General features: G+C 56.1%; 2 protein-coding genes across 3 annotated transcripts; one reads left to right on the top strand and one right to left on the bottom strand.

The window, feature by feature from the left end:
• Positions 1–25,551: 25,551 nt before the first annotated feature.
• Positions 25,552–28,673, bottom strand: LOC138817100 (uncharacterized). The gene is made up of 2 exons (XM_070007499.1): positions 28,537–28,673; positions 25,552–26,566 (listed from the first exon to the last, which is right to left on the bottom strand). Exons 1-2 carry the CDS (start codon positions 28,671–28,673, stop codon positions 25,552–25,554), a joined length of 1,152 nt encoding a protein of 383 aa, XP_069863600.1.
• A 5,396-nt stretch (positions 28,674–34,069) lies between these two features.
• Syt6 (synaptotagmin 6) lies at positions 34,070–69,066 on the top strand. 2 transcript variants are annotated; one of them, XM_070006394.1, is made up of 7 exons: positions 34,070–34,440; positions 36,481–37,039; positions 54,286–54,406; positions 58,069–58,240; positions 59,887–60,037; positions 64,503–64,569; positions 66,129–66,196. In XM_070006394.1, the coding sequence occupies exons 1-6, from the start codon at positions 34,265–34,267 to the stop codon at positions 64,518–64,520; spliced, it is 1,197 nt and encodes a 398-aa protein (XP_069862495.1). In that variant the 5' UTR covers positions 34,070–34,264; the 3' UTR covers positions 64,521–64,569; positions 66,129–66,196. The 2 variants fall into 2 exon arrangements, with proteins under 2 accessions (XP_069862495.1, XP_069862494.1); XM_070006393.1 differs by lacking the exon at positions 64,503–64,569 and having other exon boundaries at positions 66,129–69,066.
• Positions 69,067–69,365: the final 299 nt, after the last annotated feature.

The raw sequence follows: 69,365 nt of genomic DNA, 5'->3' as shown, positions 1-69,365 counted from the left end.
TTTTGCAGGAGGGCTGTGGAGGGGTTGTGTTGTAGGAGGGCTGTGGAGGGGTTGTGTTGTAGGAGGGCTGTGGTGGGGTTGTGTTGCAGGAGGGCTGTGGTGGGGTTGTGTTGTAGGAGGGCTGTGGTAGGGTTGTGTTGTAGGAGGGCTGTGGTGGGGTTGTGTTGTAGGAGGGCTGTGGTGGGGTTGTGTTGTAGGAGGGCTGTGGTTGTGTTGTGTTGTAGGAGCGCTGTGGTTGTGTTGTGTTGTAGGAGTGCTGTGGAGGGGTTGTGTTGTAGGAGCGCTGTGGTAGGGTTGTGTTGTAGGAGTGCTGTGGAGGGGTTGTGTTGCAGGAGGGCTGTGGTGGGGTTGTGTTTCAGGAGTGGTGTGGTGGGGTTGTGTTGCAGGAGGGCTGTGGTGGGGTTGTGTTGCAGGAGGGCTGTGGTGGGGTTGTGTTTCAGGAGTGCTGTGGAGGGGTTGTGTTGCAGGAGGGCTGTGGTGGGGTTGTGTTTCAGGAGTGGTGTGTTGGGGTTGTGTTGCAGGAGGGCTGTGGTGGGGTTGTGTTGTAGGAATGCTGTGGTGGGGTTGTGTTGCAGGAGGGCTGTGGTGGGGTTGTGTTTCAGGAGTGCTGTGGTGGGATTGTGTTGTATGAGGGCTGTGGTTGTGTTGTGTTGTAGGAGCGCTGTGGTAGGGTTGTGTTGTAGGAGTGCTGTGGAGGGGTTGTGTTGCAGGAGGGCTGTGGTTGTGTTGTGTTTCAGGAGTGGTGTGGTAGGGTTGTATTGCAGGAGGGCTGTGGTGGGGTTGTGTTGTAGGAGGGCTGTGGTTGTGTTGTATTGCAGGAGCGCTGTGGTAGGGTTGTGTTGTAGGAGTGGTGTGGTGGGGTTGTGTTGCAGGAGGGCTGTAGTTGTGTTGTGTTGTAGGAGGGCTGTGGTTGTGTTGTGTTGTAGGAGTGCTGTGGAGGGGTTGTGTTGTAGGAGGGCTGTGGAGGGGTTGTGTTTCAGGAGTGGTGTGGTGGGGTTGTGTTGCAGGAGGGCTGTGGTGGGGTTGTGTTGTAGGAGGGCTGTGGTTGTGTTGTAGGAGTGCTGTGGTAGGAGGTCTGTGGTTGTATTGAGTTATAGGAGTGCTGTGGAGGGCTGTGTTTTTCCACTTTGCTTAGAGAGAGGGATCTGCATTTAATTTTTAAATATTAAAAATGATGAAGCCATGATGCAGCTTGGAGCAGACTGGTTCCCGTCCTCAGGAAGGGGAAAGTGGGCTCTCTGCTCACCTCTAGCCGCTCCCTACCGCCACTCCTGCCTGTTTCCCCATTATACCACCACAGGCAGTGCTGTGTGCTGCTGCACTGAGCCTTGTGAGTGGCCAGGGACAGGCCGGGCTGACCCAGGAGACCCGCCCTGTCCGCCCTGTCCGCAGAGACCATAGTCAAGGATGTGAGCAGCAGAAGCTTGGGACCAAAGCTGCCTCTAGGGGCAGGCAGAGTGCTGGCCTGCAGCTGGCTTCCAGTCCCCTTTGTCTGCAACCAGCCGGCCACCAGGGAGCAGGGCTTGTTCTAGGAGGGCTCTGAAGCTCAGCCTGCCCCAGGCTGGGGAGAAGCTGCCCCAGTCCTTGGCTCGTGTACTTCCTGCTGGGGCTCAGGGCCTGATCCAACACCAGGCACGTTTGGCAGCCAGAGACAGATATACATTTGGCTGGCAACACCGGAGGAAGCAAAACAGATTCAGAAATGTGCTGACTTGTGCACCAGATGTCTCTGCTTCCTGCAAGCTCTGAACAGCTGAGTAACACAGCCCAATGCCCACCACCACCATCACTATCACCGCCACTACCACCTCCATCACCACTACTACCACCATCATCGCCACCACCATCATCACTACCACCACCACCACCATCACCACCATCACCACCATCACCATCACCATCACTACCATCACCATCACCATCACCACCATCACTATCACCGCCACCACCACCTCCATCACCACTACTACCACCATCATCGCCACCACCATCATCACTACCACCACCATCACCACCATCACCACCATCACCATCACCATCACCACCTCCACCATCACCACCACCACCACCACCATCACCACCATCACCACCACCACCTCCACCATCACCACCATCACCACCTCCACCATCACCACCACCATCACCATTACCACCACCACCACCATCACCATCACTACCACCATCATCACCACCACCACCATCACCATCACTATCACCACCATCACCATCACTATCACCACCACCATCACCATCACCACCACCACCACCACCATCACCACCATCACCATCACCACCTCCACACCACCATCACCACCACCACCACCATCACCACCACCACCATCACCACCACCATCACTACCATCACCACCATCACCACCACCATCACCACCATCACCTCCACCATCACCACCACCACCACCACCACCACTACCACCATTACCACCACTATTACCACCACCACCACCATTACAACCATCACTACCACCACCATTACCACCACCACCACCATCACCATCACCACCACCATCATCACCATCACCACCAACCACCACCATCATCACCACCATCACCATCACCACCATCACCATCATTATCACCATCATCACCATCACTACCATCACCACCACCACCACCATTATCATTACGGCAATCACTGTCATCTTATGAGGTCCTCTGATATGGCATTCCAGAGCATTCTGAGTCTGATGTCTAGCTGACAATATCGCTGCTTCTTGCTTACCAGCCCTGTCCGCGGCCTCCTCACCTATGTGCTCTCCTCCAGCCCTCTGTCCTTTATCTCATTCCACACCCCACCCTGTTCTATCTTCATATTCCCTTCCTCTTTTTTTTTTTTTTTTTTTTTTTTTTTTTTTTTGGTGAATTTCAGGGCTTGAACTCTGGGCCTGGACGCTGTCCCTCAGCTCTTCAGCTCACGGTGAGCACTCTACCACTTGAGCCACAGCGCCACTTCCAGTTTTTCTGGTGGTTTATTGGAGATAAGAATCTCACAGACTTTCCTGGCCAGGCTGGCTTTGAACCACAATCCTCAGATCTCAGCCTCCTGAGTAGCTAGGATGACCTGTGTGAGGCACCAGAGTGCAGCTTCCCTTCCTCTTTTCTTTTCTTTTCTTTCTTTCTTTCTTTTTTTTTGGGGGGGGTCCGGTCGTGGGGCCTGAACTCTGGGCCTGGGCGCTGTCCCTCACCTCTTCAGCTCAAGGCTAGTGCTGTACCACTTGAGCCACAGCGCCACTTCCGGCTTTTTTCTTTTTGCTTATGTGGTGCTGAGGAATCGAACTCAGGGCCTCATGCATGCAAGGCAAGCACTCTACCACTGAGCCACCTTCCCAGCCCCTCTCTTCCTCTTTTCAAGTATGGCTCTCACATCTCCATGTCAGGGTCTTCCCGGGCGTGTGTTAATGTTGCAGGTTTCTGGGACCCATCTCCTGCCCTGTGCCAATTCAGAATGCCCAATGGTGGTCTGCAGATATTTGCATTTTAACAGCTCTTTGCCACAGAGTTTGAGCAAGAGTGACCTTTTTTCCAGGCACAGGTGCTAGAAGATCCCTGTGGTGGAGAGCCAGGGCTGGCTTGGGCCGAAGGCAAAAGCCAAGTCTTGGGGAGGTGTGTCACAGGTGATTGCCGTTAGATGCTGACTAGGCAGTGATAGAGGGGTGTTCGCACCATGGAAGTCACAGGTGCTGTGAAGTACGGCCCGCAGTTAAGCAGCATGAACCGCTTGGTCCGGATGCAGACCTGTCCAAGGTCCTGACTCAGCGGCCAGCCTGCGGGAGAGGCCCAGCCATCACAGACGCCCCACTGGGGTTGGCCAGGGACCAGCCATGTGGTCCAGGAGCGGGTGTGGCTCTGTGAGCCCCTGGGGTGTGGCCCCTCAGGGAACCCTGGCTCCCCTAAGCAGAAAGGAAGCAGGGGGGGGTGGAGCTCACCCTGGGTTGGGGGGAGGGTGCAGGGAGGGGCCTGTGCTTTGAGGAGGTGTTGGTGGTGGAGCCAACTCCACACTCTTCTTTCCAGCCTTGTTGGCTTGGCTCCACCCTAGGAATCCTGCGCTCACTCCTCTACAGGGGGTGACTGAGCACCTCATCGACGGCCCCCAAGGTCCAGTCCCACTGGAGCTGGGCTCCAAGCCTCTGAGAGGAGAAAGCAGATGCCAGGCAGCTAACACTCCCACACACACCTGCACACGTGTGCACACACATGCACACACACATGCATACACACGTGCACATACACAAATGCATTTGACCAGGAATTCCATGCTCAGCACAATGCCGAGAATTCCACTGGTGTCCACATTTGGTGGCATTTGTGCCACGCCGTTGCATGGTGGAAGGTGGGCAAGAGCAGACGAAAGGGCCCATAACCCACTCTTTTTTCTTTTTTTCTGTTGGTTGTGGGGCTTGAACTGTCGGCCTGAGCACTGTCACTCAGCTCTTCAGCTCAAGGCCAGCACTCTACCACTTCAGCCACAGCGCCACTTCCAGTTTTCTGAGTGGTTTATTAGAGATAAGAGTCTCACAGGCTCTCCTGCCCAGGCTGGCTTTGAACTGCGATCCTCAGATCTCAGCTTCCTGAGTAGTTAGGATTACAGGCCTGAGCCACCGGTGCCCGGCAAAATTTATTCATTTTTGGTCAGTTGTGGGGCTTGAACTCAGAGCCTGGGTATTGTCCCTGAGCTTTTAAGATCAAAACTAAAGCTCTATCACTTTGAGCCACAGCTCCACTGGCACTGTACCTTTGTGTTCCTCCTCTAAGAGCATCCTCCTTTGCTCTCAGTGTGTGTGAGTGCCTAGAGACTGTGCAGGTTATCATGTCTTGGTATATTTTAGATCTAGCTTATGTATATGAGAGAAAACACGCGCTGTCTGTCTCTCTGAGCGTGGCTTACCTCACTTCACATGATTTGTTCTAGGTCCCTCCATGTCCCTGCAAATGACATATTATTCTTTCTAATGTCTGTGTGAAGTTCCCTGTACATAGGTACCACTTTTTTTTTTTTTTTTGCCAGTCCTGGGGTTTGAACTCAGGGCCTGGGCACTGTCCCTGAGCTTTTTTGCTCAAGGCTAGCACTCTACCACTTGAGCCACAGTGCCACTTCCAGCTTTTTCTGAGTATTTTATTGGAGATAGAATCTCACAGACTTTTCTGCCCAGGGGCTTTGAACCGCAGTCCTCAGACCTCAGCCTCCTGAGTGGCTTGGATGGCAGGGTGAGCCACTGGTGCCTGGCAAGTACCCCATTTCTTGGATCCACTCATTTACTGCAGGGCACCTGGGCTGTTTCCCTTTCCTAGCTATTATGAACACAGGAAGTTTTGAGGGACCGTTCAAACCCTAGCAGAGAGACATGAACTCAAGCGTGTCTTCCCCTGAGCTGCGGAGGGGCCTCCTTACTTTGGTCCCCTGAGCTCACGGGCTCAACAGCCACATCCAGATGTAGTGGCCAGCACTGCTCCGTGAGTGGGTGAGCACGCCTCGGGCCGTGGGCCCATCCCCAACGCAGACTCTACAACACAGACAAAGCTGCGCATGTCACCTTTAACATGAACGGCGTGGTGCTGAGGGTCAGCTAGACAAACCTGCCAAGATCCCACCAAGACAAGAGCAGCAGGCGTGGCTGGCCCTGGTGCTCACGTCCGTAATCCCAGCTGCTCAGAGCAGAGACTTGAGGATTCCTGTGTGAAGTCAGCCCAGACAGGAGAGCCTGTGAGACTCTAACTCCAGTGAACCAGCTTACTAAGCTCAGGGACAGTGTCCAGGCCCTGAGCTCAAGTTCAAGGTACACAAAGAGTGCAGGACCCTGAGTTCCAGCCTCCATACTCACATATATACACCCACCGACACACACACACACACACACACACACACACACACACACACACACACACACACACACACACACACACACACACACACACACACCTTGCCTGATTCTGTGACCTTTATGTCTGGTCTGTTGGTCGTGGGGCCTGTTCCTGCCTCTGCTGTTGGAGTCACAGGGCACCCGGGTACCAGGCCTAGACTGCTGAGAGGACAGGGTGGTGGCCGGGACAGCGCTGGGAAACCGAGTCACCCACGAACTTGGGGAGCGTGTAGAGGAGCGGGCTGTCCTCATACACCCCGGGGTGCTGTGTGAGGAGGGAGCGGCCGTGCCAGGGACTCCAGATGGCACAAGCAGGATGGGAGAGAGTGGCGGGAAGCCGGTCCCAGCGCCGCCTCAGGAAGAACTTTCTCACAACCCGCGGGCTGCCAGGATGGCCGGCTCCCAGGCACGGAGCCGCCCGCAGAGCCAGGCTGGGCTGCAGACCCCTGTCAGGGGACCCTACCACCCCGCATCACCCCAGCTCTGTGATTCCCACAGCAGAAGTAGGAACAAACTTCAAACACAAAGGTGTGTGTGTGTGTGTGTGTGTGTGTGTGTGTGTGTGTGAGAGTGTGCAACAGTCACAGCTTAGATAATGCATTTTATCTTCTCGTACTTTATTTTTGAGGAGCTGATACTGGGGCTTGAACTCTGGGCCAGTCTCTCTTGCTTAACTTTTCCACCCAAGGCGGAAGCCCGACTTGAGCTTGAGACGCAGCTCTGCGTCTGACTTGTTGGTGGTTAATCGGATATGAATCTCATGGCCTCCTTGCCTGGGCTGGCCTCGAACTGCCATCCCAGATCTCAGTTTCCCGAGTAGCTGGGCTTACAGGCATCAGCCCCTGGTGCCTGGTATAGCCTAGACTGTTTTCTAAAGCCAAGTAGATATTGCCCTAAGTTTACCCTTAGAACGGCCATGAGTGGCACTGGTGGCCGCAGCTGCAGTAGGCAGGGTCTGGCAGAGGGCTGGGAAGTAGAGCAGGGGAGAGGGGGGACCTCTCAGCAGGCCTGGGGATCCCGGGGGTGGCCTGCGCAGCCCCAGTGTGTGGGGGGGAGAAGGGAGGACCACAGGGCTCTGCCCAGCCAGACCCCCATCCTGCTGGCCGCTCCCCGGCTTCCGACCGGTGTGAAGACCTCTCCTCGCCGACTCCCCAGCTAAGCGCAGGCGCGGAGCTGGAGGCTGAGCAAGCGCGAAGAATGGAGTCCAGTCCGCAGTTACCATGCCTCTCCACTGTGTGCACACAGAAGAAACAGAACCTTGTGTGTTTGAAGACGGGGTTCATTGTTCTGTGAAACCGACCCACTGGAGACGGTGCTCTGGTTGAAGATGGTTTGCTTGCTCTGGAAATACGTTGCCATTGAATTTCCCCTGCAAGGTGGAATTCAGAGTGACACCTAGTCCGATGCGGTGGTGAGGCTGTGCTTCCACGGGAGTGGGCTTCTCGGGCCACCACGGCCGTGTGGGAACATGGGATGCACTATGCTGGCTGCTGCCAAGGACAAGACCACCACAGCCAGCTGGGTGCTGTCTACACGCTCCTAACCCCAGCTACTCAAGAGGCTGCGATCTGAGGATCATGGTTCAAAGCCAGGCCAGTCAAGTTTGTGAGATTCTTTATCTCCCATCACTCATCAAGAAGCCTGAGGTGGAGGCGTGGCTCAAGTAGAAGATGCCAGCCTTGAGTGAAAACGCCAAGTGAGACTGCAAGACCCTGAGTTCAAGCCCCAGTACGGCATATGTAAGCACACGCGCACATGCACTCACACAAGCACATACACACACGTGGGTGTGCACACATGCACATGCAGATGCCAAGTTCTAACTGTACTTTAACATTTCAGATTGTTCTCACACACGGCATGGCTCAGCCGCTCTGTTAACTTTGGTCCTACCTTCATGATGCATAGTCTACAAGGCGCTGTCTCTGAGGGGGGTGGCCAGTAGACCTTTGCCAGCAGGGGCCCAGGGTCAGGCGGGGTCAGGCTGCACAGGGCCTGGGGGGGGGAAGGACACCTCCTGGACCAGAACTGCACCTGATGCACGACCATACCTGCTGCTTCTGCTCGCCCCCAGCCCCCAAGGACAGAGGCTCCTGGCAACCATGTTGGAGGCCGAGTGATCTTTGGACTGGCTAACAGGCAAGAAGTCCCATTCCGGTTAGGCAAAATGTCCACTTGTGTCTGAGCTGTAACTACACCGGTGTGGGTCACAGGGTTCAAACTCCTGCCTGGTATGTGGAATTCCCTGCCATGTGATTCCCCTGCTCCTGCAGTCTGAGCAACATGGCACCCAGTTACCGCGGATGCCTCATCTTCTTCTCTTTGGTTGTTTCCACCTCCTGGCTACCGTGAAGGATGAACTCTGACACTCTGTCTGTCTGTCTCTTCTTATATGATACTACATTAAAAATACCTAACAGCAAGAAAAGGAACTGAGAAAATAAAACCCCAGTTTGCCACAACAGCAGAGAGAGAGAGGGGGGAAAAAAAGGAGAATCGGCTGCCTACTTTGTCACTCATTTTGGAAGCTGCTTGCTAGTGTGAACAATATTTTGCATAAAATTATTAACTCAAAGCTCTCAGCTCTATTTAAAGCTTCACTTTAAAGTTTAACTTTTTTTTAGTCCTTGTTTTTTATATAGAAAAATTCAGAATTATCTCCATTCATGTGCGATCTTCAGCATGCTTTATTCCTGAGCAAGTGTACCCTATGATTCATACTATGATGTGAGTGACTGCTGGACACTTTCTCTAAGCAGCCTGAGGTTTTAGAGCCAGTATGTCTTCATTTGGTGAAAAGAATGGGCATCGAGTAGGATTCTGTGGGCAGAGGTCTTCCCTGAAATCAACAATTTCCAACCTTTTCCAGTTGGGCACAGAGGCAAGAAAATCTCAGGTGCAGTGCCTAGGGTCACCCAGACTGTGCTTGCTTGCAAAATGGTTAAAATCAAGCACAGAGTACTGTGGCAGGGATAACTCCACATCTTCTCTGTATTATTATTATTACTACTACTATCGCCAGTGCTGGGGCTTAAACTCAGGGCTCTGAGCTCTCATTTGGCTTTTTCACTCAAGGCTGGCACTCTACCATTTGAGCCACAGCTCTCCTTCCCACTTTTTGCTGCTTAGTTGGAGGTAAGAGTCTTGACTTTGTTTTGCCTGGGCTGGCTTTGAGCTGTGACCCTCAGATTTCAGTCCCTTGATTAGCTAGGATTACAAGCGTGAGCTGCCAACACCCGCCTCTCTGTCTTTGGAAAAGACAAATCATTTGCAAACTCTACAAATGGATGCACAATTTCACGTGTCCATTTTTGTGTCTAGTGCGGTTTGCTCAGAGTCACCCCTTCCTCCTCCCGCCCTCCCTCCCCCTTCCTTCCTCCTCACTCCTCTGCCCTCCACTTCATGATCCCCTCTTCCTTTTCCTTGAGTGTCCCCATCCCCTTCCGGTCAACCCCTCCACTAACTCCCCCTTCAATGCTGCACCTCCCCACAGCCTGAGCCACACTTGGGGGCTGGGTCGTGCATACGCGTACGAGCCTGTGTGTGTCTGCGTGGAATTTCTGTTTTCCGTGTCACATCCACACGTGAGAGGAAGCAGACACCCCTGTCCTTTGGGACGGCTTCCTTCCCACTGTGACTGTGTCCAGGCCCACTCATCTCCCTGGAAAGGACGTGACTTCATTCTTCCTGATGGTTGAATAAAATTCCATTGTGTGTGTGTGTGTGTGTGTGTGTGTGTGTGTGCGCGCGCGCGCGTCTGTGTGTGTGTGCCTCATAGGCCTACTGGTTTGGGGAAGCACAGCCCTGCTTCACCCAGCATTGCCTCTGCTACTGGCTGCCAGCAGTCCTCTCCACAGCTCCTCTGCCAGCTGGGAGCTGGGAAGGGGTGAGCACACCCAAGCAGGGGGGCAGGGCCTTCTCCCGCTCCCAGCCTGCCCTCCCTCCCCTGCCCAGGTCTCTGCAGCTCACTTCTGTGGTGGTATAGCTGGGATCTGACATCACACACAGATGTTCAGCAATCATGCCACACACAGACGTTTAGCAATGATGTCACACACAGATGTTGTGTAATGACATCACAGACAGATGCCTAGTAATGACGTCATGCACACTGCTGTTTAGCAATGACATCACCAACCAATGCTTAGTAATGACGCCACGCACGGATATTTAGCGATGACGACACAAACAGACGCCTAGCAATAATGACATCGCATTCAGATGTTTAGTAATGGCAGGTGAGTCGAGCGAATGTGTGCAGAGGAGCCATGTCAATTTGGAGCCGAGACTTTCGGTCGTGCAGAATGGACACCTACCTCTCCCCTCCAGCTTCCCTTTCTACGGGCTGGCTTCCAACAGCATCCTCAGACCCCAGCCTCCTGAGCAGTGAGGATGACAGGGTTTCACTAATTGGGCAAGGCTAACGACAATGGGCTTGAGGACCCCCCCCCCAATCGGCCTGGAAGCGGAGTTCTGGTTCCATCCGCCCGGCTGGGTCAGAATGGGGGAGGGGCTGGAGGGACAGGCATGTCCACGCTGCCACTGCTGCCCCACATGACCTTTGGGTCCTATGTCACCATCCGCAGAGTGTGGAAGCTGCAAATAATTTGTTACTATTAATACTTACAGCCCAATTTGGAAGTTATTTACTTTGAATAGATCAGAGACAATAGCCTGGTGCATTATTTGAATAATAATTAGCTTCCAGGATCAGCCCAGAAAGCCCTGGGTAACCACCGCCTGTGCCCCAGCCTGAGCTTTGGCTTTGGCTTTGTTGTTTTTTGGAGACAGAGCCTCACTGAGGCCTCACATTCCGGATCCTCCGCCTCCACCCGCCTCCCAAGGGCTGGGCTTGTCTACAGGTCTGGCCGTCCACCAGCTTCTTCTGCCGTGCCAATGTGTCCTGAGAGTGAGTGACTAGTTCTTGGTGGTTAGTTTTGCTCAGTGAATATGGGGCTGAGAGTCCTGGGCACACCGGCCTGGGAGGCAGACAAGTCTGGTTTTTATCCGCATGCGGTGGTTCCTAAGAGCTTGGTTTTCTTTTCTTTTTTTTTTTTTTTTTGGGGGGGGGGTCTGGTCATGGGCCTGAACTCTGGGCCTGGGCGCTGTCCCTCAGCTCTTCAGCTCAAGGCTAGAACTCTACCACTTGAGCCACAGCGCCACTTCCAGCTTTTTTCTTTTTGCTTATGTGGTGCTGAGGAATCGAACCCAGGGCCTCATGCATGCAAGGCAAGCAAAAGCTTGGTTTTCCAGAGCTTCTCAGTCTGTGTCCTCATGTGTGGACAGGTGCTGTGGACATGAAGTTAACTTGAAGCGGGGAAGCTGGATTGTAGATCAGAATGGCTGGTGCGGGGCACTGGGTGCAGGGGACAGAGGCAGGGATTGGTGGAGGGGCAATACCCAAGTCAGACCCAGCTCAGTGAGCTGTATCCCCCCCCTCCCGTCCTCTCCACTGCCCACCCCCAATGCCCCATCTGCAGGGGCCTCCCTCTTGCCCTGGGCAGAGGGACACCGGGGACTGGTGAGCCGGCCCCATTCAGGATGCTGCTGCTGGGTTTGTCCTGTCCTCGTGGCACAAGCCTCACCTGCCTGTACACTGTTTCTACATCAGACCATGCCAGCTTTGAACCCAAGGTCAGTGCAGACATTGGGCACACTCTCTAGCCTGAGCCTTGAATTCTTATCTGAAAAAGGAACACAGTGGCCTGTCCCTCCCTACCCACACTTATTGTCTGTTGAGCTTGCACTCGGGACCTTGTGCTCACTTAACTTTTCTGCTCAAGGCTGGCACTCTACCACTGGAGTCGCACTCCATGTCCAGCTTTTTGCTGTCTTTTGAGAGGGAGATAAGAGTCTCAGGGACTTTCCTACCCGGGCTGGCTTTAAACTATGATCCTCAGATCTCAGCCTCCACAATAGCTAGGATTACAGGCGTGAGCCACCAATCCCACCCCAGATATGTTTGAATATGAAGATTTCTAATACTCAGAGAAATGGCAGAAGTTCTAAAATGGATGACAAACTCAAACTATCAAGAAGTAACTGATGAGTACTTGAAAAATGGCTCAGAACCTCCCAAGTCAGGCCTGTCTTGGGCTGGGGAGCGACAGCATCCCTTCTTAGCCCTAGAGACAAGAGCAGAGTCAAGTCTGCCTCACCTTCCTTCTTGGAAGACTCCAAGAAGACTCCCGCCAGGAGAAAGAGCGCCAGAGCCAGTCGGTTAAAACTCCTCAGTAGATCACCTGTGAGAAGCAATCCAGAGTGACAGGGTGTGTTCACCACCTACAGAGGATATCTGCTGTCTGTCTGTCTGTCTGTCTGTCTGTCTGTCTGTCTGTCTTCTCCTGATTTTTAGAGACAGTATGGAGTGACCTGTGAAGCACTCCAGGATAAGCAGCCTTGTGGTGACTCTACAGAACAGAGTTGAGACACAAAAGACAGTGTTGGGTTAGCTGTACTCACTCCCCACAGTGGGCTCCCGGTGCGGGTTCTGTTTTCATTAAAGGAACATCATCTCCTCACTAGCACCCAGAGATGCTCCTGCTTTGGGGCCTATGACGGAGGAAAGAAGTCGTGGTGGGCCGGAAGGGCCACCTTCGGGGAAGGCCGGGAGGATTCCTGGGAGATGTGGGAGCAGCCAGGCCGAGGACCAGGTGAGGATTTGACTCCCGCTGTTGTGTTGTGTGGAGGGCGTGGGCAGTTGGCTCTTCATCCCAAAGCTGAGATTTCGCTCCTTCATCTTCTGTGCCAGTCCTGGGCTTGCGTATGCCTTGCTGAGCCTTTTCCGCTCAAGACTGGCGCTCTACCACTTGTACCCCACAGCTTTTACCTGGTTAACTTTTTTGGACTCTTCTGCTTATGCTGACTCCTAACTCTGATCCTCAGGTCTCAGCCTTCTGATTGCTAGGATTACAGGTGTGAGTTACTGGCGCCCGACTGGAATTCATGACTGCTCTTGTAGAAGAACCCCTTTTTTCAGGTAACCTGCTTAAAAATGGAATGATCTTTCTTAGAGGGGATTGCTTCTCTTGTCACAAGAGAAATCCAAGCCACAGGTGAAGGAACAAGTATCAGCGCTACGGAGAAGAGATGAGTTCTAAACGTCTGAGTCCCTTTTCAAAACCTCTGTTTCTCAAGTAATTGAGTTCATGTTGAAAGGCATTTGATTTTTCTTAATTTGGTTCTGATATAAAAAAAAAATTTCCTTTACAACCTCACCCATAATTTCTAAGCTTCTGTCTCCAAGTTGAAGTCGAGGACTCTAAACAGACCAATAGGATTGGAGCCAAATCTCTCTGGGTAATGCGGTGAAATGTATTCTTCTAAAATATGAGCTAGATAAGCAAAATAGCTTTTAGTTTCTTTCTTGAACATCCTAGAAGCCACCGCTTTTAAGGATTGAGCTGTCAGAGTCTAAGGCTCTGAAATTAATGGAATGTAATTTTCTGCCATTTGTGATGGATTCCTGGCCTTTTTATGCATGTGAAATCTCAGGCCTGAGTAGGGGGCCCGGGGGGGGGGGGGGACGGGGCCGGGGCCGCTCTGAAGCTTCCTCGCCTCGGCATCCTCCATGCTCTCCCAGGTCCTGACCACACCTGTGTGTCACACGCTGACTCGCACGACGATGGAAGACGGAGATGAGTCAGAGAGAAACCAATGATGCAATTTTAATATTCGACGATGTGAACAGCATTGAAATGTTCTTCTGTGTTAGACAAAGGGAGAAGGATCTTGTTAAGGGCAAAAGGAAAAACAATGTAGCACTTCATAGAAAGCAGGTATTGAGTGCTAAAACCCTTCTGCTCCCACTGAGGGATCTGGCTTGTCTTCGGTGTGACTGCATCCTTCTGAGCTGTGATGAGCAGCCATGGTTCAGCTTTGTCCAGGGAGGTCCAGCTTGGCAATCCTCCTTCTGGCGCCTCGAGGAACCCGGGTCCTCCCCAGCTCGCTTCAAACACACCAGGATTTTAACTTGCCGGGACACTTCCTCTCCCTCTGCTTCAGACACCAGCCGCAGGCCATTGCATGCAATTCAACCGCCTGACCCACCACACGAACATGCATGAGCATGCACACACACATGCACACAGCAAGACACAACATGCATGCATGCACATACCATAGACACACAAACATGCACACATACCACAGACACATGCACACACATATACACACACCACAGACACATGCACACACACATACACACCATAGACACATATACACAAACATGCATGCACACATACACATGTACACACACCAAAATACACACCATGCACATGAACACATCACATACCTGCAGACATACAGCACAGGTACGCATACTACACCATACCACACACATCACAAGTATGCAAATATACAACACATGCATATATACACACACATACATGCACACCTGCACACCACATCACACAACACACACACCACGACATGCACAGACACTACACACACCTCACACAGCACACATGTGCACAGCATATAACACACATGTGCGCATACACCACACAACGCACGAACACCACACCTGTGCATACCTACACCTGCACAGGAATTATGGAGCTGTTCCTGTCGACACCTTGGTTGACAATCCTCCGGCTCCACTTTGGAAAGCAAGCCAGGTCACTGAGCTCATAAGGAGCTAAGGGAAATTTACAAGGTGAAAAGGATTAGGGGAGGCCATGGGGGGCTCTGCCCCTGAGCTTGGTATGACCCTCATCACAGCGAGAGCCGTTTCCTGTCTAAGAAACCCCCACAAGGCCCAGGGTGGATGAAAGCAGAAGAGCCCAGCCCGCTTCCCCGGCTGACAGCAGGGCCTCGCCCAGAGCCAGACCACCCAGCAGTGGGAGTAATTAACCCAGGAAAGGTCACCGATTCATAATTCATTGCCAAAGGGCTCCCTGAGTTCCAGCTGCCTCTTGACCAGCCTTGCTGTGGCAAGGCTCGCACCCAGTGGGTTCCTGCACTCCTCCCCCAGGAGGACCGCCCCTGGTGAGGGCCCCCGTGGCCACCCCTGTCCTCCTGGCTGCTCAGGAGGCTGAGATCTGAGGACTGACGTTCAAAGCCAGCCTGGGTAGGAAAGTCTGGGAGACTCTTATCTTCGATTAACCAAAAAGCCAGAAGTGGATCTGTGGCTCAAGTGGCAGAGCACCAACTTTGAGCACAAAAGCTAAGGGACATCATCCAGATCCTGGGCTCAAGCCCCAGGACCAGTACAAAATCAGCCACCAAGGAAGGAAGGCTGGGTGTTTGTGCGTCTAGGCCTGGCCTTGTTGGGGGACAGAGGGCGTCAGTATGGGGGGACTTTCTTGGCCTGGGCAGTGCTTTCTTGGCTGGATGCCCTAGCCTGGCCACAGGGAGCCTGAGGTGTTCTGCTCCCAACCCCCGAGGCCCCACAACGCAAGGGCGCGCAGGGTGGCGTCTCCCTCACCACTGGCGTTGTTGTGAGGCTCCGGCTGCTGAATGTGATGAATAGTGGACGGCCCGGTCACCAGCCCTAGACCCCTCTCCTCGCCCCCCCGCAGCCACCAGCCCTGGAACCCCCCGCTCCCCTCAGCCGCCAGCCCTGGCCCCCAGGAACGCAGTGTGAGGAAAGCAATCGCGATTTGGCAAATTTTACCTGCAAGAAGCCAAAGAATTGTCTACAGACAAACCAGGCCAACCTATCCCTCGACCCCTCCTGCGGGGCAGCCTGCCCCAGAGGCCCCCCCACCATGGGCCTGCCCCCCCTCAAGCCCATCCTCGGGTGTGTCCCGCTGCATATGTCCTATGTGTCCCCTGCGCCGTGGAGCCGTGGAAGCCCCTCAAGCAGAGTCCGCAGGCTCCAGCTGGTTTGAAACCCCACCCCAACCCTGGCAAAGCCTCCCGTACCCCCAAATCTCAGTGGCCAAGGGGTGGAGGTGACAGAAAACTCCAGGTGCGCTCAGGAGTGTGTCTGGATGTCTGTCTGTCTTTATCCCTGCCTCCGTGTGCACGCACGTGTGTGTGTGTGTGTGTGTGTGTGTGTGTGTGTGTGTGTGTGAAACTACTCAGAATGAAATGAAATATGTTCCCACAGATCGGCAGCTAAACTGAGGCAACCTTCCTGCCCAGCCCCCTCCTCCCCAGCTCCCACCTCCCCACCTTCCTCCTCCCAGGCCCTTGCCTCCCTACCCTCCTCCTCCCCACCCCCCTCTTTCCCAGGTCCCCTCCTCCCCACCCTCCTCCTCCCAGGCCTCTTCCTCCCCACCCCCCTCTTCCCAATCCCTCTCCTCCCCAGGCCCCCCTCCTCCCCATCCCTCTCCTCCCCAGGCCTCCTCCTCCCCAGCCCCCCCTCCTCCCAAGGCTCTCTCCCTCCCCACCCCGCCCAGGCCCTCAGCAGTAGTGCAAGGTAGCTCTGCTGACCAGCCAGGCCTGGGCAGGACCTCTGGAGGTCACCAACCCTTTTCAGCCATTCCTGGTGTTCACCACCAAGGCTCCCACCCCGTGCTCTGTGGGCACCTGGTTAATTTGGGGGAGCCCCAAGCCAAATCAAGGCCGTGCTGGTCCCACCCTGAGCAGTCCCTCCCAGTGGGCCAGCACTGGGCACCGAGGGGAAGACCATGAGGACAGAGAAAAGAACAGAGAGTAGAAAGGGAGGGAGGAGTGGGACAACCCTGCCTTCCTCATGAGCTGTGTGATCTCGCAGCAAGGACTCAGTTACTCTTTTTTTTTTTTTTTGGTCAGTCATGGGGCTTGAACTCTGATCTTGGGTGCTGTCCCTATGCTCTTCAGCTCAAGGCGAGTGCTCTACTGCTTGAACCACAGTGCCACTTCCAGTTTTCTTGTGGTTTTATTGGAGATAAGAGTCTCACGGACTTTCCTGCCTGGGCTGGCTTTGAACCGTGATCCTCAGATCTCAGCCTCCTGAGTAGCTAGGATTACAGGTGTGAGCCACTGGCACCCAGCTAGGACTCAGTTACTCTCATGAGCTATGTGATCTCACAGTAAGGACTCGGTTACTGTCATCAGCTGTGTGATCTCACAGTAAGGACTCCATTACTATCATCGGTTATGTGATCAGAGTAAGGACTTGGTTACTTTTGTGAGCCATATGATCTCATAGTAAGGACTCCATTACTATAATGAGCTGTGTGATCTCAGTAAGGACTCAGTTACTGTCGTGAGCTCTGTGATCTCAGTAAGGACTCAGTTACTGTCGTGAGCTGTGTGATCTTGCAGTAAGGACTCAGTTATTATCAGGACTCAGTTACTGTCACAAACTTACAGGATTCACCACCATGCCAGTGCCACCACACTCACATCACCACCACACCTGCATCACCACCACATTGACATCACCACACCCACATCCCCACACCCACATCACTACCACACCCACATCATTCCCACACCCACATCCCCACACCCACATCCCCACACCTGCATCACCACACCCACATCACCACACCATCACCACACCCACATCACTACCACTCCCACATCCCCACACCCACATCACCACACCCAGATCACCACACATCACCACACCCAGATCACTACCACACCCACATCCCCACTCCATCACACACCCACATCACCACACATCCCCACACCTTCATCACCACACCCACATCCCCACACCCACATCACCATCACCACACCCACATCACTACCACACCCACATCACTACACCCACATCCCCACACCCACATCACTACCATACCCACATCACCACACCCACATCACTACACCTGCATCACCACACCCACATCACCACACCATCACCACACCCACATCACCACACCCACATCACCATCATGCCTGCACGGGGGAATTAGCAGTTGATTCTTTTTTTGGGGGGGGGGGGTCCGGTCGTGGGGCCTGAACTCTGGGCCTGGGCGCTGTCCCTCAGCTCTTCAGCTCAAGGCTAGCGCTCTACCACTTGAACCACAGTGCCACTTCCGGCTTTTTTCTTTTTGCTTATGTGGTGCTGAGGAATCGAACCCAGAGCCTCAGGCATGCAAGGCAAGTGCTCTACCACTGAGTCACCTTCCCAGCCCCTAGCAGTTGATTTTTAGAAAGAAACTTTTCACAGAGCTGCAGCCTGTGCGTCGCAGATTCTAGGAGTTCTGAGGGCAGGTTTGGGGCTCCCCTTGCCTCTTACTTCCCAGCTTAATTAAGGAGCTGGGGCCCGAACCCCATCCTTTACCTTGTCCTTTATCTTTGCTCTCAGCAAGGAAATAAATTGGCTTCCTTCTCCTCCTCTTCCTCCTCTCTCTCTCTCTCACACACACATACACACTCACACTTACATACATACACACACACACACACACACACACACACACACACACACACACACACACACACACACACACATGCTGCTGCTGTTGCTACTGGCCCGGCAGCCCCCGCAGCATGGTATAGCTGCGCCCACCCCTCCAGTCCTTCCTGTTCAAGTCTCTACCTGACAGCCCAGGGTCATGCTCACCCCTGCAAGCCCAGCCATGCACAAGGCTGAGGTCTGAGGATGAGGTTGAAGCCAGGCTGGATGGGAAAGTCTATGCAATTCCAATCAATAGCATGAGGTCCATCTTTCTGAGATCCTCAGATCTCAGCCTTTTTAGTAGCCATATCCTCTATTCTTTTTTGTTGTTGTTGTTTTGTTTTCTTTCTTTCTTTCTTCTCTCCTTTTCCTTTTCGTTCTCCTCCTCCTCTTCTTCTTCTTCTTGGGTCCGGTCGTGGGGCCTGAACTCTGGGCCTGGGCGCGGTCCCTCAGCTCTTCAGCTCAAGGCTAGCGCTCTACCACTTGAGCCACAGCACCACTTCCGGCTTTTTTTTCCTGCTTATGTGGTGCTAAGGAATCGAACCCAGGGCCTCATGCATGCAAGGCAAGCGCTCTACCACTGAGCCACCTTCCCAGCCCCCCCTTTTTTTATGCTGGTACTGGACTTTAACTCAGTACTTTAGGCTCTTGATTAGGACTTTAGTCAAGATGCATTGTACTCATACACTGTCATGTTGAATTGCAAATTCCTCTGTGTTCATCTACTTAGAGACAAGTTTAATTTTTTCAGGCCATAATCCATATTAAGCAAGCAACAGAGGGCACAGAGCAAGCACCGAATAAATACCTTGAATATATTTAGAACTCTTAACTATTAATATTAGTATTGTTCAGCATTTGAGGCCTCCGTCACCCAGAGTGGGGAGACGGGGATGGGGGGGAATTCCGGGAGAGCCAGGACTACAGAGGAGCAGAGGAGAAGTGGGGAGGAGGAGGGAAGAGGGCAGGGAAGGGGCCGGGACAGGAGAGAAAAACCCAGAGAGAATTCTGTCCTGGACACGCGTTTCCCGCTGAGGACATGGTGGGGATGCAGCCAGAGATGGAGGAGCTCATTTGAAATGGTCTCCCCGGCGGCCTCTCCCCAACGAGGCTTCCTCTGTGGGGTGTGGTGCCCTGAGGTAAGCGTGGATGTGACCAGCACGGCTGCCCCTGGGGGCTGATTGGCACGGGTGGGATCTTCACGGCACTCCGATAAAGGCCAGGTGAGCCGGGCTCCACTAGCTCACGCTGTGATGATCCCCAGAGATGCCCAATACCAGCTCACCAGGGACAAGCGAGCAGCAGAGGGGTGGCAGAGGACCAGCCCCGAGCAGAAAAAGCCAAGGCAGAGTGCAAGGTCCCGAATTCAAGCCTCAAGGGGAGCACAAAAATACCAAAGAGTGGGCTGGGAAGGTGGCTCAGTGGTAGAGTGCTTGCCTTGCATGCCTAAGGCCCTGGGTTCGATTCCTCAGCACCACATATGCAAAAAGGAAAAAACCGGAAGTGGCGCTGTGGCTCAAGTGGTAAGAGTGCTAGCCTTGAGCTGAAGAGCTCAGGGACAGCGCCCAGGCCCAGAGTTCAAGGCCCACGACTGGACCCCAAAAAAAAAATACCAAATAGTAAGTAAACACCCAAACTACTGAATGGGTGAACAAGGGAAAGAAAGATGTGATGAGAAAGAGCTGGGTTCTGGTCCTACTGCTTGTCAGCTGAGGGGCCTGGCCCCCTCTCTTCAGCCTCTGTGTGGCTGCATGAATAGAGTGAATGTGGAAAGTCTACCACCCTTCCCAGATGTACGAATGGCGGTGTTGGTGTAGGCCAGGCAGACTGGCAGTGCTGGTGGAGGCCGGGCAGACGGCAGACCAGCACGGAGCCCACACACAACAGAGATGTGGGCAGGGCTGGCCAGGGCAGGAAGGAGACTTCAGCTCTGCCCAGTGGAGCTAGAAGCCGGTGGACATCTGTTCCCTCCAGGGGCTGCAGCGCTCTGACCCCCAGCATGCTCTGCCGATCCTCACAGTCTGTTGAAATCAAGAATGAAGACCTCCCCGAGTCCGCAGAGCCTTTTCCAGATCTGTCACGTTAATTAGCTTTGGCAGTTTGTCTGGTTTCCTTTCATTAGTAGAGCAGCCGGAGTCCTGAGACTGCGAACTCTCCATGGCTCTGTGGGAGAATCTGTCACAGGGGAGGGGCTTGGCCTTTCCTGGAAGTGAGGATCCAACCCTGGGAAACAGCGCAGGCTGGGCAGAGAAACCCATGCTGCCCTCACAGCAGGCCCGGCCTCGTGAGAGCCAGACGCCTGTGCTGGTGGCTCAAGCCTGTCATCCTAGCTGCTCAGAGGCTGACATCTGAGGATTGAGGTTCAAAGCCAGCCCAGCCAGGAACATCTGTGAGACTCTTATCTCCAATCAACCACCAGAAAACTGGAAGTGGCGCTGTGGCTCAAGTGGGAGAGCGCCAGCTGTGAGTGCCCAGCAGGCGCTCAGCAGGGAAGCTGTGCAGCTCACCTTTGCATTTCTTCCCTCTCTAGGCTGGCACTCGGGACCAGCAGGCAAGTTCAGAGAGTTAGAGCTTTTGAAAGAGACACGAGCCAGGCGCCAGTGGCTCAAGCCTATAATCCTAACTACTCAGGAGGCTGAGATCTGAGGATTGCAGTTCAAAGCCAGTCCAGGCAGGAAAGTCCATGAGACTCTTATCTCCAATAAACCACTAGAAAACCGGAAGTGGTGCTGTGGCTCAAGGGATAAAGCACTTGCCTTGAGCTGAAGAGAGCTGAAGAGTGCTGAAGAGTGCAGGGACAGCGCCCAAGCCCAGAGTTCAAGCCCCACGACCGACCAAAAAAAAAACAAAAAACGAAAGAGACACGGACAGAATCCTTCACTGCCCCATAATTTGCTTCCAAATATTTATTTCCTACAAAGCCACGTTAATATTATTATAAACATTTTAAAGAAAAGATTATTTATTTTTGCATTCCTACTGCCCTCCTCCAATATGGAGAAAGAAGGGCACCAAGAGATGATCAGAGGTACTGAGCCATGATCAGAGGTACTGAGTGATGGTCAGAGGTACTGAGTGATGGTCAGAGGTACTGAGTGATGGTGAGAGGCCTGGGCAATGGTCCGAGACCTGGCTCCTATTCTCTGCCACATCCTGGCTTCATTTCCTCATTTCCTCAACTTTCTGGTGGATTATTAGTGTCTGCCAGTTCTGCACGCAGCCTCAATGTAGGTAACCCCTTCCTTGAGGCCTGACACACGTGTGAGTCAGCCCTGTACCCCACCCACTCAGAGAGGAACCAAACCGGGCCTCCAGGGCGGGTCAGCCCTGAGCTCAGAAAGGGATCTGGTCTCCAGGGCGGGTCAGATCCCCAGCTCCCATCAAAGCATAGTGGGGTCCCTGGTTAGAAAACTGGGGGGGGGGGTCAGGGAAGGATGGAAAGGGAGGAAGGGGAGGGAGAAAGGAGAGGCAGGGAGGGGAAAGGGGGTAGGGAGGGAGGAGTGGTAGGAGGGGGAGGGAGTGAGGAGGAAAGGAAAGAAGGGAAGGAAGGACCTGGGGAGGGAAGGAAGGGAAGGGAAGGAAGGAGAGAAGGGAGGGTGGAGGGGTAGGAGGGGTAAGAGGGGGAGGGGAAGGAGGGGAGGGAGGGAGCTCCCGATTTGGAAAGTGCACTGAGAGGGAAGACAGTCAGCTTGTGTCAGAGCAGAGCTCTCCCTGCCTACAGCATTAGCAATCTCCTCGCAAGGTTAAAAAACGTTGTCAATTAGGTTTTGGTCTTCATTTACTTGCAGCCTAACTCAACCAGACGTGGCTGCGGCTGTGTGGAGGGTGTGTTCCGGCCCACGGGTAGAGAGGAGAGTGGGGATGGGGTAAGGGTCCGCTCTGAGGAGAGGGGGACATGAAGAAGGGGAGGCTCCCAGCCTCCCCTCCCCCTCCTGAGTAGGCTGGGTACTCCCGACTGGGTACTCCTGACTGCAGGAGCAGAAGAGCCATGGGGTGGGCACCGCTGAGGTGGGTCAGACATCTGAAAAGCCATTGCCCGCCTCTTCTAGAATATGGTGGGTGCCAGGTGTCTGCAGAGCTCTCTGCCCAGACCGGGGCGGGGGGGGCGGGGGGGCACAGTTGGAGCCTGGTCCAGGCCTCAGTACACGCACCCCTCCACCTGCCTCTCCCTCACCCCAAACCCAGACTCAGTGCTGCTTCTTTCCGTCCTCCTCCTTCTCCAGGTCTGGGTCCTGGTCTGGTCTTTTCCCAAGGGAAGGCTTCCACGTGCTGGGGTGGGCCCGCGCGGACAAGGTTTGGAGAGGACTTCCTGCTCTCCAGGAGGATTTATCTCCCTGTTGCTGCTGGTCACGTGTCCACCACGGTGCCAGCCACCGACCTGGACCAAGCCAAACCCTATGTAAGGCAGGATGCTTCAGGAGTGTGTGTGTGTGTGTGTGAGAGAGAGAGAGAGAGAGAGAGAGAGAAAGAGAGAGAGAGAGACAGAGACAGAGAGAGACAGAGAGAGACAGAGAGAGACAGAGAGAGACAGAGACAGAGAGTCAGAGACAGAGACAGAGAGAGACAGAGAGAGAGCACCTGTGTCTCTGTCTCTCTTCCCTCTCTCTCTCCGTGGCCCATGTCTCTGTCTCTGTCTGTCTCTGACTCCCACCTGCCTGACCACGGGCACTGGGCAGCTTGGCCCTTGTGGCTCTTCAGTCCCCACAGCCTCCTCTGCATTACTTGCTCTCCTGAGAAACCTGAGCACAGGAAATGCTGCAGAGCTGCTGCCTGCCCGCGGCCTGCTGCCCAGCCTGCTGCTGCTGCCCGGCCTGCTGCCCTGACTCTGCTGCCCAGCCTCTGCTGCCCAGACTCTGCTGCCTGGCCTGCTGCCTGGCCTGCTGCTGCTGCCCAGCCTGCTGCTGCCCTGCCTCTGCTGCTGCTGCACAGCCTGCTGCTGCTGCCCAGCCTGCTGCCACCCAGCCTGCTGCCGCCCAGTCTGCTGCCCTGCCTGCTGCTGCTGCCCGGCCTGCTGCCCTGCCTCTGCTGTCCAGCCTGCTGCTGCCCAGCCTGCTGCTGCCGCTGGACCCCTACCGCCAGCCGCCTGCAGAGGCCAGCAGTCCCCAACCACAAGACGTGACCGTAATGGTTCCCTCTATCTTCTGCCACCTGCTCTGCGCCAAGCAGACCCCCACCTCTGGCGGCCCGCAGATCCACTCACTGGAAGCGGAACACTGATTCCGCAGCCCAGCCTGCGTCCTGTGGGGTTTGTTTTGTTAGTTCTCTGCAAAGGCGAACCAGGCGCTTTGTTCTGCGACTGTCCCCAGCGCTGGAGCCTGCAGCGGGCAGGCGGGAGGTGGCAGCTCTGCGTAAACACAGCAAACACAGCGCGTCCCATAAACACAGCCTCCGTCCCATAAACAGCCTCCTCAGGCCAGGGTTCAGCTCCGGCCTCTGCCCGGAGGTCCTCAGCCCCAGCCCCCGGCTCTGCGGGGGGCTTTGAGAGTCACCGAGGAGGAAGCAACCCCAGAACCTCACCGGTTCCCAGAAACACAACCCAGCAACCCAGCATCTCCTGCGGAGGGGCAGCTGCACGGTGTCCCCATCCTCCTCACCTGTGGACTCCTACAAGGACGGAGGACAGCGTAGGGAGAGGCTGGAGCCGCTGCAGGGCCTCCCCTAGTGGCCTCCCACAGAGCCCGGAGGGTACTTACACCAACCGAGCCCGTCGGTGCTTCCATCAACCTAGCTCGGCTTGTACGAACACCAACCGAGCCCGTCGGTGCTTCCATCTACCGAGCCCATCAACTGAGCCTATCGGTGCTTACAACTGAGCCCGGCGAGTGCTTACACCCACCGACCCTTCAGCACCCGGGACAGCGCTGGGCCGCCGGGCCAGGACCCAGGCCAGGGCGTCCGGGACGTGGGGCGCCCCCAGCCCTCCACAAACTTCCCTCTGGTCGCCATGGAGACCGCGGGCTCCCGTCACCGTGGCAACGCGGATGCTTGCGCGGCGCCGCGGTTCCCGGGTCAGCGCCCTGCTTGGGCCCAGGCCCAGCGGGCGGAGCGGGCCCGGGCTCCGTCCCGAGCCCGCCCGGCCCTGTCCTCGACCTCGTCCTAAGCCCTCTCGGCCCGGGCCGTGGCGCGCCGAGCGTGCCGCCCTGCGGGGTCCTGACACCGAACTGCGACCCAGGCTCAAGGCCGGAGCCCCCGGCGGGCCGCGGAGAGGGTCGGACCGGGGCGTGGAGGTCCAGGGCGCGGAGGACCGGGTTGTGGAGGTCCGGGGCGCGGAGGACCGGGTTGTCGAGGCCCGAGGCGTGTAGTTCTCGGAGGTCAGGGGCGCGGAGGCCCGGGGCGCAGAGGACCGGGTCGTGGAAGTCCAGTGCGCAGAGGCCCGAGGCGCGTAGTTCGCGGAGGCCGGGGCGCAGAGGTCCGGGGCTGGGAGGACCGTGTCGTAGAGGCCCGAGGCGTGTAGGTCGCGGAGGTCCGGGGCGCGGAGGTCCGGGGCGCAGAGTTCGCGGAGGTCCGGGCGCGCAGGGATTACAGGCGGCGCGGCGGGGCGGGGCGGGACAGCCGCTTTCGGGCTGGACGTGGAGACTCCTCAGAGGCTCGAGCCGCCGCGGGCCCCGGGGCGGCGCAGGTACCGGCCGGGCTCGGGGTGTCCCGGGGTCCCGCGAGGTGTCCCCTCCCCAAAGGCCGAGCGTCCAGGGCTGCGGCCTCGCGGCGAGCAGAGCTAGGGCGCGGCGGGAGCGGGCCGGGCTGCGCCCTCCGGACCTCAGTTTCCCCGCGGCGATCGCCCGGGAGGGGCGGGCGCGCCGGGGCCGGTGCGGGGTCCTCCGTTCCCTGCCTGGCGGCGCCGACACTCCGGTCTGCGCCCGGCAGGGTCCCTGTCGGGGTCTCGGGGCGGGCGGCGGGGGACGGGGAGGGCGGGGCGGGGGCGGGGCGGGAGCGCTCGGGCCCCCCCCCCGGCCCCTATAACGCGCCGCCCCGGCGGCTCTGACTCACTCGGACCCGGCGCGCGGCGGAGCCGGTGCTGCCGGGCACTGCCCGGTGCTGCCCAGTCCTGTCCGGCGCTGCCCGGGCCCCGCCGACCCCGCCGACCCCGCCGACCCCGCCGACCCCGCGGGCCGCGCCGCCCAGAGCCGTAAGCCCCGGGCGCGTTCAGCGCGTCTCCCGCCGCGGGGGCTCCGGGGGCTTCCGGGATCTCGTGGGCTCCGACGGTTTGGAGGATCTCGGGGGGCTCCGGTGGTTTGGGGCATTCCGAGGGTTTGGAGGATCTCGGGGGGCTCCAAGGGTTTCGGGAGCTCCGGGGGTTTGGGGAGCTCCGAGTATATCGAGGGATCCGGGAGTTTGGGGAGTCCCGGGGGTTAGGGGATCTCGGGGGGGCTCCGAAGGTTCGGGGCCTCCAGGTTTTCAGGGGCTTCTGGGGGGGTCGGGGGCTTCCGGGTTTCGGGGGGTTCCGGGGGTTCCAGGGGTCTCCGGGGGTTCGGGGATCTCGGGGGGGTTGGGGGTCTCTGGGGAGTTCGGGGGCTCCGAGTATATCGGGTGATCCGGGAGGTTTGGGGGATCCTGGGGCTTTAGGGGCTCCGAAGACTTCGAGGGTCTCAGGGGTTTCGGGGTCTCCAGGGTTTTGGGGGTCTCCGGGGGTTTTGGGGTCTCCGGGGGTTCGGAGGCTCCGAGGGTTTGGGGGTCCGGGAGTATCCAGGGGGTTGGGGTTTCAGGGGTTCGGGGGTCTCTGGGAGGTTGGGGGGTTCCGGGGTCTCCGAGAGGTTGGGGGGTTCGGGAGTCTCCGGGGGTTGGGGGTTCGAGGGTCTCTGGGAGGTTGGGGGGTTCGGGAGTCTCCGAGGGGTTGGGGGTTCGAGGGTCTCTGGGAGGTTGGGGGGTTCGGGAGCCTCCGGGGGGTTGGGGGTTTCGGGGGTTCGGGGATCTCCGGGGGGTTGGGGGATTCGGGAGTCTCCAGGGGGTTGGGGGTTTCGGGGGTTTGGGGGTCTCCGGGAGGCTGGGGGTTTCGAGATTTCGGGGGTCTTCGGGGGTTGGGGGTTTCGGGGGGTCTCCGGGGGGTTGGGGGGTTCGGGGGTCTCCGGGGGATTGGCGGTTTCTGGGGTTCGAGGGTCTCTGGGATTTGGGGGCTCCAGGGACTTTAGGGGGTTCGGGGGGCTCCGGGGCTTTGGGGGCTCCGGGCGTTTCGGGGTATCCGGGGTTTGAGGGTTTGGGGGCTACGGGGGTTTCGGGGGCTCCGAGGGTTTGGGGGTCCTTGTCCTCCCGGCCTCGCGGCCGCGGGGGTCCGGACGCCGGGGGTCTCGGGGACGCCTCTGGGGGCCGGGGTCGGAGGTTCCGGAAGGGGCCGCCGAGGTCAGGGGTCAGTCGGGGACTTTCAGGGGTGGGGGCGCTGCTCTTCCGGCCGCCCCCCCCCACGGAGAGGCCGGGCCTGCGGGGCGGGGCGGGGGCGGGGGCGGAGGGGGCGGGGGCGGGGCGGCCCCACCGACGGGCGGGAGCGGACCCAGAGAGCCGCCCTTCGGCCTGGCGGACCGGGCGGGACGATCCGGGACGACCCGGAGGACCAGGCTGGCCCCTGGGCTGGCTCACAGGCTCCGCCAGTCGTCTGCCCCGGGAACCTCAGCGGAGGAGTCACAGCCCGCGACGCCGGGGCCCGGGCCCTGGGGACGCGGGGGGCGGGGGGGGGGACCTGAGGATGGAGCCTGGTGATGGGGGGCCTGGGGGGCTGGTAGGAGATCATCCTCTTCTCTGCAGCCCTCCTCCCTGCGGCCTCGCCTGGTGCAGGGACTGAACTTAAGAAGGCGATGGAGGAAGTAGAGGTGGGAGGGAGGGAGGTGGGGGAGGTAGAGGTGGGAGGGAGGGAAGAGGGGCAGGGGGACGTGGGAGGGAGGGAGGAGGGGGAGGAGGGAGGAAGGGAGTTGGGGAAGGAGGTGGGAAGGAGGAGGAGGGGGAGAGGGAGAGGGAGAGAGGGAGCTGTGGGAGGTGGAGGGGGTAGGGAGGAGGAGGGGGTAGGGGCAGGGCATGGTCAGCTGGCAGCCCCAACTGCCCGGCTGCCACCTGCCACCTGCTCCATCCCTGCCTGTCCCCACCTTGCCTGGGGTCCATGGGGTGTGTCAGCTCAGCTAATGACTCCAGATGATCTGGGACCTGGGACCGCTGCTTGCCTTTGAAGTTGGCCTTTTGTGACACAAAGCATCTCACACACACAGACACACACACACACACACACACACACACACACACACTGCATGTGACAGCAAATCCAACACACATTTTCCTTTGCTGGAAGGAGAGGAGCCAGGGAGGAAGGGGCTCCAGCCATACCTGTGTTTCACTGTTTCTTTAGACTGGGGCCTGGGAGCTGTCCTTCAGCATCTTCACTCAAGGATGGCACTCTACCCCTTGGCCCACTCCTCCTCTTCTGGCTTTTTGTTATGAATGGGAGATGCAAGTCTTACAGACTTCCCTGCCCAGGCTGGCTTCAGACTCCCAAGTAGCTAGCATCACAGGTGTGAGTTAGGGTGTGTGTGTGTGTGTGTGATTCTTCAATCTAAGAATCTAATTCTCCAGTCTAGGGCTCTAGATTGTAGATGTTTCCAGAAATTCTCATCTCCCTCTGATTGTCATCACTTTCAGTTCCAAGCATGCTTTGTCTCTTTGGGCTCTGTACAGCTCCAAGTTCTCTTCCAGCTGTTCTAGCTCTACTCTGCCTTTCCGGGCCATGGAGTTGGGCTTAAAAACTTATGGCCGGCCGGCTTTGGATCGGGCCAGCTTTCCCAGTGGTCTCTCTGGGTAGGTAGGGCTGTCTGGAGATCAGGGGAAGCTCGGTGGGAGGAGTCTTTTACAAGCACAAGTAGCCAGAGGTAGACACCAGGCTGTGGGGCAGCATCAGCCTCTTGGAACACACACACAAAAAAAAACCCTCTTTGTTGTTGTTGTTGGTCGTGGTGGTTGTAGGGCTTGAACTCTGGGTCTGGGTGCTGTCCCTCAGCTCTTCAGCTCAAGACTATTGTTTACCGCTTGAGCCACAGCACCACTTCCAGTTTTCTGGTGGTTTATTGGAGATCAGAGTTTCATGGACATTCCTGCCTGGGCTGGCTTTGAACCGTGATCCTCAGATCTCAGCCTCCTGAGTAGCTAGGATGACAGGCGATGACCAATGTCCGGCTACTGAACGCTTTTCTTCCTGCCCAGGGGCTCTCACTGCTGCAGATAGAAACCATAGAGGAACATAGCATCTGTCAGTCCCCCATCCCCCTTCAGCTGTAGGCCCTAGGACCATGCTCCCTGGCTGGCCAGCAGAAAGGTACAGGTACCGTCTGCCAAATTCATGATAGTAGTAATGGCCAACAGCACCAGTGTTCTGTTAGTTATAATACCCCACGTTTGTCTCCGACTTACCCCTGAATCCCTCGTGGTGGTAGAAGTGCGGCCGTAATGAGCTTGTCATTGTCTCTCCCCACCATGGCTTTCAGGAGCATTAATTCCTGCTCCATTTGGACTCTGCTAATTATCTCCATCAGCAGCTCGGCCCGCATCTCTCCAACAGCCTCTGCTCCACTGCCCCAACCCTGAATTTTAATGACACCCCATTCTCCTAATAATCTACAAGCCACGATAGAGCCTGTTATTAATGGACTGCATCCATGGGCCCTAGAAGAGGACAGAATAGGCCTGCTCTCCCCAAGCCTCCCTCGGGAGGAGCTCTGGTGGGCTGTCAGGGGTCTGGTCATTGGCCTGGGGGCTGTCCGGTGACCGGCAGAGGGTGTGTACTTTCTAGGAAGAAGGAGGATGGCTGGGAAGCTAGTCAAGCTCGAGACAGGGTTCTGCCCAGGGTTAGCATATCCGCAGAAGAACAGGAAGCCTGCACCTTTTTGTCTCTACAGCCAAGAACCCTCCCCCACATTCTCCACCCAGCCTTTCACTACAACTCCTGTCTACCCTCAGTTCCTTGAGATACCGGATTCTAGACTCTGGAATTTGGCCTCAGGAAGTCCCTGATTCTTTATTTGTTTTAAAAAATCATCTTTACAAGTTGTATAAAGGGTTTCAATTTCAACACATCAACTTTTGAGTACAGCGTGTCTTGATCCAGGTCAGTCCAGGGGTCTGGATTCCAGACCTAGCTCTTCTGTATTACACATAGCCCCCTTGAGCAAGTGGCTTAGTTGATCCTTTGAGGAGTGAATACCAATTTTTTCCAGAGGCGGTAAGGATTCAATGAGCTAATACAAAGAGCACTGTGCTTACTGCATAGAAAGAAGGCAGCAAATTCTATCATTGGAATTCGCAAGGGTGGCTCTCTACTCCTTGTACCAAATGCCGCTCCTTCCTGGCTGTGGGATCTCTTGTCATCTGCTCCTGGGTCCTTGGCTGAGCTTTGTCCAGGTCTCTGTCTGGGTCTGAATAAGACCTCAGTTCAGGCAGTCCCTGCTCTCCTGGAGTGAGCACTTGAATCTCTGAGAGTCCGTCAGCGGCCCCAGACCCAGCAACCAGCTTCTCCGTGTTGGGATAGTCGAGGAAAACGTTCCTTCCTGTTTTATTTTATTCCACTTCCCAGTGCATTGTGTGTGTGTGTGTGTGTGTGTGTGTGTGTGTGTGTGTGTGTGTGTGTGTGTGTGTGTGTGTGTGTGTGTTGGTCCCAGAGCTTGAACTCAAGGCCTCACATTCTCCCTTTGCTTTATGGTTCATGGCTGGTACTCTGCCACTTCAGCCACAGCTCCACTTCCAGCTTTTTGATGGTTAATTTCCCTTCTGGGCTGGATTTGAACCTTGATCCTCAGACCTCAGCTTCTTGACAGGTGTGAGCTGCCAGGGCCAGACTGGCTTCTCTCTTCAGTTACAGTCTGTTCCTGAGAATACCTGTTATGGTTACAAATGGATGTTCGTGAGCTTGAACCCATTAGAAAAGTGGGGGCACAGCAATCACTGGTGTACCCTGAAACCACAGCTGGAGGGGTGGGCCTCTCAGGCTGGAGAAAGCATCTGCAGGGAGCTGGGACCTGGGTGGTTGGTGAATGCCCTAGTATTTTCCAGAAGAGGAAGGGGTCCTGGGCCCCACTGGGCTGGGCAGTCTCTTCACGGTGATTAGCAGGTGGTAACCAGGTGTTGTCTGGGGTGAAGAGCGGCCCGGGCGGCCACATGCCCTGCTCTCTGGTCTGGTTCTGTCACAGAGACCTAGTTTGGGGTCCGTTTTGCTCACAGTAAATGATCATCCTCTACCAGAAAGGAAAAACAAAGCATCTAGCAGATTCCATCGTGGGAGCATTCAGCGTGCTGTGCTCAGCCTTAGCTTATGAGCTACTTCCAATAAGCCAGAGATCGGGGTGATTAGAACCCCAGCTGAGCCAAGGAGGAGGGGGAGGAAGAGGGGGCGAGGTTCATGGCTCACTGCAGGCCCCACGACATGATTGGGCAGCCCTGCCCTTTGTGTTTCTCCACATCTGGTGACCTCCAGATTCCCCTGACCCCCAAAAGCCACCCGGCCCTGGGCAGTGCCAGTGCACAGTCTGCAGCCCCGTTCTCAGCCAGGGGTGGTGCCTGCTGCTTCCCACTCGAGTCCCATAGGTCTCCCGCACCTCTGCTGCCTGCCGGTGTCTAGTGTCTCATGACCAGTATTGAGTATGGAGCTGCTGCTACTGTTTCTCTCCCCCCCCCCCCCCCCAGCCCATGTCCACCGGGCTCTGATAATGCCAGCAATGCCTGTCACTTTGTGAAGGGAAGCCACTGAAGCTGCAGCCTCTCAACCCTTTTCTCTTGGTATGTTGACTTGTCCAGGAGTGTCTTCTAGTGGTAGAAGGCTGACACACACACAGAGGATGAAGGCTGGCTGAGTTCAAGGCCACACACAAGTGAGTTTAGAGAGGCCAGGTCCTCTATAATGGCCTCCACAATGGCCTCCTCCCCAGGTCTGATCTGCTCCATCCTGATCTGCACTGATCCGCACTGGCCTTCCCTCTTAGTGCCAGGACTGACTTCCCCATCTCCCTGCCTGCCAACTGCCAAAGGCCGGTGAGGAAGATCCTTCTGCCTGGGCCTCCTGGCCTTATGTAACCAGCATTTGTGCTGGGGACTGGTTCCTAATAATCCCCACCCCTGCCCTCCACCCTCCAGGCTCAGCTCCACGGAGCACAGCCCTGCACCGGGAGAAGCGGCCACCAAGAAAGACTCCATCTGGGCCACCCCGCCCCCCACCCCTCTTTTCATTTATGCATTCAGGGTTTTTGTTCAGGCTGCACATTTAAATGCACTCTATGCTCTCTGGATGCCTCCTCGTCCCCCCTCATTAAAATTCTAATTATTACCAGAGCAAGTAAGATGTCTGATCAAAGGAAAGCAAGTAGGAATACCTTTTGTTTAAGGTGACTGGGAATGCATCCCACACAGCTGTGGCCAGGGGCGGATTGGGAGGGCCTCAGACAAAGACACCACCCTGGGCACCCAAGGAGACAGGGCCAGAGCTGCAGAGCCTAGTGCATGACACAAAAACAACAGAGTTGCTGTCTCTAATCCCTGCTTATGGGACCCCAGGGCTCCCCCAGGGTGATGACAGAGGCAGAATCGTGGCCAGGCTGCAGTCTGGTTCTGACCCCAACTCTGTGTGACCTGGGCAGTCTATTTAACCCCTGTGTGTGTTGTGCCCCCAGTCCTGCGTATTTGTGGGAGAAATGATGGGTATGATTGTATCACAAGCACTTTTGAAGCTAAGGTGCTGGTGGCTCACACCTGTAATCCTGGCTACTCAGGAGGCTGAGATCTGAGGATCACAGTTTGAATTCAGCCTGGGCAGACAAACCTGAGAAACTTTTCTCTCCAATGAACCAGCAAACAGCCAGAAATGGGACTGTGGCTCAAATAGTAGAGCACCAGTCTTGAGTGAAAAAAACTGAGATTGGAAGGCCCTAGCTTCAAGCACCAGTCCCGCACAAAAACCCTAAATCCTGGCCACATTAATGCTGCAAAAATTGACTAAACCCAAACAATATCTACTTACTAAGGGGTTTTTTTTTTTTTTTGGTTGGTCATGAGGCCTGAACTCTAGGCCGGGGTGCTGTCATGCGCTTTTCAGCTCAAGGCTCTACCACTTGAGCCACAGAGCCACTTCCAGTTTTCTGGTGGTTTATTGGAGATAAGAGTCTCATGGACTTTCCTGCCCGGGCTGGCTTTGAACCTTGCTCCTCAGATCTCAGCCTCCTGAGTAGCTGGGATGACAGGCGTGAGCCTCTGGTGCCCAGCTTTACAATTTTGATCAATCTGAAAGTAATTTGGTTTTTCTCTTGAGCCCTTGAGGACATGTGTGCCACACTGGAGACTTCAGCTTAGATGTGAGCTTAGACTCGGGGTCCCAGGTCCCTGAGTCTGAGCCCTGAAGGTCTAACCCCGCTCTGCTCTGGGAATGTTGCTGTGTGTGCAGGATGGGCAAGGGTGGGTGGCTGTGACCCCTGCACACCCTCCTCTGAGACTTGATTGTGCGGGCACTTCCCTCCCCACTTACATCCCAGGATTTGCAAGGCACCAGTAGCTAATCCAAGCAGCAAGTTCGCAGGTCTACAGGCCGGGCCTGGCACACGGGCCGGGCTGGGCACACAGGGCTGGTGTGGATGCACCCTTGCCCACCAGGCAGGGCCTGGGTCTAGGAGTGCCAGTGGCCTCCTTCAGAGGAACTGGAAGCTGGGGGTGGTGATGTTTGTGAACTCGGTGTGTGCACGTGCCAGTCCCGAGGCTTGAACTCAGCACCTGGGCACTGTCCCTTAGCTTTTTCACCCAAGGCTGGTGCTCTGCCACTTGAGCCACAGCTCCACTTCTGGCCTTTTGGTGGTTCATTGGAGATAAGAATCTCATAGGCTTCCTTGCTCAGTCTGGCTTTGAACCATGATCCTCAGATCTCAGCCTCCTGCATAGTTAAGGTTACAGGGGTGAGCCTCCTGTGCAAGACTTAATGGAAGACCTTTACAGTTTCTCAGACACTAACCAGTTCCTCTGCTGCAACCCTGTTGGTCCACAGCCTGAGGTTCACCCCAGGCTCTGCTCTCTCTCAAAGGGGAGGTGTCCCTCACCGTCCTCTGGGGGGCTCGCTCCCCCGGTCGGCAGGGCTGAGCACCGGGCAGCACATCATAGCGCTCCCCATAGCAGCCTTCCTTCTGTAGAGCTGACCTCCAGACACAGAACAGCCAGGAGCAGCTGTTTAGCTGGGGCCTACTCCACATAGCAGGGCCAGGTTCAACTGAACACATGCATTTGTGCAGTCCCACGTGGAAGGAACACTGACAGCACCAAGGAGCCCCTGCCTGCCCTCAGCCGGCGCCTCACGCCTCATCCTGGCTGCTCAGGAGACTGAGGTCTGACAATCACAGCGCAAAGCCGGCAGGGCCTGAACGTCTGTAAGACTCTTATGGCCAATGAACCACCAAAACCTGGAAGTGGAGCTGTGGCTCAAGCGGTAGAGCACCAGCCCTGAGCAAAAAAGCTAAGACACAGTGGCCCTGGTCCTGAATCCAGCTCTAGTACCAGCCCACAGGAAGAGAGAAAGAGAGAAAGGGAAAGAAAGAAAGGAAAGAGAGGGGGAGAGGAGGGAAGGAGGAAGGGAGGAAGGGAGGCTCGGCCGGTGGCAGGGCGGTCGCTGTGCTATGCAGAAGCATGGTTGTCCTGCTAGAGCAGCAGGTCTACTAGGATGTGATCAGCGTCCCCAGTCTGCACCTGCCCCAACTGCCCCTGCATCGCCTGCCCCAAGCTAGGGATGTGGAGGCTGTCCTGGTGCTCTTCCAGCAGGAGGGGCAGGAGGCAGGGGGTGCAGGGGTGGGGAACTGGAAGAGCACACGTGGACAGTGCCACCTGGGCCCCTCTCCCCCACTGGCCCCTGGCTCCTGACCATTCTCTTCTCTTCTTCTGTCTCTGTCCCTCTACGCCCCCTTCCAGCCCTCCCTCCTCTGTGTCCCGTCCTCCCTAAGTTCCTGGGCAGGCACCTCTGTCAGCCTCGTCGCCGTGGTGGTGATTGTGCGTGGCGTGGCCCCGGTGGTGGTTTTCCTTGCTCTTGTGGGAGCCACGCCCAGCGCCCTGGAGGACAGAAGAGGCCTCCAGCCCGGCCCCCTGCTCGCCCCTCAGGCCCACAAGCCCCCACCCCAGAGGCAGCATGGCGGACAAGCTGAAGGAGCCCAGCACCCTGGGCTTCCTGGAGTCGGCCGTGAAGATCAGTCACACATCCCCCGACATCCCGGCCGAGGTGCAGATGTCCGTCAGGGAGCGCAGCACTGTTGCCCGGCAAGCAAGGCTGCAGCGCCAGACCACAGAGCCCGCCTCCTCCATCAGGTGAGGTGACCCCACCCCAGCCCTCATGGCCTCCCACCGCCTCCCTACTCCCGGCCTCCGCCGCGGGACCAGGGGTGGGAATACAGGGTGCCACCTCAGAGAGCCCCATGTGGCGCCCATAGGGCCTTTTCCAGGCCGGGCCTGCATTCTGCCAGGGGCCACGAGGGTTTTACATCATCATCCAAAGATCACAGAAAATGATGGGTACACCTACAGAACTCACCATGTGGCCACAGGCTGCTTGCTCCCTGCCTGCGCCTCACTTTTCCCAGCTGTGGGCTGGGGAGAATGGTTCCTGTTTGCTCATAGCAGGGAACCATGAAAGAATCATAGGAACAAGAGAACTAACGCATATAGTACATTGCTTATCACACACCTGCCTCTGTCCTATGCTTTTGTTTTTTTGCCAGTCCTGGGGCTTGAACTCAGGGCCTGGGTACTGTCCCTGAGCTGCTTTTGCTCAAGACTAGCACTTTACCTTGAGCTACAGCACCACTTCTGGCTTTTTCTGTGTATGTGGTACTGAGGAATTGAATCCAGGGCCTCATGCACGCTAGGCAAGCACTCTACCGCTGAGCCACCTTCCCAGCCCTGTCCAAAGCATTTTTTAAAATTTTTATTTATTTATTTATTTTGTCGGTTGTGGGGCTTGAATTCTGGGGCTGGGCGCTGTCCCTCAGCTCTTCAGCTCAAGGCGAGCACTCTACTACTTGAGCTACAGCGCCACTTCCAGTTTTCTAGTGGTTTATCGGAGATCAGAGTTTCATGGACATTCCTGCCTGGGCTGGCTTTGAACCTCGATCCTCAGATCTCAGCCTTCTGAGTAGCTAGGATTACAGGCATGAGCCACCGGCACCGGGCTCTAAGCATTTCTATGAGGGAATCTATTTTACCCTTACAATTCTATGCAATTATGACTTTATCTGTATTTTTTATTGCCCAAATTTTGGCAGGGCCAAAATTAACCTCTATAGTCAATCTCCTGAATAGCTGGGATTACAAGTGTGAGCTACTGTACTTGGCCTCAGCCTTGGCTTTTGACTACTCACTCCACTGCCTGCTGTATGACAGATATTCTATGAAGGGTGATGGTGATGACAGTGGTGGTGATGGTGATTGATGATAATGGTGGTGCCTGTGGTGATGGTAGAGATGGTGGTGGTGATGGTAGAGATGGTGATGGCGATGATGGAGATGGTGGTGGTGATGTAGTGATGGTGATGATAGAGATGGTGGTGGTGGTGATGGTAGAGATGGTGATGGTGATTGATGATAGTGGTGGTGATGGTGGTGGTGATGGTGGTGGTGGTGGTAGAGATGGTGGTGGTTATGGTAGAGATGGTGATGGTAGTGATGGTGATTGATGATGGTGGTGATGGTGGTGACAGTGATGGTAGAGATGGTGGTGGTGGTGATGGTAGAGATGGTGGTGGTGATTGATGATAGTGGTGGTGATGGTGGTGGTGGTGGTGGTGGTGGTGGTGATGGTGGTGGTAGTGGTAGAGATGGTGGTGGTAATGGTAGAGATGGTGATGGCGGTGATGGTAGAGATGGTGGTGGTGATGGTAGTGGTGGTGATGGTGGTGATGGTGATTGATGATGGTGGTGATGGTGGTGACAGTGATGGTAGAGATGGTGGTGATGGTGGTGATAGAGATGGTGATGGTAGACGGTGGTGGTGATGGTAGTGTTGGTGGTGGTGGAGGACCACACAGAGGGGAACACAGAATGGTGTTTCTGCCCGGGGATGCCTGCTTCACTGGTGGAAGTGGAGCCACACCCATCAGGAAAGAACGTAGAGAGCAGATGACAGCTGGCCTGGGCTGAGCCTGTGTACTATGGCCTGCCCAGCGACTCCACACCATCAGGACACGCGCAGCGTGTGACACTCATGGTGGCCTTGTGTCCACAGTGCAGGGAAGGGAAGGGTGGGAGGGGCCCTAGGCCCCACCCCTGGACCCCAGCCCAGGCTGGCCCCTCCCTCCCTGACTGCCTCCCTGACTGCCTCCCTCCCCCCTCCTCCCCCCCCCCCCCCCGCAGGCACACCTCCTTCAAGCGCCACCTGCCCAGGCAGATGCACGTCTCCAGCGTGGACTACGGCAACGAGCTGCCGCCCGCAGCTGAGCAGGCCACCAGCATAGGCCGCATCAAGCCTGAGCTCTACAAGCAGAAGTCGGTGGATGGGGAGGACACCAAGCCCGGGGCTACCAAGAGCTGCGGGAAGATCCACTTCAGCCTCCGTTATGACTACGAGGGCGAGGCCCTGGTCGTGCGCATCCTGGAGGCCCTCGACCTCCCCGCCAAGGACTTCTGCGGGAGCTCCGACCCCTACGTAAAGATCTACCTCCTGCCCGACCGCAAGTGCAAGCTGCAGACGCGGGTGCACCGCAAGACCCTGAACCCCACCTTCGATGAGAGCTTCCACTTCCCCGTGCCCTACGAGGCGCTGGCCGACCGCAAGCTGCACCTCAGCGTCTTCGACTTCGACCGCTTCTCCCGCCACGACATGATCGGGGAGGTCATTCTGGACAACCTCTTCGAGGCCTCGGACCTGGCCCGCGAGACCTCCATCTGGAAGGACATCCAGTACGCCACCAGTGTGAGTATGGTGCGCCCCCCGGCCGGCTGCGTGTGCACCTGGGTCGGGGTGATGGCCCCCGGCACCCTGTTCCCCTGGAGATGTGAGGGCCTCCTGAGCCCCCGGGAGCTGCCCCGCAGCCCTGTTTACTCCGGGGACTCGCGCAGCCCAGTCCAGTTCACTATGGGAACCTGCTTCCCGCTCTGGCGAGCAGCGGAGCAGGTGGTGAGGGAGGTTTTATCATGGCTAGAATCGCAGATGCTGCTGGGCCTCGGGTTTGCCCCCGGTGGAGTTGTGGACATGACCTTTGCATCAGGGTAAGGATGAGGCCAGACTCCTAGACCCAGCCAGGGCCCGGTGGGGGCCGCGTGTGCGGCGGCATTACTCAGCGAGAGCAGGTGAGATGGGTCAGTGTGCACCAGCAGCACGGGCCTGGGATCCTGAGCTGCGGACGGCTGAGGCTCATTTCTCGTTCACGTCGGCATGTGCTTTACAGCTCGGCTGGAGTCCCAGATGGGTCCACAGAGGGTCCTCAGCACAAGGGTGCTCCCGGCTAAACATCAGGAGCAGGGAATGGAAGTCCCACAGAGAAGTGACACACTCACTCCCCTCACACTCGGCCAGCCCTTAATGTGGAGGAGCCAGGAGGAAGCTGTGCCACACTCACTGCCAGCTACTTAGCACTCAGCACTAGTGACTACACAGACTCACTCTTGTCCTGGGTGCTGTCCGTCCATTGCATTCTGGGAGATGGGGGAGGCTGACTCGAAGGAGAGCGGAGGGGGTGTGGGTCTGGGCTGTTCATGGACAGAATTAACCAGGGATGCCCCTGAAGTTCATGTTGGCTTTGTGTATGAGCCTGTTTGTGTGTGTGCATGTGCGTGCCTGAGTACGTGTGCCAGTGCTGAGCTTTGAACTCAGTCGGGGCCTTGTGCTCTTGCTTAGCTTTCTTGCTCACAGATTACTCTGCCAAGGCTGGCTGAGGGCTGGGACCCTCAGATCACAGCCTCCTGAGTAGCTGGGATTACAGGTGTGAGCTGCCAGTGCCCATTTCAAGTTGGCTTTTTAGAGAAGGGAGGGCAGGTTTGGCAGAGACCTAGCAAGGCTGGGCCCAGGGCCCTGGTGTGTGTGCACAGCGCCCTCCGGCCCCCGGGCTCAGGCTGGCTGAGCACCCGGCGTCCTACCCGAGCTTCTGTGGTTTTCAGGGGTCTTCATGCCATGTGGTAGAGTGTCTCCCAAGTCAGTTGCTGATGCTGGGGGTGGTCCATTCTGGCTGTGGCCCTGGCCTCAGGGCCGTCCATGCTCAGTGTTTTCTGTGTTGCATTTGTAAGGGAAGAGGCTGGGGAATCTGCTCTGACGGGCAAAGATAGAGAACTTGATTTGTTCAGCAAGAGAAAGTTCAGTGAGCGCCGGGGGCATGGTGGGCAGGGGGAGCATGGTGGGCTCCGGGGGGGCATGGTGGGCTGGGGGCAGGGAGTGGGAGGATCTTGTTATGGCCATGCCCCATGTCCTTATCTTTGTTTTCTTGAAATGACATGACCTAGAACAGCAGCCGGAGCGGCTGGCGGCCTGGCCTGCCAGCAGATGGGGCGAGCAGACAAGGTTGAGCCTGTGTGTGCCAGCCGCGGCACGGGAGTCCTGTGCTGCAGATCACCTGAAGTTCATGTCTGTACAGTCGTGGGGAAGGGAGCTGCTTGGCTCTGGGTGAAGCCACAGCCTGGGCAACGGGGCTGTGCGTGCGGAGTCTGCGCTGCTCAGTAGCCTCATGCCCTCCGGCCCCGCACCCTGCCCAGTGCCCTTCACCCTGTGCAGGAGCACAGCCTTGCCCCTGGGCAGGCCGTCTGTGCCCGAGCCCCCCCCCCCGAGCTGTGACCCCAGTGGCCGTCCCCAGCCTGGCCTCAGAGTCCTGTTCCATCTCCTCAGCATGCATGGACATGGGCCGCTGGCCCTCGGGGCCCTGCCCCGGCCCTCACAGAGGCGGCCGCAGTGTGCGCAGCTGTGGGCCCAGCAGGCCATGCCACGCAAGGAAGATGGGCGGGGAGACCCTGGTTCCCATGGGAGCTGGGGGGGGGGAGGGAGGGAGAAGCACACCCCGGCAGGGCCTGGGCTTGCTTGTCCTGACTCCTGTGCCGGGCCCAACCTGTCCTCCTGAAAGCCTCCTCTTGGGGCCTCCTGAAGGCCTCTTCCATGAGGCCTCCCAGCCCCCCAGCCTCCAGCATCTCCCTAGGGAAGGAGCGGGCACAGCTGTGTCCCACGCCCATTCTCCTGGGTCCCCTTCCCACAGAGCCAAAGAGCCTGGAGGCAGCTAATTTAATGCCATTTTAGATCCGTACCACTGTGCAAGGAAAGATCTTCAGGCAGCCGGAGTCGGGTGGGGGTAACCTGGGAGGGCTTCCTGGAGGAGAAGCTCCAAGAAGTCTGTTGGCTTGGGGGGGCAGAGGCCCAGCCTGTGTGTTTGGCACGGCTCAAACACTTGGCTTCCTTTGGGGTGGCAGAAGCTGGCCAGCCAGACTGAATGCTTCAGACGCCTGGACCAGAGTGGAGGCCAAGGAACTCCAGCTGAGCCAAAGTTCAGGCACCATGCCCCAGTGGCTTCTTTGACTTACTTATTTTTGTGCTGGTACTGGGGCTTGAACTCAGGATGTTGCAGTCTTACTGAGCTTTTTTGCTCAAGGCTGACTCTACCACTTGAGCCACAGCTCCACTCCTAGGTTTTGCTGGTTCAGTGGAGGTCAGAGTCTCATGGACTTCTACACCTGGGCTGACTTTGAGCTGCGATCCTCAGAGCTCAGCCTCCTGAGCAGCTGGGAGGACAGGCGTGGGCCCCCTGCACCCAGCCTGTTGGCTTCTTGAGCGTGATAGTTTGGACTCGGGCCTGGCCAGTGCAGCCTGGCAGGTCCACACCCAGGGCCTAAGCCGGTGTGAGGAAGCGAAGGCTGAGTGCATCTATCTGGCTGTCTCCCAGCCCCTGAGTACCGAGCCTGATGCCAGGGCCTGGGAAGCATTGGGAGCCCAGCTCTTCTTTAATTGCAAATCTGAGCCACAGGGACTCAGGCTCCCAGTCTCCAGTGAATACCCAGCACCACTGAGGGTCTGTCAGGCACAGGCTCCGGCCTCCCGCTGAGTCCAGAAACCTGCCTCCAGGAGAGAAAGGAGGGAGTTCATAGCATCCATTCCAGCCCTGGGCCAGGCCTCCCTGTTGGGCATGTCTGAGCCTCCGCTGGTCCTGGGCCCTTCCCAGAGGTGCCACCATCTCCGGGTGACAAAGCCTCCCTGCCCTTCTCTCCCCCCGGAAGCATCACTATTTCTATCTAAAGCTGTGGATACATGATTATAATGGAGCCGCCGCCAGCACTGTGCTGACATCCGTGATCTGGTGGTGGTTGCCGCAGAGGCCTTGGGCCAGCGCGCAGACATCCTGCGCTCTCTGGAGCTCAGCTCTGCTCACAGAGTGTCTCTGCCGTGGCAAGAGATGGAGGCTGGAACGAAGGCCATCAAGGGTGCATGTGTGAGCCAGGTACTGGCCACGCCTGGAACCCTAACTGCTCGGGAGGCTGAGATCTGAGGAATGGGGTTTGAATCCAGCCCAGGCAGGAAAGTCCATGAGATTCTGATCTCCAAGTGAACCAGTAAAAAGCTTCTGGCTCAAGTAGTAGAGCACTTGCCTTGAGCAAAAGTGCTGTGTCAGAGTGCAGGGCCCTGAGTTTCAGCCCAGTAGAAAGAAAAAGAAAAAAAAGGGAGGGAGGGGGGTGGGAGGGAGCAGGAAGAAATGAAGAAGGGAGGGAAGGAAAGGAGAGAGGAAAGAAGGAAGAAAGGAAGGAGGGAAGGAAGGAAAGGAGAGAGGAAAGAAGGAAGAAAGGAAGGAGGGAAGGAAGGAAAGAAGGATGTTAGGAAGGAGGGAAGGAGAGAGGGAGGGAGGAAGGAAAGAAGAAAGGAGCCCTGGCCTTTTATGATTGTCCTCAAGCAAGCATGGAAATAACAGCTCAGCATTAGATGACTTAGCAGGATGGTCCACAGAGAAACTGGGGTGTTTGGGTTTGAAACCAAGCCTTCAGTGGAGCCCTGGCCGGGACCCTTGTACACCAGAGGGCGGCCCGGCCAGGCCGCTCCTCAGGCCGGGAACTTGACCCCGATGCTGCTCCAGTGGCCAGAGTCCTAGGGCTGTGCTCTCCTTGGCAGTCTGCTTAGCTTCTCTCGTTTGGCTCAAAATCGGTTTCTCCTTTTTATTTTTGGAGGGGGCTGCGGGCAGCTTTGGGGCTGGCCCTTGGACGACTGTCAATGCCCCAGCATCTTCCCGGGCTTTCACGCTCATTATTCTCATTTAATGTTGATGGAGTGCAGAGCCTTGAGCTGGGCCATGGCGTCCCCTCCCCCCTCTCCCTCCCTCCCCCCCACTACCAGTGCCCATGGTCAGCTGTGAGTCTTTGGGTCACCATGCACAGCTCCCAGAGGCCCCAGCCCCTAGCGGATATCCCCAAAGGGGTCGCTTGGGGCTTGGGCCTCAGCTCTCACCCAGAGGGGCAGGGGGCCATCCATCAGGAGCCTGTGTTTGTGTCTCCCACGAGCCCTCAGACAGAACACCAGGTGTGGAAGAGACAGGCGCTCCGTGGATGGGCATTGACTGGAGGTTTCGAGCAAGTGAAAATGGAACCTGAGGAACACAATCGTGTGAACGGGAAAGGAGAGAAAAAGCAGTGAGAGAGGAAGGGAGCAGGCAGGCTGGGCTCCTGCAGTCCAAACAGGAGGGGAGATCCGCCATGCACAGTGATCCTGAAAGAGGAACAGAGTTTCAACAAGATGGCGGCACACGGAGGACAGGCTGGTTTTGAAAGGTCGTGGTGACTGTCGGAGGGCGGAGGGCGAGCTGTCCACTTGAACTCCCTAGGGAAGTCGGTTTCCATGGGGATGGGGACGGGGGCGGGCCCATGGGGGCCCCATGAAAAGCCAGTGAGTCTGGAGAGGAGAGGACACAAGGCAGGAGTCACGGGTCCCCAAGGGGCGGCAGGGGTCCCTTGTGCCCCTGTGTCTGGGTGCGGCTGCCTGATTACCACCTGGGCTGCTCGTTTATCCCCCACTCCCGAGGGGCTGGCCTCATTATCATCATCATTCTCCAGGCTGTTCTCCCCGCCCCCTCCTCCCCGCCTCCCCTCTCCTCCCACCCCCACCCCAACGCAGAACCAGGTCCCAGAAATGAGGCTCACTGTGTGTCCAGCCTCCAGTCCAATGCCAGTAGAGCCCTGGATTTTCTGGGATTCAAATCCACCCAGGACCCAGAAAAAAAGGAGAGGAGTGAGGCCTTCACCTTTGCCCTGAAAGGCCAGGGGCGGGGGGAGCTGAGACTCCATGTGCCCCCCCTTTTCCGCTCATCCCCCCTGCTCAGGTGACTTACTGCACACACACACACACACACACACACACACACACACACACACACACACACACACACACCCCACACACACACCGCCTTGCAGGTCAGAGGAACAGAAACAGAGCTAATTGGTGCAGACAGGGCCCGACCTGGCCTTATGCGGAGGGAGGATGCTGTCTTGGCCGGGGCACCCCTGGAGGCCTTCCCAATCCTGGCCTTTCGCAGCGGGGGGCCTCCCTTGCCTGCCCCCACCCCCCCACCCCCGCCCAGGCTGCGGAACTCTCGGGGCATAGGATGTTCTCTCTGGGGAGGCCCTCAGCATCCGATGCCCCCTAGACACCTCAGCCCCAGCGGGTGGCCGGTGACTGCACAAAGCAGTCTGGGCAAGCCCGCGTGCCTAGCCTGGTGCTCTGCACTCCCTGTGGGAATTCTCTGCCTCTTGGTACAACAGATACCCAATCCTCCCCTTCCTGAGCATGAATGGAAAATCACTAGACAGCAAGCTGGACATCAATGGAGACCTCTTCCTTCCTCAGCCAGGACACCTGTGCCCCGCCCCCTCCCTCCACACCCATCACCTGCTAACTCTGGTGACAGTGCCCTTCCCCCCCCTTCTCCCTCACTGTCCTGGGCATCACTCAAGGGAGGGGACTGCGCTGAGCTTCTTAGAGCAGAGAGAAGCATCATGAGTGGGCATGGCCAGAAATAGCCACCAACTTGGAAATGTTGGGGTCATTCCTAGGGTGTGGTGGGGCTCTCATGTTCTTGTTCAGGGATCTGGCTCCATGTTCTCTGCAGGGATCTGGCTCCGTGTTCTCTGCCCTTGTACAAGGATCTGGCTCTGTGTTCTCTGCTCCTGTACAGGGATCTGGCTCCATGTTCTCTGCTGCCAGGGATCTGGCTCTGTGTTCTTTGCTCTTGTGCAGGGATCTGGCTCCATGTTCTCTGCAGGGATCTGGCTCCGTGTTCTCTGCAGGGATCTGGCTCTATGTTCTCTGCTCCTGTACAGGGATCTGGCTCCAGGTTCTCTGCTTTTGTGCAGGGATCTGGCCCCATGTTCTTTGGAACTTTGGGGAGGTCAAGGCCTGACCAGGCCTCAAAGGCGATTTGGTTCAACTTTCACCTGACTGAGCTAAGATGATAGAAGTCCCACAGCTTGCCCTGGTGACTCAGCCAGTCTGGGCTGTGGGGACTCATGTGCCACAGTATGTGCCCTTCCAACCATCCTAGAAACCTAGGGTGCTTCCCCAGGGAATCCTCTTGCCCTGGCTTTTTCCTCACTCCTCACCCACCTTTATGTCCCAAAGAGCCTGTCCACTAATTGCCTTCATTCTGTCCTGTAGGGAGGAGGGAAGAAAAGAATCTGGAAGGAGGGTCAAAGGGCATGGAGCACAGACCCATTCTTTGCCACCACCCCCAAACCCCAGGCCAATATGACTGCAAACAACAAAGAATAAACTGTCAAGCTAGGCACTGGGGCTCACACCTGTAATCCTAACTACCAGGAGGCTGAGATCTGAGGATCCCTGCTTGAAGCCATTCTACCAGGTGGGAAAGTCCACGAGACTCGGATTAACCACCAAAAAGCTGGAAGTGGTAGAACATCAGCCTTGGGTGAAAAAGCTAAAGGAGAATGCCCAGCCCTGAGTTCAAGCCCCAGTACCCCCCCACACACACATGCACAAACACACACACACACACACACACACACACACACACACACACACACATAGAACAAGCAATGTCTGTAGGAAAGACTGAGCCCATTTCTCAGTGCCTTGGCGCTGAGCTTAGACCAAAATGTCTCCATTGTCCATAAATACGTATGCGTTGGGGCTGCAGTACCTAGGCCAGCCCTCTCCAGTTGTTGGCATGTGTACAGTCAGTGATTCACATGCACATCTGGTCCTTCATCCCCGTCAGCTGACTCACAGCCGCACTAAGCTCTTGTGGTTGAACCGACACCATCACACTCCTGAGCACCAGCTCCTCCGACAGGACCTCCAGACCATGGCGCCTGTGGCAGAGGAAGCCCAGGGGAGGGCCCGTGGCCACACCGCCTGGACTTCCTCAGTCCCGCCAACCACCCATCATTTCTGGCTCTGTAGGTCATGTCCAAAGTTGCTTACAAACATCTCCTTGACCTTGGAACTCTTGGAGCTGAATGGGGAAGAGCTCTCATGGTGACCACTATGGCAAACCACGCTGCTGCCCACGCCGGTCCTCCCTGCTCCCCTGTGTCCTGTGCCAGACTCTGGTGTCACAGCTGATGCCCAAGTGCTCCTGTGTTACCCTTAGCGCCCAGGTGAGGTGACCCACACACCCACTCAGAGCCACAGGCCCATAACTAGAAAGTGCCAAGCCCTGCACCATGAGCCCAAATCTTCCTTTTCTACCCTCAAGATGAGCCCCAAATCTTCTTCTTCTACCCCTTAAGATATACCCTGAATCTTCTTCTTCTTCCCCTTAAGCTGACTATGAGTGCCTTTCCCAAGAGTTCTGCACTGGTGTACATGCTCAGCCTCTGCTGGTTCCCATTTCCAAGCCTTTCTGAAATGTCAGTATCTTCTGTGTGTGTGTGTGTGTGTGTGTGTGTGTGTGTGTGTGTGTGTGTGTGTTGGTACTGGATTTGAACTCAGGGCCTTGCACTCTTGCTTGGCTTTTTCACTCAAGGCCAATGCTCTAGAGCTGAGCCACAGCCCCACTTCTGCCTTTTGGTGGTTCATTGGAGATCCTCAGCTCTCAGCTCTCAGTCTCCTGAGTAGCTAGGATGACAGGTGTGAGCCACCGGTGTCTGGATTTGAGGTGGCTCTTGAAGGGAAAGCATGCAAAGCAAACTCTTGTTGTTTCTGGGTCTGTAGAGTAGGTTTTTGGAGAAAAAGCAGCTGGGAAAATCTGGCTGCAAATACCTCTATAATTCTAAATCCTGCTGACAAGACTTTTTCTGTTTTATTTTTTTTAAGAAAATTCCATCCAGGCTGGGAAGACACCCAGATCTTTCAGGGAGAAGTGTTCCCTAAGGAAGAATATTTCCCAGCCTCCTGATGGGGAAATTTTTAACCAGAGAAACTGGCTGAACTCTCTTTTTGTGCACATGCACATGCATGCACACACATACACACACACACACACACACACACACACACACACACACACACACACGCACACTGGACCAGAGACACATTTGGGAACAGTTATCATGATTTTTTTGAAGGGCAGGGTTGTGCCAGTCCTGGGACTTAAACTCAGAGCCTGGGCCCTGTTCCTCAGCTTTTTAGCTCAAGACGGGTACTCTACCACTTGAGTAACACCTCCATTTTAGGCTTTCTGCTGGTTAATTGCAGACAAGAGTCTCGTGGACTTTCTTGCCCAGGATGGCTTTGAACTGGGATCCTCAGATCTCAGATTCCTGAGTAGCTAGGATTATGGGCGGGTGTGAGCCACTTGCCTTCCCACACTCTTCTGCTGGCCCCTCTCTGCCCCAGCAGACTGCACCCGTCAGAAGAGGGAGCTTCTCCAAGAGAAGGATTTCCTGGGGACGCTGTGCCCTAAGATGGCCATGGCTTGTTAATACCCAAACGGCTGTGTTGCTCCTCAATGCAAGGGGTGGGTGGGGGGGAAGGGGGCAGTACCATGGGCTCCTGGAGCAGAAGAAATGAGAAAAGACAGAAAGAGAGTCAGGAAGGCTGGGGCCAGGCTCCTGAAACCCAAGTTCCCATAAGCAAGTTTACTTATTAGGTTTAGCACAGGGAAGGTTACTGTAGCTCCGAGCAGGCCGTTCTATAGAAAACAAGGTTGTAACACGTTGTGTTGTCACAGTCCTCAGCTTATGACGGAGTCCACTCACATGGCAGCGGGAAGCAGTAATTACTGCCAAGCTCTGCAGCCTGACCACGCATTGATCTTACTCCCTTTGTTTCGGCCTCAGGGGAGCCGCTGCTCAGCCCTCTGAGGCCTGGTGGGGCTATCTTCCAATCCTTTTCTGATCTGACAGCCCCCTGCAGAGTTCACTACAAGGGCCTTTGGAACAAGCCCAGTCCTCCGGCCCCTGAGGCTGTCTCTGGAGAGATCACCCCTACTTCGCTCCCATGAAGTGGGGGCGCCAGTGAGAGCTGTTCATGGGCCGGCAGGAGGCAGCCGCGGTCCACAAGGCCCACAGGCCTTAGGGTCCCAGGGCAGACGTGACCCAGCCCTCCAGACACGGGGAGCTGAGCAGGCCTGGGGTCAGAGCCAGGCCTCAGAACAACCTCTGCCCTGGGGCTGGAGTTAGGATGAAGGGAAGCCTGAGCGACACCAGGCTCTCCAAGAGCTGCATGTTCATTAAGAGCTCTTCAAGTTTGCTGTAACACTAACCCTTCTCGATTCTGTAAGAATCCACGTTTGCACTGGGTTTCTTTGTTCTGTTTTTGGCAGTACTGTGTTTGACCTCAGCTTTCTTTCTGTGGCGTGCTGTATTTCTTTTATATTCTAAAATATCTAAATGATGTACCACTGTAGTCGCTGGCCTTGAACTGAGGAAGGGTAAAATAAATTCGAGTGATACAGTGTTTAGAGAAACTGACCTCAGTTTGGAATGTCCTCAGCCTTCCTGATCTATAAAATGTGAAAACTGGGTCCTGGTGGTAGCCGCGACCTGTGACACCAGCTACTCGCCATGGAGAGAGGGAGGCCAGGCAGAAAGGCAGTGAGATTCCCAACCAGCACAAAGCCGGACAGGGAGGCGTGGCTCAAATGGTGCAAGGCCAGCACTGAGCATAAAAGCTGAAGGAGAGCACCCAGGCCCTGAGTTCAAGCCCCAGTACCAGGACCCCCCCCACACACACACACATACACACACACAACGAGTAACTGTGTCACACACTCTCGAGTCAGCGTTTGAAGCATTGGGGAAAGCAAGACACCAGGCAATGGCACTGTGAGTTCTTGCTGGACTTTTGTCTGGGCTGGCCTTGAACCGCAATCCTCCAGCCTCCCCAGAGCGGCTGTGATTACAGGTGTGTACTACCACCCTCAGCAAAGCCTTGGCTTCCTGATCTGGAACTGAGAGGGGGAGCTGGGGCTCTAGCGTGCACTGCCGTCTGGGCTCTGCAGTGCGCCCCGGCTGGCCAGGAGTGCTTTAGGAGCTTGAGTGAGGTGAGCCGTTGATGCTCGGCTCCTGCTGTAGGCGATCTGATCGCAGGCTCAGAGGAGCCAGCCTGGCCCGGGAAACCTGGGACCCCCTCATTCCAAGGCTTGGGAAGAAAGCCAGGATCTTTAGGGAAAAGGCGAGGTCTTATTCCCGGTTGGGGCTGCTTCCCCGTGGTCCCACGCTGTCTGTGGCTACTGTGGTGGGAGAAGCCTGGGGTAGGGGGGAGGCTGAGGAAGCGGGGGAAGCAGAGGTGTCCACAAGGAGGCCAGGACACACCGGCCTCCCTGGGATGAGGAGCCTCTGTGACCAGATCTCTGGCCTCCTCTCCACAGCAGGAGCTGGGTTCCAGGCAGGCCCGGTCCCAGCCAGTAGCTTTCCCAGGCTCCTCAGGGTCCTTTAGGAGAAGGAGGGATCTGGAAAGTTCTGTGGTGGTGGTGCCCAGCAGCTGTGGCACCTCCCAAACTCCTGGTCCCTGTTCTCCACCGCCCCCCCCCCCGGGCCTCCCGGCCTGGTCCCCCCCTCATCGCTCAGCCTTTCTGCTCCTGGTGTCTGGAAATAACCATTCATGTCATCTGCTCACCGGCAGGCACCATTAGCCGCCGCTGGCAGAACACGCAGCCTGTAATTTCGGGAGGAGTTACAGTATTAAGGCAATTTGGCATCTCAGCCTCGTTCCCAACGTGCAGAGGGTAGGGGCTGGGGCCTGCCTCCGTGCCCCCCACCCCCGTCAGCCTCGGGTCCTGTCCCCCTCCTCCACCCTCCCACCCCCACCTCTGGCATCTTCTCCCTCCCGGTGATGCCAGCCCCAGTCAGCCATCAGACACAGCGCCACATGCTACCCAGCAGGGAGCTCCCTCCATCCGTACGGCCCCCTGATTTTATGGAAGCATCTGGTACCGTGGCAGAGCTCACAGCTGAGTTCACCCTAGCCCGAGGCTCAGGCTAGCGGCCCGAGCGCCGGCAGGGAGGCCTGAACCCTGCGGGGGGCCGCTGAGACCCCGAAAGCCAAGCCCCGCGCCTGCTGAAGGGCGGCCGGGTGGAGCGCGGAGCCCGTCCTTCTGGGAGGGAGAGAGGGGCAGCCTGCACCCCAAACAGCAGGCAGGGATTCGAACCCCAAGCCCTGTGAAGGCATGTGCAGACTCCCGTGCCAGACGTGCAGACGTGCTGAGGACTGGAGCCCAGCTTCCCACAGCTCCTGCCGGCCGTGAGTCTGTCTCCATGAAGCCAGAGTGCCAGCCAAGCTTGCAGGGTGGAGGAGATGGGACCGGGAGGAGGAGGGGTGGGGTGAGGCAGGGACAGGCTTTGAGGCAGAGTGCTCCGGCTGGGGTGTAGCAGGAGGGGACAGGGTGTTGGCGGCCCTGCCCAAGGCCACACGTCCTGTGCTGTTCTAAGGTGCCAAACACTAGGAGTGTGGAGTAGGTTTTTCAGTGAGGTCCTGCATGGGAGCTGGGACAGGAGCTGACCTTGGGCTGGGGTCCACAGTGGGAGGCACCTCCGACACCCCGAGGGCCTCAGGCCAGGCCCTTACCCGTGCAGGACCCAAGGAAACAAGTCGAAGTCCAAGCCAGCACCAGTGGCTCAGCCTGAAATCCATCCACTCGAGAGGCTGAGATCTGAGGACCACAGTTCAAAGCCAGCTGTGCGGAATAGTCCACGAGACTCTTACTGCCAGCTAACCAGCAAGAGGCTAGAAGGGAGATGTGGCTCAAGTAGTAGAGCTCCACCTTGGGCAAAAAAGCCAAGGGGGAGCTTGAGGTCCTGGGTTCAAGCCCCAGAGCAAACCCATAAAATAAAACGGTTGCTTTTGAGCTCCTGAGCCACTGGGCAGGGTTGGAGCCGTCCTGCAGGGCCAGGTGCCCCTGTGGGGGCACTGCCCCTCCCCTCCCCGGGAACCACGTGCAGCCAGGAGGGACCGCACACTCTCACCATGGGTTTTCGCTCCCCCCGCCCCCTGTCCATGAAGATGCTGGACCTGGACGCTGATCTCTAAGGGACCAGAATCCCCCAGACTGCTCTGCTCAGCTCCCACCTCGCCCCCTCCCTGGCAGGCCTTCCTCCCTCCCACAGGCCTCCCCCTCCCCACAGGCCCTCCTCCCCCCCCTCCGCAGGCCTCCCCCCCAAGCTTCCCTCCTGCTCCCTCTCCACCCACCTTCTCCCAGGAGCAGTGACTCACCGCCCCTGCCAGGAGGTGGGAGCAGCTGCACGCAAGGCAAGTTCAGAGGGGAGCTGAGGACGAGGACACCTCCATGACCACCTTGTCCCTCCCCCACTTCCCACCTTGTCCCTTCCTCCCCCTCCCCCTTCCCACCTTGTCCCTTCCTCTCCTCCCTCCCTTCCCACCTTGTCCCTTCCTCCCCCCCTTCCCACCATGTCCTTTCCTTCCCCCCTCTACTTCCCACCTTGTCCCTTCCTCCCCTCCCCGCCCCCCCCTGCTCCCACCTGTCCCTTCCTCCCCTCCCCTTCCCCCCCCACCTGTCCCTTCCTCTACCCGCTTCCAGCTGGCCATCATCACCTGCTGCAAGACTCAGGCCAAGAGCACACTGGACAGGGAGGTCGAGGGGTGAGGCCGCTCCTTTCACAGTGGGCCCAAGCGGCCAGAGCACCCAAAGGCCTGGCTATGGCCCAGCCTGGCCACGCCCAGCCATGGCCCAGTCACACCCGGCCACCCTGCACTCCCACTGGGTCTGGCAGTGCCGTCCCGCCCACCAGGGACTCACACTCAGCCCCGCCCACCAGGGACTCACACTCACCCCCCTCCCGCCCACCACGGACTCACCCCCCTGCCCACCAGGGACTCACACCATCACCACCACCCACCAGGGACTCACACTCAGCCCTGCCTGTGTGCACAGCAGGTGCTGGGGAGGTGGGTGGTGTCTGTCTCCCGCCCTCTCTGCCAGCCCCTCATCCGACAGTCACCGGTCCAGCTGCCTCCACTCAGCGTGCCCCACAGTTCACTTTGCCACGGGGGCTGCTGGGCGCCCACCCCAAAGCGAGACACGAGGCCAAGGTAGGGGCAGGAGGGGGGGAAACACATCAAGCAGGCCTGAGGGACGCAAGCAGGGACAGACGGCGGTGCCCACCCGATGGAGGGGAAGCAGGGGGAGGCGCTGCGTGGGGGAGGCGCTGGGGGGGAGGTGTGGCTGCTCTGGGGGAGCCCGCCGATGGGGTCACAGGGATAGAACGGGGGCTCCTACCTCAGGTCCATCCCCAAAGCTGTTGGGCGCCATGTGTCCCCAGCCACCCCAGGTGGGATACAGGTGAGCACACAGGCTTTTAATAACATGCAAGCACCTGGCGCAGGGCCCTGGGAGTGAGGCTGGCGGGAAGGCAGGCGCCGGCTCGGAGGGGGGCCATGGCACTCTCCGGGGACAGTGGGTATGCCCTTATGGTGCTGTCCTCTGAGCAACAGCACCCTGTGGTGCTAACACCCGGTAGATGAGTGTGTGTGTGTGTGTGTGTGTGTGTGAGCACACGCGCGTGTGCGCGCGCTCGCTCGGGCTCCAGTCCTGGGGCTTGAACTCAGGGCCTGGGTGCTGACCCTGAGCTTTTCTGCTCAAGACTGGTACTCTACCACTTGAGCCACAGCACCACTTCCAGTTTTTTGCTGGCTCATGGGAGATGGAGTCTCGTGGACCTTCCTGTTAAACTCTCCAGGACTTGCCACGTGCCACACAGTAAAGCACGCCATCCTTGCCCGGCCTCCCGGCCTGCCCTGCCCTCTGGCTCTGCCCTGCCCCTACCTGTTAGCACCCACAGTTATGTACAGAGCACTTCTGGGCACACCAGCCTTGCTCCCGGCACAAACTGCCTCCCATAACCGTGAACGGAGGCTGCATCGGCTACTCGCACAGCTCTCAGGATGCTGCCTCGCCCCTGGGGCCAAGCTGGCCGCGCGGCCTCTCCTCCAGGCTCCTCAGCCCAGAGTGACTCAGCAGCACTTCCTGCCAGTGCTTCTGGATCCTTCTAGGTCTCCGGCGACGCCTTTGCTAAAGAGGAGAAAAGCCACCAGGCGCTTTGTGACTGAGATGCTAGCGTTTTCAAAGAGAGCAGCAGTGGGCTCTCTGTGGCTCAGCCTGGGCGGACGGACACTGCTGTTGTGCAGATGGTGGCTCGAGAAGACTCCTGGCAAGAAGCCACAAGTAAAGGTGTGGCTTGAGCGGTAGAGGGTCAACCTTGAGTGAAACAGAAACAAATAAAAGCAAGTAAAAAGCAGGGCCCTGGATTTCCAGCTCCAATACTGGCCCAAAAGGAAAACCCAGTCCTCCCCGTCCATCTTGTACATGCTAGAGCAATGCGCACTCTCACCACTAAGCTGTGCGAAGTGCAAGATGCGGGTGAGGAAAGACTCCAGTGACTTTTGTGAGCTGTTCAGCCTGAGGCGCTGCAGGCAGAGGACGGGTGCTGGGCAAGGGGGGGGGGACACTGAGTCAGGGGCAGGCGGGGGATGGGTGCTTGGCAGGGGGGGGCAGGCCGGCAGACAGACCCTGGGGTACAGTCAGGTGCAGAATCATCTGGGCCTGGAGAGGCAAAAGTCACCAAATGCACATCAGCCATGCAGAGCAGGGCAGGCAGAGGGGAGGAAAGCAGGCTCAGCCTGTACCAGCCCCGTGCAAGCTGAGCTGTTGTCCTTGTTCAGAAAGCAAACTGCTAAGCACTTGATGCTGCTAAACTTCTCAAGGCATCGCTTCTTCCGGGGTTTGGTGGGGCTTGGGGCGCTTACTTCAGAGGTTTCTGCTAAGGATCCCTGAGAAAAAAACATCAGCAAAGACCTCGGCAGAGGAAAGCAGGCTGCTATTGAAGGATCCCTGAGAGTTACTAAAGTAAATAAAGAGAGGTCTGGTCTGGGGCTCACATGTGCAATCCTGGCTAGCTGGAAGGCTGGCGGGGGGGGGGGGGGCGGGAAATGGTGGTTTGTGTCCAGTATGGGCAGCAAAGCTTATGAGATCTTAGCTGATTGCTGGTTTGGTGGCTGTCATACTAGCAACCCGGGAGGATGTCATTTCCAGACCAGCCTTATCAGGAAGATCCATGAGACCCCATTTCAGTGGAGGAAACCGGGCCTAATGATGTGTGTTTTGCAATGATGAGAAGCAAAAGTAGGACGACTCGGGGCCAGGTGTGCACCTGGGCAGGAAGTGTGAAACGATGCAAAACAAGTGTGGCTCGGTGGATGTTTCCACAGGTCCTGAAGGAGCACTCAGCACCACCAGGAGCTGAGTAAACGTAGGGGACAAAGCCCTGATTCTTGATTCTCGCCCCCAGAGTTGGCAGGGGCTCCTGCCCGGAGACTCTGCACGGACAAAGCCCCACATGATGTGGATTGCTGGCTCTGCAGGGGCCGGGGTCCTGGGTATTGGAAGAGGGGCTGGTTGTGGAAAGTTCCACCGCCCTGGTGGAAGTTCCACGGCTGGGGGCCTTCTGCCACTGAGCCACCTTCCCAGCCCTTGGCTGGGGGCCTTCTGGCACTAGTTCTGGGCTTTGATTGGAGGCCAGGGGTGGTAGGTAGACCAGAAGCATGGGGGCAGGAAAGGGAGGGAGCTGACGCCTCCTAGAGGAGAATATGCTCAGGCTAATTCTCCGGTGGGCCAATATTCCAGAAGTTTCCAGTTGGAGGTGGGCTGCCGGGGGAGAAGCCTTGGTGTCTTCCTCAATTCCTCTTTCTCAGAAGTCAGGAAAAACCCAACAGCTGCGACTTTCTCCAAGGTCATTTCATATCTCCCTTCTCTGATGGAAATTTGTCTGCTTGATGTTTTTGACCAACTTCATTTCCTTTTCCTTTTTAATATTCATTTCTCTTTTTAATACTGTCCTGGACCCCATACAATGTAAGTTGCCTAGAGGAAGGGATTTCTCTCCTCTATGCCCCCGTATCTAGATTGTGTACTTAGTACATAACAGTACGACTGAGTCAGTGAATTAATACAGGGCACACATAGAAGATTAAAACTTGTTATTTTGAACCAGGGACTTCTGAGGAGTGGAGTTGTACATGACATCTGAAATCAGAGTCTTCCCCAACCCTGACCCCCTCATCCAGCCTAGCTCTGGGAACCTTAAGGCAGGAAGCACCTCTGTATGGTGGAGTCCCGAGACACCTGCCCCCCGCCTCAAGTCGTAGGCGCGAGAGGAAGAGCAGCCTAGCAGGATGCTCTCTGGTACAACAGATGGACACGTTTGCCATCTTCCAAAGAAGGTGGTAGAATTTTGTAGGAAAAGACGACCTCGTGGCCTGGCCGAGCTGACTCTGCCCCTCGCTGTTTGTTTTTGAAGGTTGATCGAATTAGGGGAAAAGGACAAAACCGATCCAAGGCGGGGCTCAGGCACTGGGTGGGGACGGCTCATTGGTTGGCACCCTGTCCTGAAAAAATGTGGATTCTGTGCTTCTCCCCACCCAGAGATGGTGGAGCCCAGAGAGGCCAGGAGGCTGCCACAGTGGAGGCCTGGGCGCCAGCTGAGTGGAGGGGCAGAGCGGAGGGGAGCCGCAGCCTGTGGGCTGAGCACTTGTGCTGCCCAGGACAAGCTGACCACACACCTGGAGGGGGAGGGGGGCGGGGAGAGCCCAGATGGGGCCAGTCAGACCAGAGCAGACGGCAGGCGACCCAGGCCTGATGGAAACATGAGAAGGGATGTTGCAAGGGAACCTTCTACTGCCGAGACGTGGGATTCCTCATGGATCCCAGGGCCCATGTCCTTAAAGTGGTGGCGTGGCTCCGAGAGGCTTCCCCAAGGCCCGCGGCCCTCACTGCCCTCCTGTCTGCTTCCCTGCAGGAAAGCGTGGACTTGGGAGAGATCATGTTCTCCCTCTGCTACCTGCCCACGGCCGGCAGGCTCACCCTCACCGTGATCAAATGCCGCAACCTCAAGGCCATGGACATCACAGGCTACTCAGGTACTCCCCTCCCCCGTGCCCCCAGACTTCCCCTCCCCCTATGGCCCTCACCAGCCTTTCCCCCTCCCGTTACCCCCCAACAGCCTCTCCCCTCCTCCATGCCCCCCAGACTCTCCCCTCCCCCGTGCCCCACCATCCTCTTCCCTCCCCGTGCCCCCACCAGCCTCTCCCCCTCCCCTTGTGGCCCCCACCAGCCTCTCCCCTCCCCTGTGGCCATTGTGCTGCCTCCTGGAGTCCAGACAGCAGGCTGTGGGAGTGTGCAGGATGAAGGGTGGTAAACGCCAGTGTTTTGAAGCAGAGCACAGTCCCAGCTCCCCGGGCTGGGTCTCCGCAGCCACGGTAGTGGACCCGCGGTGACTGGCACGCAGGGAAGGCTGATTTCAGCCCACTGCGCCAGTGTGCTCAGCCTGGGCCACGGGCACATGGCAGAGGAGACCCGACCTCAGAGCAGGAAGCCAAGAGGAGGGGGGTGGGACTGAGGTCCCGTAGCAACGAGACCCCGCCCATGGCCTCACTTCCTTCCTTTAGTCCACACGTCCAGAAGGTTCTACCACCGGGCCAGTAGCACCAAGGCTAGGCTCAGACCTTTAGGCGTGGCCTTTGCAACATCCGCCATCCAGGCCACAGGTGTTTCTTGGTCTGGGAGATGGGAACGCTACCACCTGCATTGATTGTACTCAGAATAAGTGAGCAAATCCAGGGAGATGCTAAGCAGTGTCCCAGGACATCATAAGCACTGGGTGGATCACTGGTAGAGGGGAGAGGAGGGAGGGAAGAGGGTGATAGAGGGGCAGAGGGGAGGAGGCTCAGCTCACAGTTTTCATGCAGAGGAGGGAAAGGAGCAGGAGACACACTCAGGACAGTCTTCTCCATTTCTGCACTGGCCCAGACTTCCAAAAGGGTTGCATGGAGTGGTTCCAATAAATGTCTGCCCTCCGCCCAGGCTTGGGCTGCAAACACGCTAAAAAGGAGGCAGGAATGGAGAGCAGCTGCAGAAGCCTGTGTGCTGGGCATGGTGGCAGGGCGTACCTGCATACGTGCATGTGTGCACATGTACACATATACACACATGCATACATAGACACAGGTGTGTGCACATGCTTTCCTTATGGTAAGGAGGGCCCTCTGGGAGCTGGTGGGTGACAGAGCAGGAGCTTGAAGCTTGTGAGCTGAAAGCTCGCTGGGGAGGGCGGAGGCTGCAGGTGGACTGCCTGTGAGGATGCGCAGCCTGGGAAAGGCCCCATTTGTCTCCTCCAGGAAGCCCTCCTCTGATGTCTGTGTCCTGGGTCACACCACCCCGGAGGCGCCCCTCAGCTCCTATGGAATCTGCCCCACACCCCCGGCATTTACTGTGTGTTTCCTGGAAAGCTCTTAAATATGAGCACAGATGCCACAAAGCAGTCATGGTGGGCCAGGCTCTGGGGCTATGCCTGTCATCCTAGCTTCAGGAGGCTGAAATCTGAGGATCAGGGTTTGAAGCCAGCTGAGAAGGGAATTCTGTGAGACTCTAGTTAACCACCAAAAAGCCAAAAGTGGATCTGTGGCTAAAGTGATAGAGCCCCGGGATTCAGCAGTAAAGCTCAAAGACAGGTAACCAGGCCCTAAGTTCAAGCCCTAGTACTGGCAGGCACACACACACACACACACACACACACACACACACACACACACACACACACACACACACACACAGACAAAATCCTCCGAAAATCCCGAAGGGTGTCTCACAAAGCCGTAGAGTGCAAGAGCAGGCTGGTTAAAATTCCCTGCTGCCTCCCCCAGTTTCTTTGAAAACCTAAGCTCTCTCATGGGCTGGGAAGGTGGCTCAGTGGTAGAGCGCTTGCCTTACATGCATGAGGCCCTGGGTTCAATTCTTCAGCACCACATAAGCAGAAAAAGACAGAAGTGGCACTGTGGCTCAAGTGGTAGAGGGCTAACCTTGAGCTGAAGAGCTGAGGGACAGTGCCCAGGCCCAGAGTTCAGGCCTACAACCGACAAAGAAAGAAAGAAAGAAAGAAAGAAAGAAAGAAAGAAAGAAAGAAAGAAAGAAAGAAAGAAAGAAAGAAAGAAAGAAAGAAAGAAAGAAAGAAAGAAAACCTAAGCTCTCCACGGCTGAGCTGTGGACATGCCTTCATCTAGTTGCCTAACCGTTAACCCTAATCCCTAACCCTAACTCTAACCCCTAATTCTTACCCTAACCCCAACCCCAACCCCAACCCTCATCTGGTTGCCTGTAGGAAAGCCTTCAACGCTTGGCCTTCTGGGCAGGGCTGAGGTTTCTCTCCTTCACACTGAACTGCATGTCAGGGGCCATGAGTCCGGGAGGCTTTTGCACAGGAGGCAGGGCTGCACCCTCGGGATTGCAGGGTGGGAGGGCATTGGACTTAGCCCACACCTGCCCATGCACACAGCCTGGACAAGGCGCCAGCCCCTCTGTGTCTGAAAGCTGTTATTACCTGTGGGTCATCTTCACCCTTCTTGAGCTGGAAGCCTAAATACTAATTATGATGGTGACCAAAACACCTGTGCCATGCGATACACTAGGTGTCCCTTCATCTGGATGAGTAGAAAATTTCAGGGTAGGAAGAGGGCATGAAATCCCTATTCAGAAAAACAGAATGGAGAGCCACGCTTGGGAGGCACACAAACATTTCAGTAACAAGACAGTTGCTGGCAGCGTGGAGACAGTCCAAGACACCATGGAGAAAGCCTACCAGCCTGGCCCTCTCCCAGGGCGGACTCCCTCACCCTCCCGGCCATAGCTCCTTCCACTCCACAGCTCAGAAGTGGCCAGGACATGACTTCCAGGGGAGCAGAAAGCAGGCTGCATCCCCTTCCTGCTGACAAATGCAAATGAGAGTATTGAGATATGGGGACCCAGCGTAAACAGCGTGCGGCAGCAGCTGTTCATGTCTCTCTGACTCCAGGGTGTTCCTTCAGCATCATGGAGGCCTTTTTGTTACCCCCTTGATCCTTTGCTCAGTAATGCTGGTGAAAACCTCCGGGGAAAACTGTCTCCAAACACATGAGAGAAATATGGGGTCACCTGTCACCCTGGCTATCTGGGAGGCTAAGAGCTGAGGCTCACAGCCTGAATCCAAGCCCACAGAGTAAAATACATGAAATTCTTCAGTTTATCAGCAAAAAGCCAGAAGTAGAGGTGTGGCTCAAGTGGTAGAGCACCCACCTTGAGTTGAGGGACAGTGCAAGGGACAGGCAAGAAGAAAAGGAGGAGAGGAAGAGGAAGAAGGGAAGGAATGAAGGAAGGAATAAAGGAAAAAAGGAAGGGAAGGAGGGAGGGAAGATAAAAAAAAGAGAAAAAGCAAGCCAAGCACTGTGGGACAGAGGTGCAGGTCTGGGGCATGGGCAGTGTGTGTCTGGTCAGGCTGCATCTCTATTAGTACCTCATAAGAGTAAAGATGCCAGTGCCTCCTCAGAGACAGGTGTGCACACAGGTAACTTCAGGTGGCTTTGTTTCTCTCTCTCTCTCTCTCTCTCTCTCTCTCTCTCTCTCTCTCTCTCTCTCTCTCTCTCTCTCTCTCCCCCTCTCTCTCTCTCTCTCTCTCTCTCACACACACACACACACACACACAGTCAGCCCTCTGTGGCAAACAATGCTCAGGACATACCCTCTCTCCTTCACTCTGTTCCCGTCTGCACAGACCCCTATGTCAAGGTGTCCCTGCTGTGTGACGGTCGGAGGTTGAAGAAGAAGAAAACCACCATAAAGAAGAACACGCTCAACCCCGTCTACAACGAGGCAGTCATCTTTGACATTCCTCCGGAGAACATGGATCAAGTGAGCCTGCTCATCTCGGTCATGGACTACGACAGGTACGTGCAGCCCAGCCCCAGGGACACGGCTCCTGCCTCCACCCTGGGGCTTCTTGGCCTAGGACCCGGAGTTTGGGGTGCGGGCTCTGCCACCCGAAGGGACTTGAGGGAACCACGCGGGCCTCGGCTTCCCTCCCAGTGGCCTGTTTCCACCCATCGCTTCCCGTTGTCCCAGGTGGCGCCATGACCACTGGCCGTCCTTTAACATGCCTCTCTGGCAAGCCCCACACCTGTGGCTCACGCCTGTCATTCCAGCTACTCAGGAGGCTGAGATCTGAGGAGGACCATTCAGAGCTGGCCTGGACAGGAAAGTCTGTGAGATGCTTATCTAATTAACCAACAAAAAGCTGGGCATGGCTGGAGTTCAAGTAGTTTGGGTTTAGCCCGGAGCATAGAAGCCAAGCAAGGGAATGTAGAAGCCAAGCAAGGACTTAGAACACCACCACCGACAGGATCAGTCCCTACCACCTCGGCCCCGCATAGCCTTAGGCGAATTCTGCCCCAACTCTGCCAGTTGACTAAAAACACATCTTCCTGAACACATTCCTCAGCTCTACTCCTCTGAAGATGGGTCATGGCTGTGTCCTTCCCCTGGGCTCCCACGACTTTCCGCCACCAGGCCCACCACGCCTCCCAGCCCCGGTCCTCTTTGAGGGTGTTTTTTCTCATTTTTTGATTCTGCTCCCCATCAAGGCTGCCTCAAAAACACTGCCCAGCCACTGCCCCTCACGATTCCCTCTCTCCAGCTGTCCCTTAACAGAAGGAGACTGAGATCTGCGCTAATGCCTCGTCCTGGATTTTTTTTTTCTTTACTGCGGGGACAGTTCTAGGATTTGAACTCTAGGTCTTGCTCTCTTGCCTGGCTTTTTCTGCTCCACACTGCTGCCACTCTACCACTTGAGCTACAGCTCCACTTCTGGCTTTTTTTTTTTTTTTTTTTTGCCAGTCCTGGAGCTTGAACTCTGGGCCTGGGCGCTGACCCTGAGCTTCTTTTGCTCAAGGCTAATGCACTTGAGCCACAGCGCCATGTCCAGCCTTTGAAAGTCGTTTATTGGAGCCTTTTGGACTTTCCTATCCGGGCTGACTTCGAACCACAATGGAGGTAGGATTACAGGCGTGAGCCACCAGCACCTGGCCACTTCTGGAGTTTCACTGGTTAATTGGACACAACAGTTTCTCAATTCATCCGTGTGGGCTGCTTTCGCACCTGTATCCTCAGATCTCAGCCTCCCAGCTAGCTAGGATTACAGGTGTGCCACTGGTGCCCAGCTACAGTCCTGGATTTCGAACACAAGTTCTCAGGCTCCTTGACTAATGTTACTTGAGTGGTAATGGATGCTCTTGCTGAGTGAATAAATCACGGCTGGGGGAGGAGAAATGGCTCTCAGCATTATCTCTCGTTAATGGATTCTCTTCCAGTGCTGCTGTCTCTGGCTATGAAGGGCTGGTCAGGTCACAAGGTGAGAGGCCATTGGTCCCTGGGGTTCCAGGCAAGCCCCTGGCCCTTGCTTATCTCCCTGTGTCTGATGGAGGTCGAGCAGCCTCACAGGCTCTGACCTCCCAGGCCAGCCCAGTGTTGGCCTGTAGCGCTCACCCTTCTGCCCAAGAGCTGCCTGGTGGCCAATGGCGGGGTCTGTCTTCCGCAGAGTGGGCCACAACGAGATCATCGGGGTGTGTGGCGTGGGGACCAGTGCCGAAGGCTTGGGCAGGGACCACTGGAACGAGATGCTGGCCTATCCCCGGAAGCCCATCGCCCACTGGCACTCCCTGGTGGAGGTAAAGAAATCCTTCAAAGAGGTGGGTGAGGCTGCCTGCCCGGCGCGTTGGCCGCTTGGCATTGTGGGCTGAGAATGGCAGCTGTGGGGCATCCGGGGCATCAGCGGGCGGGGCACAGGGTCCCGTGCTCCTCCACATAACGGGCACTGGGGAGACGGAGGCTGCCTGATGGGGCCCCTGACATGGGATGTTTCACAAGCAATCCTGGAGGTTGTCTTGTTTTCTGTTGTTCCGTGTTGGTACTGGGGCCTGTTGGAACTCAGGGCCTGGGCACTGCCCCTGAACTTTTTCACTTATTGCTAGTGCTCTACCACGGCACCACTAACAGCTTTTTGCTAATTAAGTGAAGAGTCTCGTGGACTTTCCTGCCTGATCCTCAGATCTCAGCCTCCTGAGTAGCTAGGATCATGGGTGTGAGCCACCGGCACCCGGCCAATGCTGAGTTCTTAATGGGAAAATTTAAACCTTGAAAAAGCCTTCCCAGCAAGCCACTGCCGGGCCTGAAAGTCTCCTCAGAGCCCCTGAGTTAGTCCTTTAGGATGCACCCCAGAGGGGAGTGAGATCAGAACCTGGGCAGGAACTCCTGCCATCAGAACACCCAGCTCCCCAGGCCCGAGCCAGGCTGAGTTTGGCATTTCCTTTGTGGATAGATGGCAGGTCGACAACTGCCAGAGAGCAGCTCTCTCCTTGCAAGAAAGGCTTCACAATCTCTCCGGAGAGGCACTGCTGTCTAGTGGAGTCCCCAGCCAGGCTGGCAGAGGCTGTGGCTCCATTTTTGCCCTCTCCTGGCTTGCTATGCATGCTCCTGGCTTGCTATGTACGCTGGAGCCCAGGGCTTCTCCTCCACTGTCAGGAAAACATCCCTTTAGCTGGGCACCAGTGGCTCCTGCCTATAATCTCAACTACTCAGGAGACTGAGATCCAAGGATTGCAGTTCAGAGCTTGAGCAGGAAAGTTTGTGAGATGCTCATCTTCAATTAACCAGCAAAAAGCCAGAAATGAAGCTGTGGTTCAAGTGGTAGAACACCAACCTGCAGTGAAAAAGCTAAAGGACAGCACTCAGATCCTGAATTCAAGCCTTAGTACTGGCATGCACACACGCACGCACCACAAAGAAGATAGAGGAGGAGGAAGGAAGGAGGGAGAGAGGGAGGGAGGGGGAGGGAGAGAGGGAGGGAGGGAAGAAGGAAGGAAGGAAGGAAGGAAGGAAGGAAGGAAGGAAGGAAGGAAGGAAGGAAAATGTCTCTTTGAGTGACATCAATGCTTGTCCCACTTGCCACCTGACCAATTTAGATCCTGTGGTCATGGCCTTGGTGAGCTCTTAGCCTGCATTTCTCGGGTAGATTGGGTCCAGGTAGTCAGACCAGGCTGAGCCTCTGCTTCGAATCACAGCCCTGTCTACATAAAAAGCTAGGTGCTGTACAGAACCCCATAGAGAATCGAATACCAAAACAAAGGCCTTTTTTGTTTAGGTGCTGGTGCTTGGGCTTGAACTCAGGGTCTGGGTGCTGTCCTTGAGCTCAAACCTGGTGCTGTACCACTTGAGCCACTGCGCCACTTCTGACTCTTTTTTTGGTAGTTTTAGTGCAGATAAGAGTCTCACGGACTTTCCTACCCAGGCTGGCTTGGAACTACGATCCTCAGACCTCAGCCTCCTGAGTAGCTGGGATGATAGGCGTGAGCCACCTGCACCTGGCAAAAAAGTGTTTGGTGGGCATGGGGCCCTTCCACCAAAGCTTAAAGCAGAGGTGCCTTTAAAAAGTGCAGCAGAAAATGTCCACCCAGCCAAGGACCCCAGGGCCATTCTCAGCCCCCCCACCCCGACTCCAGCCCTGGATGAGGCTGCTGCACAGCCCTGTGTGTCATGAGCCCAGCTAGCAGCCCTGGGCAGGCTGCAGCCAGCCTTCAGTCCTCAGCATCTGTTGAGGGGGCTTTGAGGGTGGGCATGGGACTGTGAGAGTCCAGGCGGCCGCTGCCCACCCCAGGCTTTGACTTTGGGTTGGTGAGGGGTAGGCCCGTCCCCTCACCTTTCCCAGGCCCAGAGCTGCAAGGGGCTGGCTGCCTTCCTTGACACACGGGGCAGACCCTGCACCCCTGATGTCTGGCTAGCCTCAGCAAAGGAAGCGTGTAGCAGGAGAAATGGAGCGCGGCACGCTCTGGTGCCAGGCCTGGGCCCCCAGGATCCTGATAAGTGCAATCTAATTAGTCCACATAATTGATTCCAAGTCTGTGTCTTTGAGAACTCTGACTCACTCTTCTTGACAAAAGAGAAAGATAAAGTAGAATAGAGCCCTTGAAAATGAATATTTGGTGAGGCAGTCGAGTTAACGGTCCGCAGAAAACAAAAAGATTAAATTGATTCATATCCCTCGGCTTTACTTTTTTTCATCACCTGGCCCTGGAGTGAGCGATTGAGTGTGCACAGGACTGCCCCCCCTTCACACACACATTTCCTCCTCCTATGATCATTTCTCTGCACAAAGAAGCTGAAAATGACATCCGTCTTGGCGATGGAGGATTTCAGCAGTAGGGACTGGTATGCAGTCTTCATGGACACTTTTATTAAAATGCATCTATACATCTAGGTGAGGGCTTGCGGTTCACACCTGTAGCCCTAACTGCTCAGGAGGCTGAGCTGTGAGGACTACGATTTGCAGCCAGCCTGGGTAGGAAGTCTGTGAGACTCTTATCTCCCATTAACCAGTAAATAACTGGAAGTGCAGTTGTGGCTTAAGTGGCAGAGTGCTAGCCAGGGGCAGAAAAGCCAGGTAAGGATAGCGCAAGGCCCTGGGTTCAAGCCCCAGTACACTAACACACACACACACACACACACACACACACACACACACACACACACACACACACACACACACACACCTCAGCCGGCTAACATGAACTAACACTCCTGTGTGTTCACATAGCACTCTGTGTCCTCAACTGTCCTCACTGCTCACCTGCCTCCTCTTTGCTCAGTCCTGACACTAAGAGCCTTGCTCCTGGAGGTTGGATCTCCCTCCCAGCCGCACCATCCATAAAGAAATCTCCTCCAGCCAGGCACTGGTGGCTCACGCCTGTAATCCTAGCTACTCAGGAGGCTGAGATCTGAGGATCGCGGTTCAAAGCCAGCCCGGGCAGGAGAGACCGTGAGACTCCTATCTCCAATAAACCACCAGAAAACCGGAAGTGGCGCTGTGGCTCAAGTGGTAGAGCGCTCACCTTGAGCTGAAGAGCTGAGGGACAGCACCCAGGCTCAGAGTTCAAGCCCCACGACCGACAAAAAAAAAAAAAAAAAAGAAAAAAGAAATCTCCTCCAGTGCCAAGAAGATAAATGACCTCATATCTGTAAAGCACTCCGTGTGTATCTTGTACCTTTCCTAGCTGAGTTTCAAGTGCTGTGATCATTTCTCTTTTTATTAATAAGAATAGAGGGCATCAAACTGGCTTGCCTGTTAGGGGTTTAAAATAAGGTTGAGGGAAACAAATTCATTGAGAAAGTATTTTCCCCTGCTGGGATCTCCTGTGAATAAAAATGCATTAAGCCAGATCCAGCACCTGCCCAGCTACGTACCAGCCCATTTCTTCCTACGTTCCTCCTTGGCGAGGTGCGGCCATCATCCATGTTTCCACACGCAGAGCCGGGTGGCTGGGCTCCTCTCCAGCTTTATTGCCAGGGGCCACGTTCAGATCGCCTGCTGTAGATTTCTGTGTGGGTCATGGCTGCGGCTTGGCCTCAGGACCTTGCGCTCTTGCTTAGTTTTTTTTTTTTGGCTGATACTGATGCTCTCCACTTGAGCCATCGCTCCACTTCTGACTTTTTGCTGGTTCATTGGAGATTAAGAATCTCATAGACTTTCCCACCCCGGCTGGCTTTGAACCACAATCCTCAGTGTTATCCCCAGAATTTGCTAGGATGTCGGGTGTGAGCTGTGGCCCTGGCTTTCCATAAATTTTACATTTCAACAGACCGTAGCACACAGCTGCCTGGGAACAGTAACCTTCCTGTTGGTGGGGGACAGGGTCTCTGATTTCCCAGAGCCACCTGGGTGTGTATTCTAGAATTATCCACCTCTCCATTCATGCACTAAGCTCCTCCCTTGGTTTATCATCACAGGAAAACTTGAGGCCTTAGCCGACAGTCCATGTTCTTTCTCCATTCATTCCAGATAAACAGTTACGCTCTGTGCGGCTACCCTGCGAGGAGTATAGGACAGAGGTGCTTTGTGTAGCATTTTGTAGCATTTTGTGTTTCCCGCTCTGGGCTGGACAGTTGATCCAGTTGTCTCTGTGGCCTGTGATCTGGAGAGGAGCCAGCAGTGACCGGGTGCCTCTTGCTGACCATCGAAGGCGGTCACCTAGCTCCACACAGCAGGATCTGCTGGCGAGAGCATTCCTCACGGTCTCACGCCACCTCAGGGTGTGCAGACTTGAGGCAGAAGGCCCAGGGGCCCAGGGGCCAGGCACTTATTGATTGCCCGTATCTCACCAGGGAACCCCTCGGTTGTGATTTCATTCACGCGGACGCTGCAAGCAGAGGGACTGCACCGGAGTTAGGAGTAAGTACCTGGAGTCAGGCCATTGGTTGCACTTCATCTCCTCCCTCCCCGCAGCTCCCGCCGCACCGTGGCAGGATGGAGCGGAAGGGGCCAGAAGACCTGGCTCTGTGGCCAGGCTCTCTCTGCTCCTCACTGGCCGTCTCAACCTCTGTGTCTTTGTTTTCTTACCTGTAAGAGAGCAGGCAGGCTTTCCACGCGCCAGTGCTAGGGCTTGAACTCAGGGTCTGGGCGCTGTCCCTTAGCTTTTTCACTCAAGGCTGGCGCTCTACACGCTTGAGCCACAGCACCACTTTGGGTTTTCTGGTGGTTCATTGGAGATAAGAGTCTCATGGGCTTTCCTGTCTGGGCTGGCTTTGAAACACGATCCTCAGATCTCAGTCTGCCGAGTAGCTGGGATGACAGGTGTGAGCCACCACTCACTCCCGGCCCCCTCCAGTCTGGCCCAGTGGGATTGGGCAGGTCTAGGTCACGTGATGGCAGCCGAGGCTCAGCTGTGAGCCTTCAGGCTGGTGTGCTCAGGAAGTGTGAAGGCCCCTGAGGGGAGCGTGGAGGCTGAGCTTGGGGCTGCGGCTGGGCGTTGTCCTGCCGGTCTGGCATCTCCTTGGCTCTGTGGCTGTTCCCTGGGTGACAGAAGGTTTACCCTCAGATAGCTTAGCTCTGTCTAGACATAGCTGCCAGACGCCGTCCATCCTCCTGCGTCCAAACCCAAGCTGCATAAACCCAAGCCCACCCTTCCCCAGGCGAGATGAGAGGCGGGAGGACCATCTGACCACTTACCCGAGCTCTGTCTCCCTCCTCCCCCCCCCACAACATGGACAGGAGTTGCAGGGGAAGACACTGGCTCTGCGAACCTAGGCCACCCCCAGACAGGTCAAGAACATTCCAGGACTGAGTTCCTTGCCCTGGAGACGGGGCGGGGCAGGGCCTGGATTTTCCACTCCAGGCTCCAGCCCATCAGTCCCGGAGCTCCTGTCCGTCACGCATCACCATGTGTACTTCCACAGTGGGCTAGAGGCCTGCAGGGGGCATGGGTCTGCGAGGAGAAAGCTGAGGAGAAAGAAGAAGGGCCGCCTCCCTCCCCTCCCTCCCCCTGCAAACCAGGTGCAAATACTGGAGCACATATCAAGACTGGAGAGCCAAGGCTCTCCGGGGGTTCTCTGTGGCACTAACGGCTGCCAGACAAACTGCAAATAATTCTTGCGTGGGATCGGGGCCATGAAGCCTCACTCCACACACTGGTAGCGTCATCTGTTCACAGCAAGAACAGTGCTAGACTTGCACTGAAATGGTCCACCACGGCAGCTCCTTAACACACGCACATGCACACACGTGGGTACATACACACATGCACACATGCAGTACACATGCATGCATGCACACATGCACACACACCACATTGTGAAGAAAGCCAGACAAGGCACTCCCAGCCTTCCTCCCAATTCTGCACAGCGGACAGCAAATCCATGTTGCTTGCGAGGAGCCCAGGGCATAGCCAGGGTGGGGTTGGAGTGGAAGCGTTAGCTCAATGGCTGTCGGTAACTGGGTTTCCTCCTCTGCAGTGGCAGGGCCGAGCTGCCAGCTTCGACAGCGAGAGTTCGAGCCCATCGCCAAAGCCGCCTCTGACGCCATGAGGGCGGCCGCACCGCGCCGCCCACTCCCCCGTGTCCTGTCTGCACTCGCCAGTGTCAGCGTCTAAGCGGTGTCTATGCAGCTGCTCCTGGCAGCACTGGCCCGACATCCATCCTGCGGCTAGATCCGTCCTCGTCTTTCCTGTCTCCCAAGGTGATGTTGTTGTGGTTTTTGACTTTGTATGGGTCTAATGTCAAGACAAGAAGAAATAAACAAATGGGTGACTAACAAAAAACTAATGAGTAGAGGGGGAAATGCCAAGGATGGAGAGCCAGAAGCTGGTTCTAGAAAACCAGATGAAAATAGCAAGCCGACTGTCTAGAAGAGCAGACTGACTGCCTGAAATTTTGTCTCCACCAAGCTCTACGACCCTGGAGAAGGAAGCAGTGGGTGTGGCCATGGCTGCAGTGGGTGTGGCCATGACTGTAGTAGGTGTGGCCATGGCTGCAGTGGGTGGAGCCATAGCTGCAGTAGGTGGGGCTATGACTATTTTCAGCACCCCACAGGGATATACAGATGCTCCAAAGACCTTCACAAGGCCAACATCAGCTTCAAGCCTCTGTTGGTGTGACACAAGCCAAAATCTCAACTCCTGATGTGCTGACATGGCAAGACTTCTGCAGCGTGTGGGTCTCCTCAGCTTTTTTCATCAACTAGAAACATCTTGATTCCTTCCTCACATTCTTCAGGAATGATCCTGCTTAAACTAATCTCACCATAGGTTTTCTGACGACTCACCGCAGTTAATAATGGCTCATGTTTGAAGGCAGGCTCTCCATTCTTGAAAATAACTTTTATCATGAAGAAAGCTAGGTACATATTTCAGGATGATTTATGTGTTATGCATAGCTTTTTAATTCCATGAAGTATCAAACAGCTGTCTTAAACGCCTAAACAGATAAAAGGAAACAAATCTAGATGAAGTGTTCATTTCTGAAGGAGGACTTTGGAACTCTAAGCCACAGACTGGATCTCTCTGGGAAGAACATCTTCTTGGTTAAAACCAATCAGCCTGAGCTTATTTCAGCTCCACAAACTCTGGGACAATTCTCATCTTAAACTTCAGTTCCATGACATATTAAGTATTCTGTGTTGTTTTAGTACTGGTGTTTTGTTTTACCTTTAGGTCTCTACCGTAGGCCAAGTTTACTTTAGGAAAAAAAAAAGTTTGAACTCTTCTGTATTGTAATAGCACATTCCTACAGTGCGAACGGTGGTGTTCGGGCCAAGGCCTCTGTCAGTCTTAACCCTCTGCCCTGGTAGGCACATAGGGGTGGTTTCCACCTCAACTTGAGACCCCATAGTGCCCCTTTCCGGAGCTGTGTGTAGAACTCACTCGTAGCCACTCAACTGGCAAACCCCTTCTTTCAACAATGGAATATCAAGAGCATAAACACTATCCACACACCTTGTGTCTTACTCTTTATATGTGTTATGTGCTGTAGGACAAGCAACCTAATTAAGCAACTCTCACTTGAAGCCAAGTGATCTGGTTTCTCCACTGCTAAAACCTGAGGTAGTGTCTGCTTCCTAATGTGATGAGGTTGGGTATGAGCCAGCGGGATAAGGTGGTGGTAAGAAAACTTTTCCTGGAGAAAAGTAAGTGTCGATAAATCTAGACTCCTCTGTGTATGAGCCTGGGGCTAGAGACTAATGTATGGAGATAACTTTCCTCCCCAAATGTCTTGTGAAGGACAGGCCTTCTGAGTCAGGCAGCCCTGGAAGAACACACTCACATCCTGACAAGACTCCCAGCAGGTGACACACTTCATCACGCTTCTCCACTGTAGACCCAGGCGGCCACCTCAGGGTTGCCTCTAGGAAGGAGACAACTGTATTTCAGAAGGATCCTGGAGGTTAGTGTGAGAGGATCCTTCCAGAAGTCATCTGTCAGCCCTCAGGCAGGGGAGGGCGCCCTTCGTTGTCGGCAGAAGGGTGCAGTCAGCGCAGATCTCAATGTTGCCATCCTCCTGCTGTCCACGTAGCTCTCTCCCTTGAGTAAGCATCCCAGCTTCAGAAAATCGCCACCAGAACAGATCACAGCCAGCCCCTCTACCACCCCAACATCTGCCCATCTTGATACCTTCCCACAGGAGTGGGGGCCTCCTGGGAAGGTTCTAGTTCCTGAGCCCTGAGGCCCCCCCCCACCCCGCCTCATCTGTCCCAAGGGAGACCAGCCCTGGTGCTGAAGTTCAACTGGTGCATGAATCACTGTTCATCTCATTACCCAACAAAGCATCTGCCCTGTGCACAGGAGAAGAAACTGAAACAGAAAGAGAAGAAACATATTCAAAGTGTGTTCACCTGTCAGCTTCCTCTGCCAGGAGAAAGTCCTTGTGCAGTGGTTGTGAGCTTTGCCAAAGTTGTGACAGGGATCCTGCACATAGACTTATTATATTATTATTATTTGCTAGTCCTGGGGCTTGAGTTCAGGGCCTAAGTGCTGTCCTTGAGCTTTTGTTTTTGCTCAAGGCTAGCACTCTACCACTTCAGCCACAGCTCCACTTCCAGCATGTTGGTGGTTCATGGTAGATATGAGTATCGTGGGCTTTCCTACCAGGGCTTGGAAGCACAATCCTCGGATTCCACCCTCCTGAGGGGCTGTGATTGTGGAGCAAACCACCAGCGCCCAGCTGTGATTATGGAACGAACCACCAGCACCCAGCTCGCACACACATTTTTATTTAAAGGAAAGAAAGAGAATAGGAAAGAAAGAACAGAACAGAAAAGCAAAGTTTCTTTCCCATTTTGTGGAAGTATTTCTGGGTAGAAAGATGCCCCTCCCCTCTGTTAATGAATGGAATTACTGCTTTGTGTCTTCTCATCCCTGTCAAAGCCTGGAGTTTTTATTCAATTAAATTTCTGTTTCTTGCCCAGTTCTCTTGTCATTCCACGTTCTTGAGAGTCTGCAGGCCGTGTACGTGGCATCCTGCAAAGCTTTTGACTTTGTCTTCCTCTGTATCACAGCCACCTCCATCCTGTGAAGGTGGGTGGGGGAGAGGACACCTGTGCAGCACAGGCTGGAATCCAAAGCGTTTGGGCCTCAGGACGGGGTTGCTCCAAAGCCCCTCTGGGTACACCTGAGCACACCTCACAACTGAGCACACCTCACAACTGAGCACACCTCGTACCTGAGCACATCACTTCCTCCCACCAGGAAGAATTCT

The sequence above is a fragment of the Dipodomys merriami genome, unplaced genomic scaffold (assembly GCF_024711535.1).
Source record: "Dipodomys merriami isolate MVZ:Mamm:240054 unplaced genomic scaffold, mDipMer1.0.p SCAF_7, whole genome shotgun sequence".
Lineage (NCBI taxonomy): Eukaryota > Metazoa > Chordata > Mammalia > Rodentia > Heteromyidae > Dipodomys > Dipodomys merriami.
The sequence above is the reverse complement of the archived record's forward strand: the minus strand, read 5'-3'. Positions and strand labels throughout refer to the sequence as shown.

Coding starts and splice junctions, on each gene's coding strand:
- Syt6 (XM_070006393.1), top strand. CDS start 34,265: ATGGCGGACAAGCTGAAGGAGCCCAGCACCCTGGGCTTCCTGGAGTCG. Junction 54,407..58,068: donor GGACATCACAGGCTACTCAG/GTACTCCCCTCC, acceptor CCGTCTGCACAG/ACCCCTATGTCAAGGTGTCC. Junction 58,241..59,886: donor TCGGTCATGGACTACGACAG/GTACGTGCAGCC, acceptor TGTCTTCCGCAG/AGTGGGCCACAACGAGATCA.
- LOC138817100 (XM_070007499.1), bottom strand. CDS start 28,673: ATGCGGGCCGAGCTGCTGATGGAGATAATTAGCAGAGTCCAAATGGAG. Junction 26,567..28,536: donor CCACCACGAGGGATTCAGGG/GTAAGTCGGAGA, acceptor CCCGCCCCGCAG/GCCCGGCCTCTCCGTGGGGG.